A 71,320-nucleotide genomic window follows, 5' to 3' on the forward strand; every position below is an offset into this window, starting at 1 on the left:
GCTGTCTATTCGTGGCTCAGTTGGTTAAGTGACTGTTTCTCACTCCGGAGACCCAGGTTCGTAACCGGGTCCGCCATTAGTTGAAACCAGCCAATCCAATAGTTTCAGAAAAGTAGTCATTTCCTGAGATCTGTGTGTAACGTGAAGGATATCATTTCAGTGGAACATTGGAATCCGACAACAGTATTAGGATGCAACAATGTATTTTCATTTTCAGCATCGCAAGACAGACATCTCCATGGGATGACATCATTCCTATACATCCGTTCCAGAAGCTCCGTACAACTGTCCTACAAGACAGACATCTCCATGGGATGACATCATTCCTATACATCCGTTCCAGAAGCTCCGTACAACTGTCCTACAAGACAGACATCTCCATGGGATGACATCATTCCTATACATCCATTCCAGAAGCTCCGTACAACTGTCCTACAAGACAGACATCTCCATAGGACGACATCATTCCTATACATCCGTTCCAGAAGCTCCGTACAACTGTCCTACAAGACAGACTTCAACAGATGGCAATATCAGATTTCTCACAAACAAATATCACAAGGTTTATTCACGTTTCATTCACATACTCAAACAATAACAATGTGTTGTAACACATATAGAGCGTGCCCAGGGAGAAGGAGAGCAGGTCAAGATGGAATATGGGCGCCAACGCCTAAAAAACAATCATTCACAATCATTCCTATTTCTCATACTAACTTCAGTAAACCCAACATCACCACTCCCAAGGCACGCTGACCAGCACATCGTAATGCGATCCCCTGAATGACACAAACAGGAAGGCTTTTATACACAAGGCCACGCCCTTAATGAGCAATCACATACACCTGGCACAGGCAGACCAACACCGATATGTTCAAAATAGGTTGATGGTTCTCCCCCGTTACACGTGTTCAAATAGTTTTGATAAGTAGTACTTTTTATGGATGTGTATTCAAACAGTTATAGTTACCTCCAAAAGTAACTATCTATTCCAACAGAAACAGTTACTTTCCAAAAAGCATAGTTGGAACTATCGTTATCCCAGGGCAGGTTAACTGTAACTATCGTTATCCCAGGGCAGGTTAACTGTAACTATCGTTATCCCAGGGCAGGTTAACTGTAACTATCGTTATCCCAGGGCAGGTTAACTGTAACTATCGTTATCCCAGGGCAGGTTAACTGTAACTATCGTTATCCCAGGGCAGGTTAACTGTAACTATCGTTATCCCAGGGCAGGTTAACTGTAACTATCGTTATCCCAGGGCAGGTTAACTGTAACTATCGTTATCCCAGGGCAGGTTAACTGTAACTATCGTTATCCCAGGGCAGGTTAACTGTAACTATCGTTATCCCAGGGCAGGTTAACTGTAACTATCGTTATCCCAGGGCAGGTTAACTGTAACTATCATTATCCCATGGCAGGTTAACTGTAACTATCGTTATCCCAGGGCAGGTTAACTGTAACTATCATTATCCCAGGGCAGGTTAACTGTAACTATCGTTATCCCAGGGCAGGTTAACTGTAAACTATCGTTATCCCAGGGCAGGTTAACTGTAACTATCGTTGTCCCAGGGCAGGTTAACTGTAACTATCATTATCCCAGGGCAGGTTAACTGTAACTATCATTATCCCAGGGCAGGTTAACTGTAACTATCATTATCCCAGGGCAGGTTAACTGTAACTATCGTTATCCCAGGGCAGGTTAACTGTAACTATCGTTATCCCAGGGCAGGTTAACTGTAACTATCATTATCCCAGGGCAGGTTAACTGTAACTATCGTTATCCCAGGGCAGGTTAACTGTAACTATCATTATCCCAGGGCAGGTTAACTGTAACTATCGCTATCCCAGGGCAGGTTAACTGTAACTATCATTATCCCAGGGCAGGTTAACTGTAACTATCGTTATCCCAGGGCAGGTTAACTGTAACTATCATTATTCCAGGGCAGGTTAACTGTAACTATCGCTATCCCAGGGCAGGTTAACTGTAACTATCATTATCCCAGGGCAGGTTAACTGTAACTATCGCTATCCCAGGGCAGGTTAACTGTAACTATCGTTATCCCAGGGCAGGTTAACTGTAACTATCGCTATCCCAGGGCAGGTTAACTGTAACTATCATTATCCCAGGGCAGGTTAACTGTAACTATCGCTATCCCAGGGCAGGTTAACTGTAACTATCGTTATCCCAGGGCAGGTTAACTGTAACTATCGTTATCCCAGGGCAGGTTAACTGTAACTATCGTTATCCCAGGGCAGGTTAACTGTAACTATCGTTATCCCAGGGCAGGTTAACTGTAACTATCGCTATCCCAGGGCAGGTTAACTGTAACTATCGTTATCCCAGGGCAGGTTAACTGTAACTATCGTTATCCCAGGGCAGGTTAACTGTAACTATCGTTATCCCAGGGCAGGTTAACTGTAACTATCGTTATCCCAGGGCAGGTTAACTGTAACTATCGTTATCCCAGGGCAGGTTAACTGTAACTATCGTTATCCCAGGGCAGGTTAACTGTAACTATCATTATCCCAGGGCAGGTTAACTGTAACTATCGCTATCCCAGGGCAGGTTAACTGTAACTATCGTTATCCCATGGCAGGTTAACTGTAACTATCGTTATCCCAGGGCAGGTTAACTGTAACTATCATTATCCCAGGGCAGGTTAACTGTAACTATCATTATCCCAGGGCAGGTTAACTGTAACTATCGTTATCCCAGGGCAGGTTAACTGTAACTATCATTATCCCAGGGCAGGTTAACTGTAACTATCGTTATCCCAGGGCAGGTTAACTGTAACTATCGTTATCCCAGGGCAGGTTAACTGTAACTATCGCTATCCCAGGGCAGGTTAACTGTAACTATCATTATCCCATGGCAGGTTAACTGTAACTATCGTTATCCCAGGGCAGGTTAACTGTAATGTACGTTATCCCAGGGCAGGTTAACTGTAACTATCGTTATCCCAGGGCAGGTTAACTGTAATGTACGTTATCCCAGGGCAGGTTAACTGTAACTATCATTATCCCATGGCAGGTTAACTGTAACTATCGTTATCCCAGGGCAGGTTAACTGTAATGTACGTTATCCCAGGGCAGGTTAACTGTAACTATCATTATCCCAGGGCAGGTTAACTGTAACTATCGTTATCCCAGGGCAGGTTAACTGTAACTATCATTATCCCAGGGCAGGTTAACTGTAACTATCGTTATCCCAGGGCAGGTTAACTGTAATGTATGTTTTGTTATGCATCGAGCCCCAGTAAGACAAGGTGTAGCCAATGGCGTCGGCTAATTGGGATCCTGATTAAATAAAAGTCAATATGACCTTTTGTCTATATTCCCGGTTCTATGAAAAGGACAAAAACAATGTGTTCCAATAAACATGGATCTGATCTGTTATTGGTCCTTATTTATTAATTCATGCAACAGTGGATCCCCTCACTAAGGGAACATAGACATGATCCCACAACCACAAACAGACAAGAGGTTTACTAAACAGCCACCCACGGCCTTCCACTCTGTCTACCAAAACACAACCTCTCTTCTTGCGTGTTTCAAGGGTGCGCACTTCAAGAATCAATAGGTACATATGAAAATGGATGGAGAAACCGCAGTTTTCCCCTTCGTCGGCTTTTCATGACATCACTCTGTATTCAGCTTCAAAGGAGTAGGTTTTGGTTCTATTCAACCAGTGAGTGACAAATACTGCAGAGAGAAACCCATGTTCATTCATTGTCCTCATCCTTTACTGGTTGGGTTATTGTTAACATCTTTGTTTTCAGTGAGAGTTCTGTAAACTCACAAATACCTTTATTTCTTTATTTTATCATGGAGTCAAACTGAGACCAAGGTTTCTTTTACAGATGAGTCCTAAATGACAGAAATCAACATTTAAATACAAAATGCGAGCAGAAGGAAAAACATGGTCATTCAAAACAACCACATTCATCAGTAATAAGGTATTCAATCAGCTTTCTGAATTGCCCCAGAGGCAACAAAACATCACATTTAAGAACATTTTGAAGATTTTTCAGATTGCTACTCAAATATCTACATGTGGTAGGTGCTAAAGTGACCCATAGTTGAATTACTGGTTGGGTTATTTTTAACCCATGTGTTTATTGTGAGTACTTTCAACTTCCAACTACCTACATACACATGGTATTGTAGGTACTACAGCGGCAAATGGTTGGGTCACTGGTTGTGTTATTTCGAACCCATTTGTTTATTGTGAGTACCATCAACTTCCGACAGGGAAGCTTTCGTTATGGGGGCTCATGGTCAAAATGACATAGCTGTACAGGTGAAGATTGGCACAGATCCAACTCCTTCTCCCCAACCCCTCCCATCCTCGGCCCCTTCTCCACACATCTCATTCATTCCTCCTGTGCACCTCCCCTTGGCCAGGTAAACCATATAAATATTCAATCCTCAGTTAGCTACCCAGGGAGCTCTTGGTTGCCTCGAGACGTGGAGGAAGAGGGAGAGAGGCAGGTGTAGACGTGCAACAGGTGGAGTTTCTCAGGATAAGGAGGAAATAAATGATCTTCACAAAACCACTGGGATTGAGACAGCGGTGCAAGGATGGGGCTTGTAGTAAGTCTGCATTGCACTTTTCATTATCAGGATTTTAATAGACTTATTTTGTGTTCTTTCATCTTAACTAAAATATGTCATTTTACAGTTCATACTTGCAAAAAAGATTTCTCTATATTTCACGTTAATTGCTGCTTCTTAAGGGGATTTTATACATTTCCAAATGGAATTTCATTACCCAGAGCCACATTGATAGTTTACAGCTTCTCATCATTAACGTGTGTTTTGACATACAGAAGGGGAAAGATGATTATAAACTGGCGGCGACCTCCGAGGACGATGGAAAGAAGAAGAGTGAAAAGCAGGTGAAGAAAGCGAAGGAGAAGATGGATAAGGATGACCTGAAAAAGGAAGTTGACCTGGTGAGGAAAACTGATTATTTATTCATTTATTCATCTAATTTAGATGACATGGACAGTGCACATGAATCCATATGCAATTTGTTTAAAATATATACAATGACATAGCTTCAAAATGTTTGTGTTTTCTATAAGAAAAGACAAAGATGCATAGAACACTGTAACGAAAAAACGTTTTTTCCCACATGAAAAAAGACAACAGTTGACTGTAGAATACTACAGTTCTAACTATAGAATTCTACATTAAACTGTAGAATACTATACTGTACCCTCGATCATGTGTAGTACCTACTGTAGAATGCTATAGAAAATATGACAGTATTATTGTTGTTTTTTAACACTGTAGAAAATACTACAGTAATGTTCACAAAAACACAACAGTCCACAAAAACACTACACTTATTTGACTTTATTAACTACAACAGTATTTAATATGCATATACCCTGCCAATTCTATTCCCCATTGTGAGCCACTCATAAGTGAGAAATTATCCGTTCAGACCTACAAGTTATGGAAAATGCTTTCTTTCACTATTTTTTCAGTAGGTTTCCTGAAGGAAAGTGTGTCAAAGATAATGAAACCAAAAAACTATAGTAAATAATATAGTAATGCATTAATGTTATACGGTCATTTGGGCGGGGAAAGAATTGCTGTATTTAAAATGGTACTGTAATTCCATCCCACAGAATTAAGTACCGTAAAAAAAAATGTTGGAGCTCCTAAAACGTTTTGACCACTAGTGGGTGCATGGTATTGTTGTTTCTGGCTCATTACCATATTTTGAGGCTTGCCTTGTAAGAGGCTGTATTTGTTGCACCCGTTATCGAGAACGTTGTACCAATTTAACTGGTGTGTGGTAGTAGCGCCCCAACCATTTCAAATGTATAGGGAACATACTGAAGTGGCAGTAAGTCTTAAACCTTTCATGGTTGAGCATTTTGCCATGTCCTTCTGGTCTGTAGCCGCTGACCGTTTGGAAGCCTTTGTTAAGGCCTCTAGAAGTGCTAATGATATGAAACACAAAATATGAATTGATATGCTGTAATGTGTAAGCACTACCTAACAGCTAACCTGCTTGTACCAATCCCATGTCGAGTAAAACACTTTGAAATACAAACCCCTTCTCCCCTCAATTAATTTCATTCATTCCAATTACAGTCAGTAGTATTCACTGTTTTTCACACATTTCTAACTTTAACTGTATATATAACTGTAAAACAACACATTTCACTGAACCTGTCCAGTGTGACAATAACAAATAAATAAAAATTAACTGTATATTAGAGTAAATTCTATGATATTTTACTGTCATTACACAGTAATTGCTTTGATACTTTATTCATATTACAGTAGGCAATATTAAATACAGTAACTTACCACTAGCTGCCTGTAAGTTACTGTAAAATTCACAGCAACCCCTTTACAGTGTAAGCCTATTCATCTCTGTGGGCCAGAAAAGGTGCAGCACACAACCTATCAAGCCTGTATAAAGCTCTTTGGTTTATAGATTTGCATTTGGGCACTCATTTGCATTTCATTTACTTACAATCACTCTGCAGTGAGTCTTGGGGGTAGTTCTAAAACCCCAATAGCCTGTGTTTAAACTTGAGAGAAACAGTAGCCTTTCGTTGGAAACTGCTTTCTTACATGTAGCGAAATAGGAAGGATATGTGCACTGTGCAGTACTTATTCAGGGCAGAAGGTAACATTCAGTAATGGATTCAGTCACGAATCAGAGCGATTCCGTCCATCATACAGAAACAAATGACTCTTCTATGGTTTAGAGTCAAATCTATGCTGCATGACCTTGTCATACATATAATCAGTTCAAACTATTGGAGAAATGTGTTTCATCACTAAATGTTCTGTTTACTTCTACCAATGTGGAAAGATTAAAGAACATTCTCTCTCTCTCTCTCTCTCTCTCTCTCTCTGTCTCTGTCTCTCTCTCTCTCTATCTTTCTCTCTATCTCTGTCTCTGTCTCTGTCTCTCTCTCTCTCTCTCTCTCTATCTCTCTGTCTCTCTCTATCTCTCTCTGTCTGTCTCTGTCTCTCTCTATCTCTCTCTCTCTATCTCTCTGTCTCTGTCTCTCTCTCTCTCTCTCTCTGTCTCTCTCTCTGTCTCTGTCTCTCTCTCTCTCTCTCTCTCTCTCTCTCTCTCTCTCTCTGTCTCTCTCTCTCTCTCTCTCTCTGTCTCTGTCTCTGTCTCTGTCTCTGTCTCTGTCTCTGTCTCTGTCTCTCTCTCTCTCTCTCTGATTTCTGACCACAAGTTGTCTCTGGATCTTAACTCTCACAGACTTAGCCTCTGTCTCTGTATCTATCTCTGTTCATCTCTCTGTTCTCTTCTGATTTAGGATGTTCAAGTTGACCTTGGATGAGCTTAACAGGAAATATGGCACAGACTTAGCCAGGGTGAGTGAATATCTATGTGTGTTCATGTGTGTTCATGTGTGTTCATGTGTGTTCATGTTTGTTCATGTGTGTTCATGTGTGCCTCCGTTTGTAACATTGACAACCAGTTGGATCAGTAGCTCCTATGGATGAAAGCTGACTGTAATTTGCGTTGGTAGAATTTCCTCTGCCTTCTAAGTCAAGATGGCATCACTATCTAACACCGAATCGTAACATATGAAACATATCTATATCTTCCTAAAGTTTACACAGTTTGGAGTAAAACATATATTTTCAGATTGTGTGACATCACTTTGCTTACTTTGTGCCTTCTCTTTCCTCCTTTCCCTTCTCTTTCCTCCTTCCCTCCCTCCTCCTTTCCCTTCTATTTCCTCCTTCCCTCCCCCTCCTTTCCCTTCTCCTTCCTCCTTCTCTCCCTCCTCCTTTCCCTTCTCTTTCCCCCTTCCCTCCCTCCTCCTTTCCCTTCTCTTTTCTCCTTCCCTCCCTCCTCCTTTCCCTTCTCTTTCCTCCTTCCCTCCCTCCTCCTTTCCCTTCTCTTTCCTCCTTCCCTCCCTCCTCCTTTCCCTTCTATTTCCTCCTTCCCTCCCCCTCCTTTCCCTTCTCTTTCCTCCTTCCCTCCCTCCTCCTTTCCCTTCTCTTTCCTCCTTCCCTCCCTCCTCCTTTCCCTTCTCTTTCCTCCTTCCCTCCCTCCTCCTTTCCCTTCTCTTTTCTCCTTCCCTCCCTCCTCCTTTCCCTTCTCTTTCCTCCTTCCCTCCCTCCTCCTTTCCCTTCTCTTTCCTCCTTCCCTCCCTCCTCCTTTCCCTTCTCTTTCCTCCTTCCCTCCCTCCTCCTTTCCCTTCTCTTTCCCCCTTCCCCCCTCCTCCTTCCCCCCTCCCTTTACATGTTCCCTCTCTCCTTCTTCCCCCACCTAGGGTCTATCCTCGGTTCGGGCTAAGGAGATCCTTCTTCGAGATGGCCCCAACACCCTGACTCCTCCCCGCACTACCCCTGAGTGGGTGAAGTTCTGCAAGCAGCTGTTTGGCGGGTTCTGCATGCTGCTGTGGATCGGAGCTGTGCTCTGCTTCATAGCCCACATTATCCAGGTCACCTCAGAGGAAGAGCCGACCAATGCTAACGTGAGAATCATACAATCATAGAATTCAGAGATCATTTGAGATGAAGGCTCCAGGGTCTGGAAGGCTTTTCCTACTTAATGATAACGCAATATTCTCATAATCATTCTACCTCTTCTTTAACAGTTGTACCTGGGCCTTGTGCTCGCTGTTGTCGTCATTATCACCGGTTGTTTCTCCTACTACCAAGAAGCCAAGAGCTCAAAGATCATGGACTCCTTCAAAAACCTGGTCCCGCAGGTTAGACTTCTGCCTTTTCAAACTCCTCTGAGAAGAACTCTATCATATAGTTACGTGTGCGGATGTTAATCGTGTCATCTTCCTTGTAGCAAGCCCTGGTTGTCCGTGACGGTGAGAAGAAGAACATCAACACTGAAGAAGTGGTGGTTGGCGATATAGTGGAGGTGAAAGGCGGAGATAGGATACCAGCTGATTTGCGTATCGTCTCTGCCAGCGGCTGCAAGGTGGATACTTAAAAATACATTAAGTCACGTGTCAGACGCGTAAATGTAATTCATTCGTTGTTGTATTGACACAATTATCTTTGCCCACTCAGGTGGACAACTCCTCTCTCACTGGTGAATCTGAGCCCCAAACTCGTAGTCCCGATTTTAGCAATGACAACCCCCTGGAAACCAGGAACATTGCCTTCTTCTCTACCAACTGTGTTGAAGGTAACTATCTGCATTTATTGAATAGTTCAAATTTCTTGTATATATTCGTTATTTTAAGAGGGGATTCAGACCGGAGTTAAAAGCGCGTGTATTGAACTTTATTCATTTTGTATGCACTGTTTATTTGTTTCTATTCTGTTTGTATTCTGCCATTGAATTTAAGCACATGGGAAACGCCAGAAATTGAGGTGTGTCGGAGGTGTGTCTGACCTTGATTTAATACCCAAATAATTCCATCACCATTAATAAGGTCGAGCAAATATGCCGGTTATAAGTGGAAAAGCATCTACTTTATTTTTCCCCGATAGAAGTAACAGCATTCTCCATGCACTGAAATGTATAAATTGATAAGAGCTCATTGATAAGAGCTAGGTAAATGAGTAATCCCCACAGTGAAGTATGAAATATGTGCCGTTATGCAGATGTTTTTATTGTATGGCCTTATAACTTGCAGGGATTAAATTTGGAGACACACGCCAAATGGGATGACAAGGTAAAGAGTTGCGCCACATGTAACCTTTGTGCCCTTTAGGATGTTTTAAACATATTCTCCAACGTTTCTTGTTTTTTTATTAGCCACTATCGGTTGGTGACTGTACATAATAACCACGTATATTTAGTGTTCGTTCCCTTCTCTACATTCCTATCATTCCATCACACCATCACATCGTTTGATTTAGCCTACCTTTCTCTCGTTCATCAATAAACGCTGTCACGTCTTTGTGTCTGTGGCTGAGGGTCAAGTAATAGTGTATACTATTTCATGAAGGTCCAATACAAATTGTAGTAAAAATAAATCGGGGGCTTTTTGGCCTATTAAATCATTCTGGAGCTGTAACGGATACATTGATCTTGACGCACAGCGCAACACTTTGCACAGTTTCATGATCAGTGCAGGCAATTTGGGTATGTTTATTATATCATACTATTTTATACTATTCTCCATATTATATTTATAAAACTATTATAGGTTAGACTATTTTCAACATTACAATTAACTGAATGTGTCAACTTTCAAAATACCTTTATTTGTGCATAAAGGCTTTATTTTTCCATGAAGTAGGATTCATGATTATTCCCTAAACACAAATAATGTGTAAAATCAGTGTTTTAAAATTTACCCATGGGTTCGGAAACAGCCTTGAAAACACATATTTGTCTCTATCGTTCTATATTCTCAACACAATCTCTACAATCAAGTCTTGTGGCGATCAAATTCAAATATAAAGTACACAGGTATTTAAAGAGATTACTTAAGATAAATTAACAGAAAAATGAATTAAACAAAAACTCCCTGATTGAATTGGTTGGCCACCAAGTGGGTGTGTTTTCTGAGGTTTAATTACATGTATTCAGTGCTAGCAAGGAAACCTTGTTAAAAGCGCCTCCATAAAGTAAGTCTGAATACCAACTACTGAGAAGTGGGTAGGAAAGGGAGGCATAGGAAAAGTGTTCAGTTGTCTCTTTGTGATTCTAAACTAGGAATCATCAAATCATCCATTTTTGTTCTTGGGCAGATGGTCAGGGAGCCAGAACATAATTGGCTGCAAGAAGCCCAAACAGATATAATTTTTGTAATTTGTATATGATCACGTGTTTCTCTATTGTGTGTGGGAATACTTGTGAACATATTTCCCAAATTAAAATCACCTGGAGCTGATTTCCTGGGGGTTGAAATTTTAGTTTTACGTCCAACAATGAAAATGCCCCCCCCCCCCCCCCTCCCATATATATTTATTTATATATTTATTATATTATATATATTTATTACATATTTATGTATTTATATATATCTATTATAATGTTTTTTATATATTATTTTAACAATTTTGTTATATGTATATATATATATATATACACATATATATATATTAAAAATTGCTCAGAGATCATGGGAAGGCAAAATGAAACCACCCTCGTTCCAAATTCGGCGCACGGGCCGCCAGTTGGAGAACCCTGTTCTAAACCATATACTAAATTTTTGACACTTCCAGGAACGGCCAGAGGTATCGTCATCAACACTGGTGACCACACTATCATGGGTCGTATCGCCGCGTTGGCCATGAGTCTGGAAAGTGGGCAGACGCCTCTCGGAATTGAAATTGATCACTTCATTGAAATCATCACCGGTGTGTCCGTCTTCTTCGGTGTGACTTTCTTAATCCTCTCCGTCATTCTGGGCTATGGATGGCTGCCATCCATCATCTTCCTCATTGGAATCATCGTCGCTAATGTGCCAGAGGGTCTCCTGGCTACTGTAACTGTGAGTGCTGATGAAAAATCATGTTTAACAAAAACTTAATGAAGAAAATGTATACAACATTTGACAAAATATGTTTTGTCTAATTTTCTATTATTTAACCCTCTGCTATGGATTTCCATCTTAGGTGTGTCTAACTCTGACTGCCAAGCGTATGGCCAAGAAGAACTGCCTGGTGAAGAATCTGGAAGCTGTGGAGACCTTGGGGTCCACCTCCACCATCTGTTCCGACAAGACTGGCACCCTGACCCAGAACAGAATGACCGTGGCTCACATGTGGTTCGACAACCAGATCCATGACGCTGACACCACAGAGAACCAGAGTGGTACCTCTTTCGACAAAAGCTCTGCCACCTGGGCTGCCCTGGCTAGAGTGGCTGGCCTGTGCAACCGAGCCGTCTTCCTGGCAGAACAGAACAACGTACCTATCCTCAAGAGAGATGTGAGCGGTGATGCCTCAGAGACTGCCCTGCTGAAGTGTATCGAGCTGTGCTGTGGGTCTGTCAAAGACATGAGAGAAAAGTACAGCAAAGTCGTTGAGATCCCCTTCAACTCCACCAACAAATACCAGGTAACCACGTGGTCGATCAAATCTAATCAAGCTTTATTTACACAGAAAATTACAGACATGGAATGCAACACAATGTGCTTCACATGGGAAAAAAACTATGGAAGTAAAAACTGAAATATTTACTACATATTTTACTACTGAGATCTAAAATATGGTGTGATGGACTTAAAATCATGGATGGCTTTTCTCAATCAGCTTGTTACTGCTACTGGGTATCTACATCCAGTCAGCTTGTAACTACTACTGGGTATCTACATCCAGTCAGCTTGTTACTGCTACTGGGTATCTACATCCAGTCAGCTTGTTACTGTTATGTACTTGAGTGAAGATCTACGGTTTTCCAGAAAACAGAGTTCTTTAATGAAAAACAGGAATGGCATAAATCCTCTTACGTAGTCAATGGAACAAAAAGAACGTTAGAATAATGCAGGATGCACCTGCCAGGCAGACTCCGACAGGATAGGACAAGTGGAAGCAAACGGGACGACAGCTTGCTTCTGGCATCAAAAACACAAACAAGAATCAGACACTGAAAGTAGCAGGAACAGAGAGAGAAATAGAGACCTAATCAGAGGGGGAAGAGAGAACAGGTGGGAAGGAGTGAATGAGCTAGTTAGGGGAGATGTAGAACAGCTGAAGAATGAGAGACAGAGAAGGTAACCTAAAAAGACCAGCAGAGAGAGACAGAGTGAAGAGAAAGGACAGGAACAGACATAACAAGACATGACAGTACCCCCCCAGTCACCAGCGCTCCTGGCGTCGAGGAGGAAACCTGCAACGGAGGAAATCATCGATAGCGAATCAGCAGTCAGGGCTTGTACCCCTCCCAATCCACTAGGTACTGATGACCACGGCCCCGAGGGCGCATGTCCAAAATCTTACGAACCCTGTAGATCCAAGTCACGGGCTTAACACAGGAGACATAACGAAGATGCTACTGCGACAGGATTAATGACCTGAGAAATACGGAACGGACCAATGAACCGCGGGGCCAACTTGCGAGAACTGTCTTAAGGGGAAGGTTCTGAGTGGAGGTATCTGACCGCAACAATATCTAGGACTCTTGGTCCTACGCTTGTTAGCGGCCCTCACAGTCTGCGCCCTGTTACGGCAAAGTGCCGACCTGACCCCCTTCCAGGTGCGTCGCAACGCTGGACAAAAGCCTGAGCGGAGGGACGCAGGACTCTAGCTGAGATGAGAACAGCGGAGGCTGGTACCCGAGGCTACTCTGAAAAGGGGATAGACCGGTAGCATCCAGTCAGCTTGTTTCTGACCTACGCAGGGTTATCTACACCCAGTCTGATTGGCTTGTTACCGCTACTGGGGATGAAAGCCGGACGAGAGACTGACGGAAGCCCCAATCAAACGGCAAAACTCCCTCCAAAATTGAGACGTGAACTGCGGGCCTCTGTCGGAAACGACGTCAGACGGAAGGCCATGAAGAAAACATTTGTAATGATCTGAGCCGTCTCCTTAGCTGAGGAATGAAATCTAGAGAATCTATCGACAACCGTAAGAATAACTGTCTTCTGATGAAGGCAGTCCGGTGATAAAATCTAAAGCGATGTGAGACCACGGTCGAGAGGGAATGGGAAGCGGTGAGACGGCCGGCAGGAGGAGAGTTCAGATTTAGTCTGCGCGCATCCAAGACAAATCAGCTTGTGGGCCACCAGAAACGCTGGCGAATGCTACGGGGTGGCCGGCTAACTTGGCAGAGTGGGCCCACTAGTAGGAACGGGAACCAGAAGGTAGGACAAGCTTGTGAGCGAGTGCTTGCTTTACCTGCCTCTCAATTCCCCAGACAGTCAACCCGACAACACGCCCCTCAGGGAGAATCCCCTCGGGGTCGGTGGAGACTACAACCAGAAGAACTTGATAAAGCATCAGGCTTGGTGTTTTTGAGCCCGGACGATAAGAAATAACAAACTATCGAAAAACAGAGCCCAACGAGCCTGACGTGCATTAAGTCGTTTGGCTGAACGGATGTACTCAAGGTTCCTATGGTCAGTCCAAAGTCAAAAGCTCCAACCACTGTCGCCATTCGCCTAGGGCTGCTATTACCAACATCATAGTTACGTTCTGACGGCGATAAGCGATGAGAGAAAAACGCGCAAGGATGGACCTTGCCTAGCGCTGAGAAAGAATGGCTCCAGTCAGCTTCAACCTCAACAACAAACTGACTAGAGATGTCAGGTGTAACAAGAATAGGTGCGGATGTAAAACGATTCTTAAGAAGATCAAAAGCTCCCTGGGCGGAAACGGACCACTGCACGTCTTAACAGAAGTAAGGGCTGTGAGGGGACTGCCACCTGACCGAAATTACGGATGAAACTAGAAATTAGCGAAGCCCAGAAAGCGCTGCAGCTCACGCGTGACTTAGGAACGGGCCAATCAATGACAGCCTGGACCTTAGCGGGATCCATCTTAATGCCCTCAGCGGAAATAACGGAACCAGGGACAGAGGCGGCATGAAAAGTGCACTTCTCAGCCTTCACATAAAGACAGTTCTCCATCCAGGCGCTCAGCTCGCACGTGCTGAACATGAATCGAGAGAGACGGTGAAAAAATCAGGATATCGTCCATGTAAACGAAAACAAAAATGTTCAGCATGTCTCTCAGGACGTCGTTAACTAGTGCCTGAAAGACAGCTGGAGCGTTATCGAGGCCGAAAGGAAGAACCCGGTATTCAAAGTGCCCTAACGGAGTGTTAAACGCCGTCTTCCACTCGTCCCCCTCCCTGATGCGCACGAGATGGTAGGCGTTACGAAGGTCCAATTTGGTGAAAAACCTGGCTCCCTGCAGGATCTCGAAGGCTGAAGACATAAGAGGAAGTGGATAACGATTCTTAACTGTTATGTCATTCAGCCCTCGATAATCCACGCATGGGCGCAGGGACCCGTCCTTCTTCTGAACAAAAAAAACCCCGCTCCGGCGGGAGAGGAGGAGGAGACTATGGTACCGGCGTCGAGCGAAACCGACAAATAATCCTCGAGAGCCTTACGTCAGCCGACAGAGAGTATAATCTACCCGGGGGAGTAGTTCCCGGAAGGAGATCAATACTACAGTCATACATCCGGTGTGGAGGGAGAGAAGTGGCCTTGAACGACTGAACACCGTGCGCAGATCGTGATACTCCTCCGGCACCCCTGTCAAATCGCCAGGCTCCTCCTGTGAAGAAGAGACAGAGGAAACAGGAGGGATAGCAGACATTAAACAGGTCACATGACAAGAAACATTCCAGGATAGGATAGTATTACTAGACCAATTAATAGAAGGGTTATGGCGCACTAGCCAGGGATGACCCAAAACAACAGGTGTAAAAGGTAACGAAAAATTAGAAAAGAAATGGTTTCGCTATGATTACCAGAGACAGTGAGGGTTAAAGGCAGCGTCTCACGCTGAATCTTGGGGAGAGAACTACCATCTAAAGCGAACAAGTGGGCTCCCCTAACTGTCTGAGAGGAATGTCATGTTCCCGAGCCCAGGTCTCGTCCATAAAACAGCCCTCCGCCCCAGAGTCTATCAAGGCACTGCAGGAAGCAGATGAACCGGGCCAGGAAGATCGGAAATCCAGTGCGTGATCCAGAAGGAGAGGCCTTGTTGCGCTCACCAGTAGCCCTCCTCTTACTGATGAGCTCTGGCTTTTACTGGACATGAGGTGACAAAATGACCAGCGGAGCCGCAGTAGAGACAGAGGCGATTGGTGATTCTCCGTTCCTTCTCCTTGGCCGAGATGCGGATACCCCCAGCTGCATAGGCTCAGCATCCGAGCCGGCGGAGGAGGGTGGCAGTGATGCGGCAGGTGGCAGTGATGTGGAGAGGGGAACGGAGAACGCGAGCTAGCTCGGCGACGAAGATCAATCCGTCCAGTCAGCTTGTAAGGAGTCCAGACTGGAAGGAACCTCCCGGGAGAGGATCTCATCCTTAACCTCGACGAGGAGACCCTCCAGAAAATCGAGCAAAGCCGGCTCGTTCCAGTCACTAGAGGCAGCGAGAGTGCAAAACTCAATAGAATAATCCATTATGGATCGATTCCCCTGACATAGGGAAGACAGGGCCCTGGAAGCCTCTCCCCAAAAACAGAACGGTCAAAAACCCGTATCATCTCCTCCTTAAAGTCCTGATACTGGTTAATACACTCAGCCCTCGCCTCCCAGATTGCCGTGCCCCACTCACGCACCCGTCCGGTAAGGAGAGAAATGACGTAGGCGATGCGGGCTGCGCTCCTGGAGTAAGTGTTGGGCTGGAGAGAGAACACCACATCACACTGAGTGAGGAATGAGCGGCACTCAGTGGGCTCCCCAGTAACACGGCGGGTTGTTGATCCTGGGCTCCGGAGACTCGGAAACCCTGGAAGTGGGCAGTGGATCGAGGTGGAGTTGGTGAACCTGTCTTGTGAGGTTGCCAGGGTCTCAACGGCATGTCGAGCAGCAGACAATTCCTCCTCGTGTCTGCCTAGCATCGCTCCCTGGATCTACGGCGGATGAAAAGGGTCAGCCGCTGGGTCCATTCTTGGTCTGATTCTTCTGTTATGTACTTGAGTGAAGACCCAAAAGCGGTTTTAACAGAAAACAGAGTTCTTTAATGAAAAACAGGAATGGCATAAATCCTCTTCCAACGTAGTCAATGGAACAAAAGGAACTAGAATAATGCAGGATGCACCTGCCAGGCAGACTCCGACAGGATAGGACAAGGTGGAAGCCGGGTCAGCTTGCTTTGCATCAAAAACACAAACAAGAATCAGACACTGAAAGTAGCAGGAACAGAGAGAGAAATAGAGACCTAATCAGAGGGGGAAGAGAGAACAGGTGGGAAGGAGTGAATGAGCTAGTTAGGGGAGATGTAGAACAGCTGAAGAATGAGAGACAGAGAAGGTAACCTAAAAAGACCAGCAGAGAGAGACAGAGTGAAGAGAAAGGACAGGAACAGACATAACAAGACATGACAGTTACTGCTACTGGGTATCTACATCCAGTCAGCTTGTAACTGCTACTGGGTATCTACATCCAGTCAGCTTGTTACTGCTACTGGGTATCTACATCCAGTCAGCTTGTTACTGCTACTGGGTATCTACATCCAGTCAGCTTGTTACTGCTACTGGGTATCTACATCCAGTCAGCTTGTTACTGCTAGTCAGCTTGTTACTGCTACTGGGTATCTACATCAGTCAGCTTGTAACTGCTACTGGGTATCTACATCCAGTCAGCTTGTTACTGCTACTGGGTATCTGCATCCAGCTTCAGCTTGTTACTGGGTATCTACATCCAGGGTAACAGTGCTACTGGGTATCTACATCCAGTCAGCTTGTAACTGCTACTGGGTATCTACATCCAGTCAGCTTGTTACTGCTACTGGGTATCTACATCCAGTCAGCTTGTTACTGCTACTGGGTAACTGCTACTGGGTATCTACATCCAGTCAGCTTGTAACTTCTACTGGGTATCTACATCCAGTCAGCTTGTAACTGCTACTGGGTATCTACATCCAGTCTTGTAAGCTTGTAATCCAGTCAGCTTGTAACTGCTACTGGGTATCTATATCCAGTCAGCTTGTGTGCTACTGCTTGTTACTGGGTATCTACATCCAGTCAGCTTGTACTGCTACTGGGTATCTACACTCAGCTTGTAACTACTGCTACTGGGTATCTATACAGTCAGCTTGGCTACTGGGTATCTACATCCAGTCAGCTTGTAACTGCTACTGGGTATCTACATCCAGTCAGCTTGTAACAGCTACTCCAGGGTATCTACATCCAGTCAGCTTGTTACTGCTACTGGGTATCTACATCCAGTCAGCTTGTTACTGTCATCTATATCCAGTCAGCTTGTTACTGCTACTGGGTATCTATATCCAGTCAGCTTGTTACTGCTACTGGGTATCTACATCCAGTCAGCTTGTTACTGCTACAGTGGGTATCTATATCCAGTCAGCTTGTCTAAATCCAGTCAGCTTGTTACTGCTACTGGATATCTACAACCAGTCAGCTTGTTACTAATACTGGGTATCTACATCCAGTCAGCTTGTAACTGCTACTGGGTATCTACATCCAGTCAGCTTGTAACTGCTACTGGGTATCTACATCCAGTCAGCTTGTAACTGCTACTGGGTATCTACATCCAGTCAGCTTGTAACTGCTACTGGGTATCTACATCCAGTCAGCTTGTAACTGCTACTGGGTATCTATATCCAGTCAGCTTGTTACTGCTACTGGGTATCTACATCCAGTCAGCTTGTTACTGCTACTGGGTATCTACATCCAGTCAGCTTGTTACTGCTACTGTGTATCTACATCCAGTCAGCTTGTAACTGCTACTGGGTATCTATATCCAGTCAGCTTGTAACTGCTACTGGGTATCTATATCCAGTCAGCTTGTTACTGCTACTGGGTATCTACATCCAGTCAGCTTGTAACTACTACTGGGTATCTACATCCAGTCAGCTTGTAACTACTACTGGGTATCTACATCCAGTCAGCTTGTTACTGCTACTGGGTATCTACATCCAGTCAGCTTGTAACTACTACTGGGTATCTACATCCAGTCCGCTTGTAGCTACTACTGGGTATCTACATCCAGTCAGCTTGTAACTGCTACTGGGTATCTATATCCAGTCAGCTTGTTACTGCTACTGGGTAACTGCTACTGGGTATCTATATCCAGTCAGCTTGTAAATGCTACTGGGTAACTGCTACTGGGTATCTATATCCAGTCAGCTTGTAAATGCTACTGGGTATCTACATCCAGTCAGCTTGTAACTGCTACTGGGTATCTACATCCAGTCAGCTTGTAACTACTACTGGGTATCTGCATCCAATAAGTAGCCGTAACTTTACTTTACCAGGCTCACTAGTTCCCTTCTGAGTTATTTAAAATAAAGTCAACCCTCTTCATGGTGTCATCTTATCTTCCACTAGCTCTCCATTCATGAGGACAGCACGGCCGGCGAGTCCAATCATCTGCTGGTGATGAAGGGAGCCCCTGAGAGGATCCTGGACAGCTGCTCCACCATCTTGCTCCAAGGCAAAGAACATCCTCTGGATGACGAGTTAAAGGAATCATTTCAGAAAGCCTACGAAGCGCTAGGAGGACTGGGAGAGAGAGTGCTGGGTAAGAGGGCACACCAATATGGAAAAATATTCATTCAAAGGTTTGGGAGCTAATGTACAGTCTTGAACATGCAGAATTTGTTCTAGGTTGTTTCTGCCTCTGCGTCCTTTCCAGGTTTCTGCCATTTCCAGCTCCCTGATGACCAGTTTCCAGAAGGCTTTGACTTTGACTGTGAAGATGTGAACTTTCCCACTGAGAATCTGTGCTTCGTTGGCCTCATGTCCATGATTGACCCTCCCCGTGCTGCTGTGCCTGACGCTGTGAGCAAGTGCAGGTGTGCTGGAATCAAGGTATGGCAATATCATAGTAAACTCAAGACTCTTCGGCCATCACACATAGCAGCCACTGTGAACAGGCCACTCAACTTCCCGTCCTACCCTTAGGTTATCATGGTCACTGGGGATCATCCCATCACTGCGAAGGCCATTGCCAAGGGTGTGGGCATCATCTCTGAGGGCAACGAGACTGTTGAGGAAATTGCTGCTCGTCTGAAAATCCCAGTTTCTGAGGTCAACCCAAGGTATGTTGCAGTTTGTTCGGGAATATTTCAGTGTATGTCATCACACTGTCTACACTTAAAGAGGAGTGACAGAAACCTATATTTAGCCATTTTGTGAAAAATACAAGCCAGTTATATTTAGCTTATATTTTAGCTTTCTGTCTTTGTGCCATGCAGAGATGCCAAGGCCTGTGTTGTCCACGGTGGAGAGCTGAAGGACATGACCCCCGAAGAGTTGGATGACATCCTGAAGCATCACACTGAGATTGTGTTTGCCAGAACTTCTCCTCAGCAGAAACTGATTATTGTGGAGGGTTGCCAGCGTCAGGTACAATTGAGTTAATGAATCCATGCTTATGAGTCAGCCAGGATCATTGCATCTTTCGTTGCTAAGATCTTTAAAACCTCTACAGGATTGGTGGGTTCCCCATGGGACGGTTGAGCTAACATAGGCTAATGCGATTAGCATGAGGTTGTAAGTAACAAGAACATATCCCAGAACATAGACATATCTGATATTGGCAGAAAGCTTACATTTGTGTTACTCTAGCTGTACTGTCCAATTTACAGTAGCTATTACAATGAAATAATACCATGCTATTGTTTGAGGATAGCGCACAGTTATGAACTTGAAAGTTATTATTAAACCATTATTAGGCACATTTGGGCAGTCTTACACAACATTTTAAACAAAAATACAATGGTTAATTTGATCAGTCTAAAACTTTGCACATACAATGCTGCCATCTAGTGGCCAAAATCTAAATTGCGACTGGGCTAGAATAATACATTGTGGCCTTTCTCTTTCAAAGATGATGGTACAGAACAAATACAAAAAATGCATGTTTTTTTCTTTGCATTATCTTACCAGATCTAATGTGTTATATTCTCCTGCATTCATTTCACAGTTCCACAAACTTCAAAGTGTTTCCTTTCAAATTGTATCAAGAATATGCATATCCTTGCTTCCGGTCCTGAGCTACAGGCAGTTAGATTTGGGTATGTCATTTTAGGCAAAAATTGAAAAAAGGGTCCGGTCCTACTAAACACCTCTCTTACTTATCCACAGGGGGCCATTGTGGCTGTGACAGGCGATGGTGTGAACGATTCCCCTGCTCTGAGGAAGGCTGACATCGGTGTTGCTATGGGTATCGCTGGATCGGACGTCTCCAAGCAGGCTGCAGACATGATCCTCCTGGATGACAACTTTGCCTCCATCGTGACTGGTGTTGAAGAGGGTATGAGGAGCTCTGCCGATGATTATCAATCTGCTGTGTCTTTCCATCCTTCTGGCATCACCCTGACTATCCCGTCCATCCTCCATTTCCCCCCAGGCCGTCTGATCTTTGACAACTTGAAGAAGTCCATCACCTACACCCTGTCCAGTAAAATTCCAGAGATGACCCCTTCCTCTTCTTGCTCCTCGCCAACATTCCACTGGCCCTAGGGACCGTCACCATCCTCTGCATCGACCTGGGAACTGACATGGTGGGTCTTTCAGATGTGGATATTCCTCCTTAGTGAACAATCTGATCATGTGTTCTGGTGCATCACCACGAACAATGTCCGTGGTCATTTCAGAGGTTGTTCAGAAGATATTCTCAGAAACATCGAAGTGACCAACGATATGTTTCTAATTCGGGTGATCTTTTCCCATTGTTACCTTCAAGATCCCCGCTATCTCCCTGGCCTATGAACAAGCTGAGAACGACATCATGAAGAGACAGCCACGGAACCCCAAAACAGACCGACTGGTGAACGAGAGACTCATTAGTGTGGCCTATGGTCAATTTGGTAAGGCTTCTGTTTAGGCCTTTATGAGTTGTATGTTGACCAGTCTGTTTCATAGCACATTTACAATCTGATCAATGTGTCTTCACTGACAAAATACTTGGTCAAACTTTATTAGGATAGTCCATCTGTATCATCAACAAAACATCATACTATCAGTTGATTAGCAACTGCTTGCCATGGTTAGGGTAAGGTAAAGTTATGGTTGGGACTAGGGTTAGTAGATAGTTAGTTGAAATGTTACTGATGTTAGTCTGTAGATAGTCCATCTGTGGATGCTCTACAGACTTTCCAAATAAAGTGTTACCAAATGCTGTCCTCCTGTTTCCTCTTCACAGGAGTGATGCTGGCCACAGCCGGCTTCTTCACATACTTTGTAATCATGGCTGAGAACGGGTTCTATCCCATGGACTTGCTAGGAATCCGTTTGGACTGGGAAAACCAGTATATCAACGACTTGGAGGACAGCTACGGCCAGCAGTGGGTGAGTACTGCTACTGAGTACTGCTAACATACTAACGGATTCATAGAAATAGAATGAATAGAAAGGGCATCTCCATTCAAGTCAATGATGGCATAATGGATGGGCTGGCATCAGTTTACCAGTCAAATTGCCAGGTTTATAGCTCCTAGCCTGTTCCATTCATTACATTTATATGAAGGGATTAGCATTAGCCTTGTTTTGAGTACCTTCTTGTGTGATGAGTTCTCCAGTTGAACTTTTTCAGTCTCTCCAATTTTTTTTATTTTGTTCATTCCAGTAAGTTTATTCCATCAGGAAATTCAAGAAAACTAACTAAATAAATTAATAAATGTGATATAGTATTAAAAAAAGGAAGTCATGGCTGGGATTATGGATCAGGGTTGTTGCACAGCTTGCATTTCAGATAGTCAGTGGACAAACAGTCACTGCCAGAGAGACAGGTCTGTAGCCTTGGCCCTGCACCACACAACCCCCAACGTCCTCTCCGTGCTTTGGGCTTCGTAGACAGCTTGCTACTACTCCTCCATTTGTGCACTTGTGGATTCCACTGCTGTCACTTACTCACATTCTCACCAAACATTTAGTAACATTGTAGTAAACAAATTCCCCCTTCTACCCTCTGTTTCCCCATCTACCCACATCTCTTCCCCTCTCTCTTCCCCTCTCTCTCCCCCTCTTGCCCCCCCCCCCTCTCGCGCTCTCTCTCTCTCCCCCTCTTGCTCCCCCCCCTCTTGCGCTCTCTCCCCCTCTTGCGCTCTCTCTCTCCCCCCCTCTTGCGCTCTCTCTCCCCCCCCTCTCTCTCTCCCCCCCTCTCTCTCTCCCCCTCTCTCTCTCTCTCCCCCTCTCCCCCCCTCTCTCTCTCTCCCCTCTCTCTCTCTCCCCCTCTCTCTCTCCCCCTCTCTCTCTCTCCCCTTATCCTTCAGACATATGAGAGCAGAAAGATAATTGAGTTCTCCTGCCACACAGCGTACTTCGCTGCTGTTGTGATTGCACAGTGGGCCGTTTTGATCGTCTGTAAGACCAGGAAGAACTCCTTCTTTCAGCAGGGACTAATGAAGTAAGTACACACATCCATCTCCGTGGTCTGGGTCCTAAGACACACACACACACGTTCATACAGCCCTGCGACTCACTTCAAAAATCAATATCCACCCTGTTGGTTTTAAATCCATCAAAATTGATTTGTTTTTCCTCTCACCTCAGGAACCGTGTTCTCATCTTCGGACTTTGTTCAGAATCCGCCCTGGCTCTCTTCCTGTCCTACTGCCCTGGGATGGACGTTGCCATCAGAATGTACCCACTCAAGTGAGCAATAGACCCTTCAGATTATGTTATGCTCTTCTGTATACCAACTTGGAACAAAGGTCACCCTCTGTTTTAAAAGATGAGGTGGAAAATGGGTGGATATTATAAAGGACAGAAACTACTGCGGTCTCACAGGATCAATACGCAGCTCCAGTGTAATGGAGTTTACTACCCAACCAAGGGAGAATACGCAGCTCTAGTGTAATGGAGTTTACTACCCAACCAAGGGAGAATACGCAACTCCCAGATTTACGCTCAATTTATTTTATTTTTATTTTCCTTCCTCTTTCCACTTGTCTTTCATTCACTTTTACCTCAAATCTTTTTCTTTTCTATTTCCTTGTCTTTTTCCTCAGGCCTTTCTGGTGGGTGTGTGCCTTTCCCTACACCCTGCTCATCTTCATCTATGATGAGGTTAGAAAATACATCATGCGACGGAACCCAGGAGGTAAGTGCTCAGGGTCTATAGACGACAACAAGTTTCTAAGTTAACGCTGACAATTGGCCGTCACTGTCAATTATTGGTCAAGAACATGACAATGACATGTATGATTGGGAGTGCGGTATTTTATCATTTGTCTCGTGGAGATTTGCAGTGTGGCAAGATGAAATCAAACTAATTTGTTTCTTCTCTGGGGAATTGTCTCTTCTTCCAGGTTGGGTGTACCAAGAGACATACTATTGAGACAAAGAGGCCGTCCCAGGATCACTCAATGTCACTCTGCTGCAGTATTGCCTTGTAATGCAATCGTTCATTTTTACAATGATATTAAACCCATTTGCCTTTGATAGACAATTCTCAGACCTTTCTTGATAGTCTGCTCCTGTAGCTCCTTAAGAGTCTTCGGTTGCACTTTACTATTGATCTTTATGGAGTCAGATTGCGTTGTCTTATTACGGGGCATCAAACACGAAAGAGGAGCATCGCACATCCAACACCAGATCACCCTAAAAAACGTTGGGTCCTGTAGCTTTATCCAACACGGATCGATCTGAAATGAGCAGCAAAGACAACAGGTCACAGTGTCAACAGTAGCCTATCCCTGGGAAATGCGTTTAGATCTACCTTTACTTGTAAATGAAGTCCATATGTCTGTTAGTCCCGGTTAGAGGACGGAAATGACCGGTAGTTTCAATTTTTTTATGTCACATGCACAAGTACATTAAAATGCCTTTCCTTCAAGCTCTAACCCCAGCAATGCAGTAATCAATAACAATGTAACACTAAAAATAACAAGGTAGAACAAAAACACACAAGATATAAAAAGAAGAAAGAAGAAAGAACACAATGTAAGTAAGCGTACTATATACAGGGTCAGTTCCAGTACCATATGTGTAGGGATACTGGTTCAATAGAGACAGATACACAGTTCACACATTTATTACTACACTCAAGACACACACACACACACACACATCAGCCAGGAAGTGGACTAGTGAAATTCTAAGTGATAGTGGTTTCTATAACAGAGAGAAAAATACACAAAATCTAATTTTATTTGTCACACGCTTTGTAAACAACAAGGATTATCCGTAACCATGGTGGCACCCACATGAATGTAGAAGTGTTTAGAAACATGTTTTATTCTTATTTGCAATAAAAGTGACTCCAAAATGACACAATACATTATTTACCATTCATTTCTATTGGGCACAAAATAATCTATAACACAACCTAAACGAACTGCATATGCATCCAACAAGTTTGTAGAGTCACAAGCTTGATGTTGTCATTGCATGCAAGAATATGGGACCAAATACTATAAAGTAGTCAAAAATACTTTGGACTACTTTATTGGGTAGAATCTTTAGGGGTGTCAATCATTTTGACCCTTACCTTTTTGAGAAAAATAAACATTACTTGTTAAACAAAATATATTTCTCAGCAATTGTATTAGTATGAAATAATATAATTGTGCTATTTTTTGGAGGATACAATATAGCTCAGTATTTTAATTATTTATTTTACACTGTCGTTATTGCTAATCTTTATCAAGGGTGTCAATAATTTTAGTCCCCCAATGCAGCACCAGACAGAAGAGATGGTAGACCTGTCGACTATTTTGAAGGTTTGCGCAGGAAATAAGGCTCTAACAGTTCAAGTTGACAAGACTGGCAGTGATGTCACTCAAGTACAGTGCCTTGCGAAAGTATTCGGCCCCCTTGAACTTTGCGACCTTTTGCCACATTTCAGGTTTCAAACATAAAGATATAAAACTGTATTTTTTTGTGAAGAATCAACAACAAGTGATACACAATAATGAAGTGGAACGACATTTATTGGATATTTCAAAAAAATTTAACAAATCAAAAACTGAAAAATTGGGCATGCAAAATTATTCAGCCCCTTTACTTTCAGTGCAGCAAACTCTCTCCAGAAGTTCAGTGAGGATCTCTGAATGATCCAATGTTTACCTAAATGACTAATGATGATAAATACAATCCACCTGTGTGTAATCAAGTCTCCGTATAAATTACAGCTGTAATCGCAGCAAAAGGTGGCGCTACAAAGTATTAACTTAAGGGGGCTGAATAATTTTGCACGCCCAATTTTTCAGTTTTTGATTTGTTAAAAAAAGTTTGAAATATCCAATAAATGTCGTTCCACTTCATGATTGTGTCCCACTTGTTGTTGATTCTTCACAAAAAAATACAGTTTTATATCTTTATGTTTGAAGCCTGAAATGTGGCAAAAGGTCGCAAAGTTCAAGGGGGCCGAATACTTTCGCAAGGCACTGTAAGCTTTGGAACGCGTACATTATTTTTCCAAGAGATAAACATTACACTGCACATTTCTCATCACAACTGAAAACATATTAAAAGTTATATTTACCAGTATTAATAAAAGAGCCTACCTTTAACTTTAATACTGTGGACACAGACCACACAATCAGCATTGTCCCAGTGTGGTCTGTTTGTAGGACCAGATGTATTAGTCTCTTTAAATGCCTGTTTTGTGTTTTTGTGAGTCCAAAATTGTGCCCTATCACCTATATAGTGCACTACTTTTGACCAGAGCCCTATGGGTCCTGGTCAGTGAAATAGCACCCTATCCCCTACTTTTGACCAGACAAGTAGAAAAAGTAGTACCAGCATAACTACACCAGGGAAGATAATATACCCGCCACAGTACTGAATCAAATAAATGACAGAAATCGGACACAAAATAACATGGTTGACTGCTTTAATTTGGATTTAAAAACCACAAACAAATCCTAGCCCTGTATCTAGTTTAGACCAAAACTATTTCTTCAGTCACCCCATTTACTTCTAAAATAAAACTATTGTATCCATCCCTTGTATGTTATACTTCCAATGGGAACAGTGCACAGCTATGATTTTGATTTCACAATGCAACCATGCTGTATGTTCTCATTCAAATCTTTGTTCATAAAGATATGTTATTTTATCCACTTAGTTCATACAAAAACAATCTCCATTCACAAGCAATATTGACCTTATTCACTCAGCAGACATTGTTCATTGACCGAGGTATTTTTTTGTGTTATGTTACATTTTATAGGGTATTCATATTCCATTACATGTTGTATAGGCCTACATTTGATGTGGGACACTCAGAAGAACATGGATCGAGCATTGTCATGTGCTCAGATTTGAAAAGACAAGCGTTGTTTAGCTACCACACTAGCCATCTATGGTAGAACATTCATCTGAAAACAAGGTCTAGAGAAACTTCAATTCACTTTGTAAATGACTATACATTATTATAAAAACTTTAGACAATACCATGGGGATAACACAGCTTATCTATCCTACATCATGTCTAACTTCACATCAACAGTATTGATATAAAGGAATAACAAACTATATACTATTTATGCAATAACATGGGTCAAATGAACAACCAACACCCCTGGAGCACACTCCTCCCCACACCGACCCACTCCTCCCCACACCCACACACTCCTCCCCACACCCACACACTCCTCCCCACACCCACACACTCCTCCCCACATCCACACACTCCTCCCCACACCCACACACTCCTCCCCACACCCACACACTCCTCCCCACACCCACCCATATACACACACACACTCCTCCCCGCCCACATCATATATCATTCTCCATGTGAATCCTCTGGTGCCTCTTAAGGTTGCACTTCTGTGTGAAGCGTTTGCCGCAGTCCGAGCAGCTGTAGGGTCTCTCCCCAGTGTGAACGCGCCGGTGGGCCTTCAGGTTGCTTAACTTAGTGAAGCTCCGGCCACACAGGGCGCAGATGAACGGCCTCTCCCCCGTGTGGGTCTGCTGGTGGGCCTTAAGGCTACTGGGATGGGGGAAGACCTTACCACACACTGGGCAGCGGAGGGCCAGCCTCCCAGGGTGGTGATGCTGGTGGTTCCCTTGTTGGGTTGGTGTTTGGGAGGAGGTGAGCCCTCCCTGGGCGGTCCCCCTGCTGTACATTGGGTAGCCGCCCCGCTTGGCAGCATCCCTGTATACTCTCATGCGTGGCAGGGTTTGAGCGCTGGGCTTATATTTGGAAGGAATCCTGTAGTTTAAAGAGCTGAAGACATGACAGCCCGATGAAGAGGAGGAGACAGAGGCCCCCGCTGTGCTGGGATTGGTTGGGGGAGCGAAATCTCTAGCTAGCTGCTTCGCCTCTGCCGATTCAGAGGACGACAGAGGCTCTCTTACCAGTCGTAGGTTCGACTGAGCTTGTCTGTGAACGTCAGTATCCGTGTCTAATATTCTATGGCCTATCCACACCGGTGAGGCTCTACTCCTCGTTCTGTCACCGTCATTGCTGGGTCCTCTGCTCTGGTTCTGAGATGGCCCTGCTAGTCTGGGTGTCTGGGTGACCTGTTGGACCTCTGGATCCGCAGAGGGAAACACAATAGAGTCCCCTGTACTCTGAACGAGTGTGTCTGAGTCCCACTGCTCCTCTGTGTAGGTGTGAGCTGCAGACGGCTGTATGGCCACCTTGATTCTCCACGGCTCCATGTCCTCCTCCCCTTCCTCCTCCTTAACACTGCCTACCAGCGAAGGACTGGGAGCTGGAGGAGTGGGAGGAGTTGGTTTAGCTGCAACCTGTGATGACTCCACTGTTTCCTGTCCACAGCTTCTCCACCTGACCTCTGGCTCCTCCTCCAGCTTCAGGTCACACCCGCTCAGCAGAAGCACACCTGGGGAGACAGGTGCAAAACGTTTTGCTACGGTGTGCAACTCATGAAAGTACTACTAATGAGACAACAACATAACATAACATACACCCTCTGAACTCAAAGTATGTCTCGAAAAGTATAGGCTAATTGGTTATATTGTGGTTGTGGGAACCAACCTTAGGCTGGGAAAGAACAGTGGTAGATGAGCATAGCTATTTATAAACAGTCATAGGGAGAAGCAACCCATTTTGGAAACAGTTGCAATACCTACACATTCACCATTTACCCCTTGGTTATACCTAAAAGTATTTTGTGACTCAAAGGAAGCCCCCACTTACTGTCCTGTATTCCTGGAGGTCTGTCGTCTGTTTCCTCGTTGTAGACATCTGTCCTGCCACAGTCTCCACACCTGGCCCTCTGACTGACATCCTTCAGCTGACTCTCTGCTCGCTGCAGCAAGATCCGCAGAGACTCCACTTCCTGGTGGCTCCGTGTCACTTCCTGTTGACCACGTCTTACCTCCTCCAGGAAGCCGTCCTCCACCAGTCTGGTGATCTCATACATGGCTGACTTTAGGACCGTTTCCATGACTCCCGAGAGCTGGGTCTGGAAGGTGAGGACGAGGTTCTCAGACATACTGCTTGTGTGTGTCCTTATCACAGATCAATTCACAGTGGGATCTGCACCAAACATCTGTGCTTGTGGGAGCAAGTCGTGACTGTGTGTGTGTGTGTCCTTTTCACAGATCAATTCACAGTGGGATCTGCACCAAACATCTGTGCTTGTGGGAGCAAGTCGGGACTGTGTGTGTGTGTGTCCTTTTCACAGATCAATTCACAGTGGGATCTGCACCAAACATCTGTGCTTGTGGGAGCAAGTCGGGACTGTGTGTGTGTGTGATCCTAAAGTGAATCTCTCCAGAACGCCCTATTATTCAGAATAAGTGGGTAGAAATATGCCATGTCCATCACTGACACATCGCGTATCTGTTTCTCTGACCAATAAGAATGACAGCTCCTCCAGCTCGCTAACAACCAAGTGGCGAAGACCGTCCAGCGCAGAAGAGTGCAACATAGGTTCAATAAAACGGTCACATCGCAAAATTCGACTAGGTAACAAACAAGGTATCAGACAAAAATGGGGTCGTATCAGGCTTGCTAAAAAAAATAGCTAGCTAACATGATACTGGTACAAGCCTTGTTACAAGTCAATAATGGACTATTTTGCAACATACAGAACTATTGGTTAAAAAACGTTATTACCAAAGGCTGACAGCAATTCATGAACATGGGGTAGTTGTCTCCAGATTTTTGTTTAAATTGAAGAAAACGAAAAAAACATGCTAATCGAGGATGGATTCCGGAAATTCGATTGTTTTCAATCGCACGTCACCCTTCTGCTGTACGGTGGCCCTGCGTGATCAACGTCCGCATGGTAAGGGAACGTTTTATGAAACGCGTTAATAGAACAAGTGAAACCTTTTTGCGACAAATTATACATATTTGTGGGGTAGAGAATTACTTCGATAATTACTCCACTTCGTCTATCTATGATGAAAATATAGTTGTACGCTATACAAATAGTTAAAAACATATTTACCAATGGAATTAAAGGGATTGCAAAAATCGCTGAAGTTGGAGACTTTTATCTCCCTCACCAACTTCAAACATCTGCTATCAGAGAAGCTAACCGATCGCTGCAGCTGTACATAGTCTATAGGTAAATAGCCCACCCAATTTTACCTACCTCATCCCCATACTGTTTATATTTATTTACTTTTCTGCTCTTTTGCACACCAATATCTCTACCTGTACATGACCATCTGATCAAATCAAATCAAATTCAATTTTATTTGTCACATACACATGGTTAGCAGATGTTAATGCGAGTGTAGCGAAATGCTTGTGCTTCCAGTTCCGACAATGCAGTAATAACCAACAAGTAATCTAACTAACAATTCCAAAACTAATTCTTATACACAGTGTAAGGGGATAAAGAATATGTACATAAAGATATGAATGAGTGATGGTGCAGAGCAGCATAGGCAAGATACAGTAGATGGTATCGAGTACAGTATATACATATGAGATGAGTATGTAAACAAAGTGGCATAGTTAAAGTGGCTAGTGATACATGTATTACATAAGGATGCAGTAGATGATAGAGTACAGTATATACGTATACATATGAGATGAATAATGTAGGGTATGTAAACATTATATTAGGTAGCATTGTTTAAAGTGGCTAGTGATATATTTTACATCCTTCCCATCAATTTCCATTATTGAAGTGGCTGGAGTTGAGTCAGTGTGTTGGCAGCAGCCACTCAATGTTAGTGGTTGCTGTTTAACAGTCTGATGGCCTTGAGATAGAAGCTGTTTTTCAGTCTCTCGGTCCCAGCTTTGATGCACCTGTACTGACCTCGCCTTCTGGATGATAGCGGGGTGAACAGGCACTGGCTCGGGTGGGTGTTGTCCTTGATGATCTTTATGGCCTTCCTGTAACATCGGGTGGTGTAGGTGTCCTGGAGGGCAGGTAGTTTGCCCCCGGTGATACGTTGTGCAGACCTCACTACCCTCTGGAGAGCCTTACGGTTGTGGGCGGAGCAGTTGCCGTACCAGGCGGTGATACAGCCCGACAGGATGCTCTCGATTGTGCATCTGTAGAAGTTTGTGAGTGCTTTTGGTGACAAGCCGAATTTCTTCAGCCTCCTGAGGTTGAAGAGGCGCTGCTGCGCCTTCTTCACGATGCTGTCTGTGTGAGTGGACCAATTCAGTTTGTCTGTGATGTGTATGCCGAGGAACTTAAAACTTACTACCCTCTCCACTACTGTTCCATCTATGTGGATAGGGGGTGTTCCCTCTGCTGTTTCCTGAAGTCCACAATCATCTCCTTGGTTTTGTTGACGTTGAGTGTGAGGTTATTGTCCTGACACCACACTCCGAGGGCCCTCACCTCCTCCATGTAGGCCGTCTCGTCGTTGTTGGTAATCAAGCCTACCACTGTTGTGTCGTCCGCAAACTTGATGATTGAGTTGGAGGCGTGCGTTGTCGCGCAGTCGTGGGTCATTTATCACTCCAGTGTTAATCTGCAAAATTGTAATTATTCGCCTACCTCCTCATGCCTTTTGCACACAATATATATAGACTCTCTTTTTTTCTACGGTGTTATTGACTTGTTAATTGTTTACTCCATGTGTAACTCTGTGTTGTTGTCTGTTCACACTGCTATGCTTTATCTTGGCCAGGTCGCAATTGCAAATGATAACTTGTTCTCAACTAGCCTACCTGGTTAAATAAAGGTGACATAAAAAAATATATCCGGTACTTTGTACACTTTAGCAAGAAGTTCTGAAAGTAGCCCTCACGAGCCAAAAGTGGATCTGATAATTGCGTACTACATCACATATGTGCAGATGTGTCACCATGTCATTGATCTCTCGCTTTGCTGTGTGTGCATCTTGCTAGCTGTCACTCGAATGGCAAGGGGACTGAAGCTCATTGGCTAAACTCGAATTGCTATATGGCTTATGCATGTGTTGAGAATGTTAGGGGAAATGGCCCAGCACAGCTTCCAGAAAAACAGTCACTTTCAAACTAGGTATTTCGTTGCTAATTGAGGTTAGACAGTAATTCCGATCATAGATTTTGCATGTAATGAACTAGATTGACACATCCAGCCCAAAGCGGGAGGCTTAAAAAATACTCAGTAGTCGTCAAAGGTCAGAAGCACTGTCTTTAAGGAATGATATATTCACAGACTACATGGGGAGCAAAATATTTATTGTACATAAAAGACAATTACGGCAATTCAGGTTCAATTCATTCAGTTAACAGAGTATTATGTAGAGGAAGAAAATGCATGGTTACAGTATGGGTAGTGACTGTGGTAGAAAGCAAGCTTGATGAACAGAAGATATGAGTCACATGCTGCATTCATGACATGTCGGAACTAACAAACTCAAAAATGTACAACTTGGAAATCGTTGTAGAAAGATGATACTTTCCAAGTGGGAAACTTGGGTATCAAAATCAACCAATTGGAAGCTCTATGCAAATAACTTAATTTTAACTCCGAGGTTCCCAGTTTCCGACTTGCAGTGATGGAAAAAGTACTCAAAAGTCATACGAGGTAAAGTAAAGATACCTTCATATAAAATGACTCAAGTAAAACTGAAAGTCACCCAGTAAAATACTATTTGAGTAAAAGTCTAAGAGTATTTGGTTTTAAATATACTTAAGTATTAAAAGTAAATGGAATTGCTCAAATGTAATTAAGTATCAAAAGTGAAAGTATGAATAATTTAAAATTCCTTATATTTTGCAAACCAGACAGCACAATTAATTTTTATTTTTAATGGATAGCCAGGGGCACACTACAACACTCTGCCATGAATTTACAAACAAAGCATTTGTGTTTAGTGAGTCCGTCAGATCAGAGGCAGTAGGGATGACCAAGGATGTTCTCCTGAATTGGACCATTTTCCTGTCAAAATGTAACAAGTACTTTTGGGTGTCAAGGAAAATGTAGAGTAAAAAGTACATTATTTTCTTTAAGAATGTAGTGAAGTAAAAGGAGAAGTTGTAAAAAACATAAATAGTAATGTACAGATACACCAAAAAACTACTTAAGTAGTACTTTAAAGTATTTTTCCTTAAGTACTTTACACCACTGCAGACTTCATGAAAGCAGTATTATTCTAATGTTTGGTAGGTTGGCATGGTCATTATGACAGACAATTCACAGACAATGTATCATTTAAGGCATACACTCTTATTCAACACATGGTTAGATTTCCAACAGCTCATATTTTCAATGTTCTTATTAATAAACAATTGATAAAAAACTTTTTTTTTCTCAATGTCAAATAAAATAATAACGAACCAACTAAGTTGAATGCACTAAAAGTAAGTCGCTTTGGATAAAAGCATATGCTAAAGAACAAAAAAAGTAACTTTTTTTTTTTTATTCAGTTCAGGAGATCCGGCCTGTGTTTGCGCTGGTGCAACTTCAGATGGTCCAGTCGTTTGAAGCGGAGTCCACACACAGCGCAGCAGTACGGTCTCTCCCCGGTGTGGATGCGTAGGTGCACTTTCAAAATGTCTGCGCGTGTGAAGCTCTTGTCACACATAGTGCAGCGGTGGGGTTTCTCCTGTGTGTGAATGCGCTGATGCAGCTTGAGGTTCCAGAGCCGACTGAACTTGTTCCCACAGATGGAGCAGCAGTAGGGCTTGTCTGTGGTCTGGCTGCACTTGTGCCTCTTCAGGTCGGAGAAGGAGGTGAAGCCCTTGCCGCAGTGGCTGCAGAGGTGGAGTCCCTCTGCCTGGTGGACCCTCTGGTGGACCTTGAGGTTGCAGGCCTGGGTGAAGGTCTTACCGCACTGGGTGCAGGAGTACGGAGGCCCAGACCCTGACTCTCTACCAGTTTTGTGTGTCTGCTTGTGGGCCTTGAGGGAACCAAAGTCTGGGAAGGTCATGGTACATTGATTGCAGGCATGACGCCTCCCCCCTACTCCTGTTACCTGCTCTTGTGAACGATCTCTGAGGTTTAAAGAGTGTCCAAAGTCGTCAGCAGCATCATACAGGCTCTCTGTGTTGTTGTTGTGGGCTGAGCTTCCAGAGTGGATGGAGGATAGCCCCCTGTGGCCGGCTCTGTTACCCGACTCTGGGACACCATGTTCTGGGTACAAGACACTGGAGTCCTGCAGGTACCCCTCCTCATTTATCAATAGGCAGTTCCGGCCTCCCACCTCCGGGTGGGGGGATGGCGTTGGCGAACCCACCTGCTCCCTTCGGCTCTGATGGGAGCGAGGCATGTGGGAGCGATGGTGATGGTCTCCCCCCTCAGACCCCCCCAGGTTCACCTGGTAGTGACCCACAGCTCCGTAGCTCAGCGCCCCCAGACGAGACGGAGAACCAGGAAGCCTATCCAGCCCTTCCATGTCTAGAAGATGGTCGCTCCCACCATCACCGCTGTAACCAGACTTCTCAAAGGCGCCCCCAAGGTCCTCCATGCTGTAACGAGGGCGGTAGAGAGGGTCGGTGGGGTCCTCTGGCTCTCCCTCGGGGCCCGGTGGTTCAGGCCCCTGGTCTAGACCAGACCCCCAGTCATCCTGGCACTGCTGTAGATCCTGCTGAATAAAACTCTTACTGGGCCCCGAGACGTCTGAACCATCGGCCCCTGAAAACACAGGGGACATGAGGCATTAGAAGCATTAATATTTAAGACATTAGAATTACTGGAAACGGTAGTAGAGTAACTGTAATGTTAAATGTCTACTTACAGTTGTTTCAAGTTGACTTTACAGGTATAACAATGAATTCATTTGAAATGACACAGCATACTATCAAAGTTACTCTTGTTATCATTCTCATCGTCATAAAGGTTGGCTATTGTCTGTTATGTTTGTTGTAAACTCCTCAACTCACCATCCAGGCAGAACTCCCATCTCTCCTGTAGCTCAGTGTTGTGGAGAGCCTCCTCTTTCAGCAGACTGTCCAGCTTCTGACCTCCGACCTCTCTGGACTGGAAGAGCAAATTATTCTGACTAAATGATGGATAAACTGACAGTGATTGAATAGAGCTGACATGATGGTTCTATATTCAGAACTCTCCTCTGGGACCCCCAGACATCTCACAACTTTGCCGTAGCCCTGAACTAGCATATCTGATTCAAGTAGTGAAGGGCTTGATGATTCATTGACAAGTTGAATCAGGTGTTTTAGTTCTGTAACAGTTCAAATATGAGGAGAGGTTTGAAAAAGGCTGCCCAATTCTTCCTCACAATTCTAATATGTTCTTACAAATATATTTCTAACTGAGCATTTTGTAACACCGCACCCTCCACTCTTCCAAGGTGTTTAGTTCCCTAGATACAAGAGGTTCTCCTAGAGCTGGTGGCCTCCATGTGTTTAGTCCCCTAGATACAAGAGGTTCTCCTAGAGCTGGTGGCCTCCATGTGTTTAGTCAGTCCCCTACCTGCCTCAGAGATTCTCCTAGGGCTGGTGGCCTCCATGTGTTTAGTCAGTCCCCTACCTACCTCAGAGATTCTCCTAGGGCTGGTGGCCTCAGCCTCCATGTGTTTAGTCCCCTAGATACAAGAGGTTCTCCTAGGGCTGGTGGCCTCCATGTGTTTAGTCAGTCCCCTACCTACCTCAGAGATTCTCCTAGGGCTGGTGGCCTCAGCCTCCATGTGTTTAGTCAGTCCCCTACCTGCCTCAGAGATTCTCCTAGAGCTGGTGGCCTCATGTGTTTAGTCAGTCCCCTACCTACCTCAGAGATTCTCCTAGGGCTGGTGGCCTCAGCCTCCATGTGTTTAGTCTGTCCCCTACCTACCTCAGAGATTCCCCTAGGGCTGGTGGCCTCAGCCTCCATGTGTTTAGTCAGTCCCCTACCTACCTCAGAGGTTCTCCTAGGGCTGGTGGCCTCAGCCTCCATGTGTTTAGTCAGTCCCCTACCTACCTCAGAGATTCTCCTAGGGCTGGTGGCCTCAGCCTCCATGTGTTTAGTCAGTCCCCTACCTACCTCAGAGATTCTCCTAGGGCTGGTGGCCTCAGCCTCCATGTGTTTAGTCAGTCCCCTACCTACCTCAGAGATTCCCCTAGGGCTGGTGGCCTCAGTCTCCATGTGTTTAGTCAGTCCCCTACCTACCTCAGAGATTCTCCTAGGGCTGGTGGCCTCAGCCTCCATGTGTTTAGTCAGTCCCCTACCTACCTCAGAGATTCTCCTAGGGCTGGTGGCCTCAGCCTCCATGTGTTTAGTCTGCCCCTACCTACCTCAGAGATTCCCCTAGGGCTGGTGGCCTCAGCCTCCATGTGTTTAGTCAGTCCCCTACCTACCTCAGAGGTTCTCCTAGGGCTGGTGGCCTCAGCCTCCATGTGTTTAGTCAGTCCCCTACCTACCTCAGAGATTCTCCTAGGGCTGGTGGCCTCAGCCTCCATGTGTTTAGTCAGTCCCCTACCTACCTCAGAGATTCTCCTAGGGCTGGTGGCCTCAGCCTCCATGTGTTTAGTCAGTCCCCTACCTACCTCAGAGATTCCCCTAGGGCTGGTGGCCTCAGTCTCCATGTGTTTAGTCAGTCCCCTACCTACCTCAGAGATTCTCCTAGGGCTGGTGGCCTCAGCCTCCATGTGTTTAGTCAGTCCCCTACCTACCTCAGAGATTCTCCTAGGGCTGGTGGCCTCAGCCTCCATGTGTTTAGTCTGTCCCCTACCTACCTCAGAGATTCTCCTAGGGCTGGTGGCCTCAGCCTCCATCCATGTGTTTAGTCTGTCCCCTACCTACCTCAGAGATTCTCCTAGGGCTGGTGGCCTCTGCCTCCTCCAGATCATTGAAGGTTGTTTCCCTGGCCACGCCCCCACAGCTGCTCCACTCCTCCCCTGGTACCTTCTCCTGCTTCAGGCCACGCCCCCTCTCCACACCTGGCCACAGGTAAGCAAAGAGAACATTTCATTTGGAGTAAAAGGTAAGTAACATTGTGGATAATAGAGTCTCCTCACATCAGACGAAGGAAAGGAAACATCTTATTAAGATGCCACCACCACCCATGACTGACTCCTTTCTTAAACCAATACTGTCTGATCAGTGATCACCAAAGTATAAAAGGTACACATTACAGCAGCCCATCTTCAGAGTGATTCCTCCATATGGCCATTTCCATGTAAAAGTACCCATGAGCACCAACATGTAAAGTTCATAGGAGCATATCCAGTGAAAGTTAAAAGTCTCCATTTGGGGGAAATGAAAGCCGAGATACTTCTCAACCATTTTCCATTAAAAAAATGAGGCCTGAGTAAAGGCTTTGATTTCGAGTCAAAAAGACAGAAAGGGGTCTTAAAAAACATCTAGCAGGAAAAAGTCTTAAGGTATCAGAAATACATTTTTGTAAAGTCGCTCTGGATAAGAGCGTCTGCTAAATGACTTAAATGTAAATGTAATACATCAGAACACAATAATGTTGAAATAAAGACCCCTGTCAAGGAATAAACACATATTTAGTTTTGGAGAAATGATTTGCCTTCTGTAAGTTTAAGAGACTTTACCTTGTAATTCCTTAACCAAAAACCCACATATGTTTAATATATTTTCTAATTTCTCTCCCTTCATGAGGGAGGATAATGAAAGGTCACAGAAGTGATAAGTAATGGTAGACCTACCAATTAGTTTGGATTTTTACTGATATACATTTGTTTCTGAATTATTAAGTGATTAAAACTTGTTATTCTGTTACCAAATCAGTATCAGAATTACTGATACTCCAATTGAATTGGCTACATTGGGAAATCATTGTCTGTCCTCCCTTCTACTGACATACTGTTATGTTCAGCTCATAGTGTCTCCTGTTACTGTCCTCTCTTCTACTGACATACTGTTATGTTCAGCTCATAGTGTCTCCTGTTACTGTCCTTCCTTCTACTGGCATACTGTTATGTTCAGCTCATAGGATCTCCTGTTACTGTCCTTCCTTCTACTGGCAAACTGTTATGTTCAGCTCATAGGATCTCCTGCTACTGTCCTCTCTTCTACTGGCATACTGTTATGTTCAGCTCATAGTGTCTCCTGCTACTGTCCTCTCTTCTACTGACATACTGTTATGTTCAGCTCATAGTGTCTCCTGCTACTGTCCTCCCTTCTACTGGCATACTGTTATGTTCAGCTCATAGTGTCTCCTGTTACTGTCCTCCCTTCTACTGGCATACTGTTATGTTCAGCTCATAGGATCTCCTGCTACTGTCCTCCCTTCTACTGGCATACTGTTATGTTCAGCTCATAGGATCTCCTGCTACTGTCCTCCCTTCTACTGGCATACTGTTATGTTCAGCTCATAGGATCTCCTGCTACTGTCCTCCCTTCTACTGGCATACTGTTATGTTCAGCTCATAGGATCTCCTGCTACTGCGTGTAAATCAGCTAGAAAGATGTGTCGGCATCGAGTAATTGTCTCTGGCCCCCTCCCAGTTAGGGGGAGTGATGAGCTCTACAGCAGAGTCTCACAACTCAATCGCTGGTTGAAAACTGTTTTCTGCCCCTCCGAAAAGTTAGAATTTGTAGATAATTGGCCCTCTTTTTGGGACTCACCCACAAACAGGACCAAGCCTGACCTGCTGAGGAGTGACGGACTCCATCCTAGCTGGAGGGGTGCTCTCATCTTATCTACCAACATAGACAGGGCTCTAACTCCTCTAGCTCCACAATGAAATAGGGTGCAGGCCAGGCAGCAGGCTGTTAGCCAGCCTGCCAGCATAGTGGAGTCTGCCACTAGCATAGTCAGTGTAGTCAGCTCAGCTATCACCATTGAGACCGTGTCTGTGCCTCGACCTAGGTTGCGCAAAACTAAACATGGCGGTGTTCGCCTTAGCAATCTCACTAGGATAAAGACCACCTCCATTCCTGTCATTATTGAAAGAGATCATGATACCTCACATCTCAAAATAGGGCTACTTAATGTTAGATCCCTTACTTCAAAGGCAATTATAGTCAATGAACTAATCACTGATCATAATCTTGATGTGATTGGCCTGACTGAAACATGGCTTAAGCCTGATGAATTTACTGTGTTAAATGAGGCCTCACCTCCTGGCTACACTAGTGACCATATCCCCGTGCATCCCGCAAAGGCGGAGGTGTTGCTAACATTTACGATAGCAAATTTCAATTTACAAAAAAAAAATGACGTTTTCGTCTTTTGAGCTTCTAGTCATGAAATCTATGCAGCCTACTCAATCACTTTTTATAGCTACTGTTTACAGGCCTCCTGGGTCATATACAGCGTTCCTCACTGAGTTCCCTGAATTCCTATCGGACCTTGTAGTCATAGCAGATAATATTCTAATCTTTGGTGACTTTAATATTCACATGGAAAAGTCCACAGACCCACTCCAAAAGGCTTTCGGAGCCATCATCGACTCAGTGGGTTTTGTCCAACATGTCTCTGGACCCACTCACTGTCACAGTCATACGCTGGACCTAGTTTTGTCCCATGGAATAAATGTTGTGGATCTTAATGTTTTTCCTCATAATCCAGGACTATCGGACCACCATTTTATTACGTTTGCAATTGCAACAAATAATCTGCTCAGACCCCAACCAAGGAACATCAAAAGTCGTGCTATAAATTCACAGACAACACAAAGATTCCTTGATGTCCTTCCAGATTCCCTCTGTCTACCCAATGACACCAGAGGACAAAAATCAGTTAACCACCTAACTGAGGAACTCAATTTAACCTTGCGCAATACCCTAGATGCAGTTGCACCCCTAAAAACTAAAAACATTTCTCATAAGAAACTAGCTCCCTGGTACACAGAAAATACCCGAGCTCTGAAGCAAGCTTCCAGAAAATTGGAACGGAAATGGCGCCACACCAAACTGGAAGTCTTCCGTCTAGCTTGGAAAGACAGTACCGTGCAGTACCGAAGAGCCCTTACTGCTGCTCGATCATCCTATTTTTCTAACTTAATTGAGGACAATAAGAACAATCCAAAATTCCTTTTTGATACGGTCGCAAAGCTAACTAAAAAGCAGCATTCCCCAAGAGAGGATGACTTTCACTTTAGCAGTGATAAATTCATGAACTTCTTTGAGGAAAAAATTATGATTATTAGAAAGCAAATTACAGACTCCTCCTTAAATCTGCGTATTCCTTCAAAGCTCAGTTGTCCTGAGTCTGCACAACTCTGCGTGGACCTAGGATCAAGAGAGACGCTCAAGTGTTTTAGTACTATATCTCTTGACACAATGATGAAAATAATCATGGCCTCTAAACCTTCAAGCTGCTTACTGGACCCTATTCCAACTAAACTACTGAAAGAGCTGCTTCCTGTGCTTGGCCCTCCTATGTTGAACATAATAAACGGCTCTCTATCCACCGGATGTGTACCAAACTCACTAAAAGTGGCAGTAATAAAGCCTCTCTTGAAAAAGCCAAACCTTGACCCAGAAAATATAAAAAACTATCGGCCTATATCGAATCTTCCATTCCTCTCAAAAATCTTAGAAAAGGCTGTTGCTCAGCAACTCACTGCCTTCCTGAAGACAAACAATGTATATGAAATGCTTCAGTCTGGTTTTAGACCCCATCATAGCACTGAGACGGCACTTGTGAAGGTGGTAAATGACATTTTAATGGCATCGGACCGAGGCTCTGCATCTGTCCTCGTGCTCCTAGACCTTAGTGCTGCTTTTGATACCATCGATCACCACATTCTTTTGGAGAGATTGGAAACCCAAATTGGTCTACACGGTCAAGTTCTGGCCTGGTTTAGATCTTATCTGTCGGAAAGATATCAGTTTGTCTCTGTGGATGGTTTGTCCTCTGACAAATCAACTGTAAATTTCGGTGTTCCTCAAGGTTCCGTTTTAGGACCGCTGTTGTTTTCACTATATATTTTACCTCTTGGGGATGTTATTCGAAAACATAATGTTAACTTTCACTGCTATGCGGATGATACACAGCTGTACATTTCAATGAAACATGGTGAAGCCCCAAAATTGCCCTCGCTAGAAGCATGTGTTTCAGACATAAGGAAGTGGATGGCAGCAAACTTTCTACTTTTAAACTCGGATAAAACAGAGATGCTTGTTCTAGGTCCCAAGAAACAAAGAGATCTTCTGTTGAATCTGACAATTAATCTTAATGGTTGTACAGTCATCTCAAATAAAACTGTGAAGGACCTCGGCGTTACTCTGGACCCTGATCTCTCTTTTGAAGAACATATCAAGACCATTTCAAGGACAGCTTTTTTCCATCTACGTAACATTGCAAAAATCAGAAACTTTCTGTCCAAAAATGATGCAGAAAAATTAATCCATGCTTTTGTCACTTCTAGGTTAGACTACTGCAATGCTCTACTTTCCGGCTACCCGGATAAAGCACTAAATAAACTTCAGTTAGTGCTAAATACGGCTGCTAGAATCCTGACTAGAACCAAAAATTTGATCATATTACTCCAGTGCTAGCCTCCCTACACTGGCTTCCTGTCAAAGCAAGGGCTGATTTCAAGGTTTTACTGCTAACCTACAAAGCATTGCATGGGCTTGCTCCTACCTATCTCTCTGATTTGGTCCTGCCGTACATACCTACACGTACGCTACGGTCACAAGACGCAGGCCTCCTAATTGTCCCTAGAATTTCTAAGCAAACAGCTGGAGGCAGGGCTTTCTCCTATAGAGCTCCATTTTATGGAACGGTCTGCCTACCCATGTCAGAGACGCAAACTCGGTCTCAACCTTTAAGTCTTTACTGAAGACTCATCTCTTCAGTGGGTCATATGATTGAGTGTAGTCTGGCCCAGGAGTGGGAAGGTGAACGGAAAGGCTCTGGAGCAACGAACCACCCTTGCTGTCTCTGCCTGGCCGGTTCCCCTCTTTCCACTGGGATTCTCTGCCTCTAACCCTATTACAGGGGCTGAGTCACTGGCTTGCTGGGGCTCTCTCATGCCGTCCCTGAGGGGGTGCGTCACCTGAGTGGGTTGATTCACTGATGTGGTCATCCTGTCTGGGTTGGCGCCCCTTGGGTTGTGCCGTGGCGGAGATCTTTGCGGGCTATACTCAGCTTTGTCTCAGGATGGTAAGTTGGTGGTTGAAGATATCCCTCCAGTGGTGTGGGGGCTGTGCTTTGGCATAGTGGGTGGGGTTATATCCTTCCTGTTTGGCCCTGTCCGGGGGTGTCCTCGGGTGGGGCCACAGTGTCTCCTGACCCCTCCTGTCTCAGCCTTCAGTATTTATGCTGCAGTAGTTTATGTGTCGGGGGCTGGGGTCAGTTTGTTATATCTGGAGTACTTCTCCTGTCCAATTCGGTGTCCTGTGTGAATCTAAGTGTGCGTTCTCTAATTCTCTCCTTCTCTCTCTCGGAGGACCTGAGCCCTAGGACCATGCCCCAGGACTACCTGACATGATGACTCCTTGCTGTCCCCAGTCCACCTGGCCGTGCTGCTGCTCCAGTTTCAACTGAACCGCGGCCCTAGGACCATGCCCCAGGACTACTTGACATGATGACTCCTTGCTGTCCCCAGTCCACCTGGCCGTGCTGCTGCTCCAGTTTCAACTGTTCTGCCTTATTATTATTCGACCATGCTGGTCATTTATGAACATTTGAACATCTTGGCCATGTTCTGTTATAATCTCTACCCGGCACAGCCAGAAGAGGACTGGCCACCCCACATAGCCTGGTTCCTCTCTAGGTTTCTTCCTAGGTTTTGGCTTTTCTAGGGAGTTTTTCCTAGCCACCGTGCTTCTACACCTGCATTGCTTGCTGTTTGGGGTTTTAGGCTGGGTTTCTGTACAGCACTTTGAGATATCAGCTGATGTACGAAGGGCTATATAAATAAATTTGATTTGATTTGATTTGATTTACTGTCCTCTCTTCTACTGGCATACTGTTATGTTCAGCTCATAGTGTCTCCTGCTACTGTCCTCCCTTCTACTGACATACTGTTATGTTCAGCTCATAGTGTCTCCTGCTACTGTCCTCTCTTCTACTGGCATACTGTTATGTTCAGCTCATAGTGTCTCCTGCTACTGTCCTCCCTTCCACTGACATACTGTTATGTTCAGCTCATAGTGTCTCCTGCTACTGTCCTCCCTTCTACTGGCATACTGTTATGTTCAGCTCATAGTGTCTCCTGCTACTGTCCTATCTTCTACTGGCATACTGTTATGTTCAGCTCATAGTGTCTCCTGCTACTGTCCTCCCTTCTACTGGCATGCTGTTATGTTCAGCTCATAGGATCTCCTGCTACTGTCCTCTCTTCTACTGGCATACTGTTATGTTCAGCTCATAGGATCTCCTGCTACTGTCCTCCCTTCTACTGGCATACTGTTATGTTCAGCTCATAGGATCTCCTGCTACTGTCCTCTCTTCTACTGGCATACTGTTATGTTCAGCTCATAGGATCTCCTGCTACTGTCCTTCCTTCTACTGGCATACTGTTATGTTCAGCTCATAGGATCTCCTGCTACTGTCCTCCCTCTACTGGCATACTGTTATGTTCAGCTCATAGGATCTCCTGCTACTGTCCTCTCTTCTACTGGCATACTGTTATGTTCAGCTCATAGTGTCTCCTGTTACTGTCCTCTCTTCTACTGGCATACTGTTATGTTCAGCTCATAGTGTCTCCTGCTACTGTCCTTCCTTCTACTGGCATACTGTTATGTTCAGCTCATAGTGTCTCCTGCTACTGTCCTCCCTTCTACTGGCATACTGTTATGTTCAGCTCATAGTGTCTCCTGCTACTGTCCTTCCTTCTACTGGCATACTGTTATGTTCAGCTCGTAGTGTCTCCTGTTACTGTCCTCCCTTCTACTGGCATACTGTTATGTTCAGCTCATAGTGTCTCCTGCTACTGTCCTCCCTTCTACTGGCATACTGTTATGTTCAGCTCATAGTGTCTCCTGCTACTGTCCTCCCTTCTACTGGCATACTGTTATGTTCAGCTCATAACGGTTTTCTTTCTGTCATCTGGTGGTCAAAGCAAGTGTGTAAACAGTCTGGACAACCTCTCCCTCTCAGTCGCTGCCTCTTCTCTCTCCAGTTTCTGTTACCTCTCCCGGCTCTTACTGACACCTACCCATGAGCCCCCTCTCTTTCCATTTACTGTAACCAACATCCTCACCCTCTGAACACCGACCGACACAGCACGTCCCTGGACATTGAAAAGCAGTTGAAATATGGTCAGTCCGCCCTGGCCTTGATTTTAACGTCCACAGGGGTCGTTTTGGGGGCTGGTCCAGCCATGATTTCAACATCTACAGCCTTGATTTGGCCCAAACATAGACATCCATGATTGGTGGCTATGATTCTAATGACCAAATCTACAACCAATCATAGACGTTTGTTTCACAAGTTTGGACAGTACAGTAAAGAGCATAGTTCAGTACAGTACATTTCACTACAGTAGAGCAGACTAGAGTAGTATAATGTACTATACTGTACAATAAAAAAAGGAACAATAGCTAGCTAACGACCTCCTTTTCCACATGAAAAAGACGGAGAGTGACTTGCTAGCTACGTTAACTAGCTAGCTGGGATTTTCTACAGGGAATCTGCCTCCTGAATAAAGCTTCTCCCACGTGGGTGTGACACCTGCTCCAGTTGCCTGCTGCACTGCTGCTTGGATTCCACCTGGCCATCTGTACACTGTCTGCCCTGCCCTGTCTCTCCCCGTCTGGTATAGGTACCCCCGCCATACTCCCCCCTCTCTCCAGAGCTTTCACTCGCCTCCAGCGCACATGCACTGTTGAGGTGAGTGACTCTGAATTTACAATAGCTAGCCCCAAGTTGTTATATTTATCACCAGTGCTTTGTGCTCTTTGCCTCATGACTCCTGCGTGCTTTGTCGACTATGAACTTGCTTGTTTACCCAACCGTGGGACAGTCTTTTTGTTCCCACACTCGGGACTCTGACTCTCTATTGGTTACACGGACTCTTGGCCTCCCATCCTATTCTAACTTACTGTACTAAATTTACTGTACTATTCTAACCACCTCTCACCAGCTTTGTATTCATGTTAGCTGAAGAAATTGCTGTACAATATGATCTTGTTGCCATCTAATGCAAATTCAAATGTTATGAAATCAACACTGAAGAGCTCTCCCTGTCCTCTGCCGTGCCCTGATTGTGTTACTGCTGATTATATCTGGAAATGTGCATGTACAGTATACCCGCACCCATCTACTGCTGCTAGCCCCAATTCTGATATCTGCTTCATTGATTTCTGCTCTTGTAAAAGCCTGGGTTTTCTGCACGTTAACACCAGAAGCTTATTACCTAAAATTGATCAATTGAAAGTGTGGGTTCACAGCTCCAATCTAGATGTGTTGGTCATTACTGAGACGTGGTTAAGAAAGAATGTTTTGAACACTGATGTTAACCTTTCTGGTAATAACCTTTTTCAGCAAGACAGATCTTCCAAAGGTGGTGGAGTGGCAATCTTTACCAAGGAACACCTTCAGTGCTCGGTTGTCTCCACCAAGTCTGTCCCCAAACAATTTGATTTGCTGGTTTTACGCATTAAAAACTTTCAAATAACACTTTGTTGACTGTTGCTCGGTGTTATCGTCCACCACCAGCACCGACCTGTACTCGAAATGCCCTAAGCTCTCTCCTTGTCCCTTACATTAAGTCTGTATTTGTCCTGCTAGGTGACCTAAACTAGGACATGCTTAAACCACCTGACCAAGTCCTAAAGCAATGGGACTCCCTAAATATTTCTCAGATTATTACCAATCCCACAAGGTATGACTCGAAACATCCAGAAATGCTACTCTCCTTGATGTTTTCCTTACAAATAATCCTGATAGGTGTCCGTCTGTTTTTTTTCTGTAATGACCTTAGTGATCACTGTTTTACAGCCTGTGTTTGTAATGGCTGCTCGGTGAAACGACCTGTCCTGACTTGTCATAGACGCTTGCTAAAAAACTTGAATGAGCAAGCCTTCCTTCTTGATCTGGCCTCTGTAATTTGGTGTAGAATCAGCTTGATCCCCTCTGTTGAAGACGCTTGGACCTTCTTTTTTAATCTTTTCCAGTTCTACTGTTAATACATGCCCATAAAGAATATGAGAATTAAAAACAGGTTCAGTCCCTGGTCCGACTGTGATCTGGCAGAGTTATTCCACCTCAAGAATTCCATTTGGCAAATCGCTGAGCACACACATACTCAGCACACACATACTCAGCACACACATACTCAGCACACACATACTCAGGCTGACTGGCTCTCGTTCAGGCAAGTGAGAAATACGTGCACTCGGGCTATCAGGAAGGCCAAAGTGAGTTACTTTAAGGAGTAGTTAACTCTCTGTGGGTCTAACCCCAATCAATTCTGGCAAATTAAAGACCTGGAGAATAAACCCTCCTCCTCACAGCTGCCCATGTCCCTTAATGTTGATGATGTGGTTGTTACTGACAAGAAGCACATGGCTGAGCTCTTTAATCCCCACTTCATTAAGTCAGGATTCCTATTTGACTCTGCCATTCCTTCTTGCCTGTCCAAGATTTCCTCATCTCCCACCCCTTCTAATGTGCCTGTCCCTGATGCTCCTCCCTCTTTTTCCCCTGCCCCGCTACAAAGTTTCTCCCTGCAGGCTGACCGGGGTGCTAAAGGAGCTCCTTAAACTTGACCCCAGAGAAACATCTGGTTCAGATTGTTTAGACCTTTTCTTCTTTAAGGTAGATGCCCCTATCATCGCCAAGAACATCTCTGACCTTTTTAACCTCTCTCTCTTCTCTGGAGAGGTTCCCATTGCTTGGAAGGCAGCCATGGTGCCTACTTTATTTCAAGGGGGAGATCTAGCTGATCCTAACTGTTATAGGCCAATTTCTATTTTGCCATGTTTATCAAAAGTGTTGGGGAAAAACTTGTCAATAATCAACTGACTGGCTTTCTTGATGTCTATAGTATTCTATATGCTCAGATTATGGATGTGTCACTGCAACCTTAAAGGTTGAAAATTATGTCACCAGTGCCCTTGATTCTAAGCAATGTTATGCTGCTATTTTTATTGACTTGGCCAAAGCTTTTAATACAGTAGACCATTCCATTCCTTTGGGCTGGCTATGGAGTATTGGGGTCTCGGAGGGGTCTTTGTCCTGGTGCACTAAATACCTCTCTCAAAAAGTGCAGTGTATAAAGTCAGAACATCTGCGATCTCAGCCACTGCCTGTCATCAAGGGAGTACACCAAGGCTCAATCCTAGGTCCCACACTCTTCTCAATTTACATCAACAACATAGCTCAAGCAGTAGAAAGCTCTCTCATCCATTTATATGCAGATGATAGTCTTTTACTCAGTCGGCCCCTCCCTGGATTGTGTGTTAAATGCTCTACAACAAAGCTTTCTTAGTGTCCAACAAGCTTTCTCCACCCTTAACCTTGTTCTGAACACTTCCAAAACAAAGGTCATGTGGTTTGGCAAGAAGAATGCCCCTCTTCCCACAGGTGTTACTACGACCTCTGAGGGTTTAGAGCTTGAGGTAGTCACCTCATACAAGTACTTGGGAGTATGGCTAGACAGTACACTGTCCTTCTCTCAGCACATATCAAACCTGCACGCAAAGGTTAAATCTAGACTTGGATTCCTCTATCATAACCGCTCCTCTTTCATCACAGCTGCCAAACTTTTTATTTATTTTATTTGTGATTTAAAATCTATTTTTCAAGAGCGTCCTGGCCAAGATAGGCAGCACAAAGTCATTACAAAAATTACAGACAGCCAACATGAAAAACTACAAGTAATCTAGTAAAAACCATTGAATTCACAAGAGTATAACAAAATCAAAAACAGCTAATTAAAAACATTGACAGGTCAGGGAATCAGCCTCAAAATCCTTCATCGGTGATTTAAAAACACAAATCGGGACAAGTTCTTCCAGTTTGAAAGTATTTTGTAAGGCGTTCCAAGACGATTGCTCAGAATACATAAAAGCCCTTTTACCAAATTCAGTTCGGACATTTGGAACAGTTAGCAGGATAAAGTCCAGCGAACGAAGAGAGTACCCACCACATTGCTGAACAATAAAAATTGCCAAATAAAAAAGGTAGTAAACCCAAAATGGCTTTGTAAATAAAAGTATACCAGTGACTGAGCCTACGAGTGACTAGAGAAGGCCAGCCAACCCTGGTATACAAAGTGCAGTGGTGTGTAAGGGTTTTGCAGTGTAAAAGAACCCTGATTCAGATAACCACCATACCCATGGTAGATTACGGAGACGTAATTTATGGATCGGCAGGTAATGGTTCTCTCGAGTGGCTAGATGTTCTTTACAATTCGGCCATCAGATTTGCCACCAATACTCCTTACAGGACACATCACTGCCCTCTATACTCCTCTGTAAACTGGTCATCTCTGTATACCCGTCGCAAGACCCACTGGTTGATGCTTATTTATAAAACCCTTAGGCCTCACTCCCCCCTGTCTGAGATACCTACTGCAGCCCTCATCCTCCACATACACCTGTTCTGCCAGTCACATTCTGTTAAATGTCCCCAAAGCACACACATCCCTGGGTCGCTGCTCTTTTCAGTTCACTGCAGCTAGCAACTGAAACGAGCTGCAACAAACACTCGAACTGGACCGTTTTATCTCAATATCTTCATTCAAAGACTATCATGGACACTCCTACTGACAGTTGTGGCTGCTTCACGTGATGTATTATTTTCTCTACCTTCTTGCCCTTTGTGCTGTTGTCTGTGCCATGTTTTGTGCTGCTACCATGTTGTGTTGCGACCATGCTGTGTTTTCATGTGTTGCTGCCATGCTATGTTGTTGTCTTTGGTCTCTTGTCGAGACGTGTGTTTTGTCCTATATATATATTTTTTTTATCCCAGCCACTGTCCCCACAGAAGACCTTTTGCCTTCTGGTAGGCCATCATGGTAAATACGATTTTTTTTTCTTAACTGACTTGCCTAGTTAAATAAAAAATATGATACTTTACTGTACTGAACTCTCTCTCTGTACTGTACTCTACTGTGGTGTAATGATGTCAAAACCTGTGAAACATAGACGTCTATGATTGGTTCAGATTTGGGCCATTCCGGACCAATCAAATTTGGTTTTGTTTGGGGACGGAGCACATTAGAATAATACACTACCGTTCAAAAGTTAGTTAGTCACTTAGAAAAGTCCTTGTTTTTTAAATAAAATAATTTTTGGTCCATTAAAATAACATCAAATTAATCAGAAATACAGTATGATCATTGGTAATGTAAATGACTACTGTAGCTGGAAGCGGCAGATTTTTTATGGAATACATAGGCGTACAGAGGCCAATTATCAGCAACCATCACTCCTGTGTTCCAATGGCACGTTGTGTTACCTATTCCAAGAGGCTAATTGATCATTAGAAAACCCTTTTGCAATTATGTTAGCAGAGCTGAAAACTGTTGTTCTAATTAAAGAAGCAATAAAACTGGCCTTCTTTGTACTAGTTGAGTAGCTAACACAACGTGCCATTGGAACACAGGAGTGATGGTTACTGATAATGGGCCTCTGTACACCTATGTAGATATTCCATAAAAAATCTGCCGTTTCCAGCTACAATAGTCATTTACAACATTAACGATGTCTACACTGTATTTTTGATCAACTTGATGTTATTTTAATGGACTAAAACTTGCTTTTCTTTCAAAAACAAGGACATTTCTTAGTGACCCCAAACTTTTGAACGGTAGTGTACATGCAATGGATGATATTGCATATTTCTATCTTTGTGTACCTATTCAGGATACATCACCATGAAGAGAATGACAATCATATCCATAATTATGCATTTCTGTGTAGTACACATCAGCGACCGATGATGTATTTCCATTACCGTAAATCTGTTATCGGGTGTAAATCCATTTAACTTACTGTAGTTCAATAACCAATATATTACTGTTACAGTGCCTTCAGAAAGAAGTGGTGTTGCCTACATTTAAAATGGACTAAATATAGATTTTTTTTGTTAATAACCCATCATGTCAAAATGAAATTGTTTTTCTAAATGTTTACAAATGTATACAAAATGAAAAGCTGAAATGTCTTGAGTCAATAAGTATTCAAGCCCTTTGTTATGGCAAGGAGGCTAAATAAGTCCTGGAGTAAACATGTGCTTCACAAGTCACATAATAAGTTGCATGGACTCGCTCCGTGTGCAATAACAGCCTTAACAATATGTTTTAATGACTACTTCCTCTCTGTACTCAACACTTAAAATAATCTGTAAGGTCCCTCAGTTGAGCAGTGAATTTCAAAACACAGATTCAACCACAAAGACCAGGGAGGTTTTCCAATACCTCACAAAGAAAATCACCTATTGATAGATGGGGAAAATAAACAAAGCAGACATTGAATATCCCTTTCAGCATGGTGAAGTAATTCATTAAACTTTGGATGGTGTAACAATACACCTGTAGTGGAATTGGACTGACTCTTTCTGCTTACAGTCTCTCACACTTATCATACATGTTTTACCTGCTGCATAGACAGACAGGGTATTTGAGGTTTGCTCTTATAAGAATATTTTGAAGATAAATACACAACGCAGGGGATGAGAGGACGAGAGGACTAGACTTAACTGTCAATGGGGAATTGTCAACGGAAATAGTTGCTTGTCAGTTCAACAGCTGTTTAGAATGTGTTGAATGTCAGACCTGAACTCAAAGCTACGTGTGCCATGTCTGTACATTGAGTCTGGAGCAGGATACTTGTTATTTGGCCATTGGCCCAGTTGTACTGCAAGGACTTCTGATTGGTCAACCCCAGGCTAGGGTGGGGGGTTATAAGTGGCATCATGTTTCTTTGTTCTGTGGAGAAAAGCTAAGGACAGGGGAGACTGAACATCTATCACCCAGCATAACATCTATGATTTGTCCTTCTCAAATAAATCTATTTTTCTCCCCCAGATTTGCTTTGGAGTTAGTGTTATTGAAGAATAACATCAACTGCTAACTCTCACAAGGTCAGCTCAGCGGGAGTGGAATCATTGGCTGTATACCCAGACTGTGGTTGCCAGGTGTTTTCTTCCTAAGCAGGCGGTCTCTGGGAGAAAACACTTTACTGAGAAACAATGTATTTGGCTATCTTTGTGTAACAAGAAGTGATAGTATAAACATGCTGAGGGGGAAATACCTCATCAGAAAGTGCTGTTTGTCTGTAATCTCTCCGCTGGCCTGAATAAACAAATGTATTTAAGCTTGACATTAGTGTCCTTTGTGGTAATTTCCACAACACACCCAAAGATACAGGCGTCCTTCCTAACTGAGTTGCCTGAGAGGAAGGAAACCACTCGGGGAATTCACCATGAGGCCGATAGTGAATGTAAAACAGTTACAGAGTTTAATGGCTGTGATAGGAGAAAACTGAGGATGGACCAAGAACATTGGAGTTACTCCACAATACGAACCTCATTGACAAGAGTGAAAAGGAAGCAAGCCTGTACAGAATAAAAATATTCCACAACATGCATCCTGTTTGCAACAAGGCACTAAAGTAACACTTGAAAAGATTTGGCAAAGCAATTCACTTTTTGTCCTGAATATAAAGTGCTATGTTTTGGGCAAATCCAATACAACACATTACTGAGTACCACTCTCCATATTTTCAAGGGTAGTGGCATCATGCTATGGCTATACTTGTAATTTTTCAGGACTGGGGAGTTTTTCAGGATAAAAACTAAACGGAGCGAAGAACATGCATAATCCTTGAGGAAAACGTGGTTCAGTCTGCTTTCCACCAGACACTGAAAGCTGAATTCTCTTTTTATCAGGACAATAACCTAATAACCTGTATTTGCAACCATTTTTTTAAAACACGTTTTCACTTTGTCATGGTGGAGTATTGTGTGTAGATGGGTGAGAAAAATATGAACTTAATCCATTAATTCAGGATGTAACACAGCAAAATGTGGAAAACTTATCAAGGGGTATGAATATTTTCTGAAAGCACTGTATACTGTCTTCAGATTTCTCTCTCTCGTCACCTGTCTGTGAGGTTCCAGAGCTTCTCTCCTCGGCTTCCTCGTCAGCTCTCCCACAGTCCGCACACTTCCCCGTACGGCCGACCTCTCTGTCCCCATCCCTACGTCTGTTCTCCGACAACTGTAGCCGCTTCTTCAGTGACTCGACCTGCTCTCGGCTGCGGGACACCTCCTTGAGGAAGCTATCCTCCACCAGCCTGGTGATCTCGTACATAGCAGCCTTGAATACCGTCTCCATGACTCCGGAGAGCTGAGACTGGAAGGTTACGATGGCTTCAGACATCATAGCAAACTGTCTATGTGTAGCTAGCTACAGTTAAAAGTTGGTAACGTTTAGCTACTTTTGTTCAGGTGAGTCAGTGTTACGATCCAGTCGAGCAAAAGGCTAGGAAGCTAGCTAGCTACCGTTAGCAGGCTAACTACTGTTGAGAGTTGTCTCTCTCCATGGCGGTCCTAATAACATTTTTTATCATTTCGAGATTTAAGTTGTAGCATTTACTGTATATGAAGCTATTCGAATAAATATAAATACCAGAGATATATAGAGAATACAAGGTTATGGTAGTTAGCTAACTAGCTACAGAGTCAACACAAAAAGCATCCACAAAACAACAGGACTTCCGGAAACAGTCCTACGAATCGGGTAGTGGGACAATCTACATTGGAACGCTCCTTACTGGAGAGAGTAGACGACATTTATTTGAAGAAAAACTTTGTTTGTTCTTACGTTTACTGTAAATAATGTTCAAAATATAATATTGCTATTATTATAAAATCTGGATACTGATTAGTAGGCTATTTATCCTGGAAATTATTTACAGGAAATCTACACGGAAGCGATTCATCCCGCCCACCAGACCGTATATTATCTGGAAAAAACGATCAACCCCCATGCTCAGCAAGTGATTTCAACCTTTTGGTAATAACGATTTGAATCAATAATACATTATGGTGCAAAATACCCCTTTATTGACTAGCAACACGGCTGGTAGTAGCATGTTAGCTAGCTAGCTATTTTTCTTTAGCAAGCTGGATACGACCCCAGACAACTGTTACATTGTGAACCTTGCAATTTGATCGTCTTATTGAACCTTTGTTGCACTCTTTTACGCTGGACTGTCTTCGCCACTTGGTTGCTAGCTAGCTGGAGGAGCTGTCACTCTTGTTGGACAGAGACACAGATTCGCGATGTGTCAGTGATAGACATGGCATATTTCTACCCACTTATTCGGAATAACATGGCTTTCTGAAGAGATTCACTTTAGGATCACACACACAGTCCCGACTTTCTCCCACAAGCACAGATGTTTGGTGCAGATCCCACTGTGAATTGATCTGTGAAAAAGACACACACGCAAGCATTATGTCGGAGAACCTCGTCCTCACCTTCCAGACCCAGCTCTCGGGAGTCATGGAGACGGTCCTAAAGTCAGCCATATATGAGATCACCAGGCTGGTGGAGGACGGCTTCCTGGAGGAGGTGTCCCGAAGCCGTGAGCAGGTCGAGTCGCTGAAGAAGAGGCTACAGTGGTCGGAGAACAGAGGAAGGGAGAGGGACAGAGAGGGAGGCCAGAGGGGGAAGTGTGCAGACTGTGGGAGAACTGATGAGGAAGGTGGAAGCTCTGGAAACTCACAGACAGGTGAGGAGAGCCACATCTAAAGACAACATGGAGGAATCACTCTAAAGTGTGACTGATGTAATCTGTACTTTTCATACTTTGGTGATCAGGCAGTATTGGTTGAAGAAAGGAGTTAGTGGTATCTCAATAAGAGGCCTCCTTTCCTTCATCTGCACTAATGCAAAAAAGACTCCACAGCATCCACAATGTTGCTCTTGCCTTTCCTTTTACGTAAATAAAACGTTCTCTTTGTTTACCTGTGGCAAGGTGCGGAGAGGGGGTGTGGCCTGAAGCAGGAGAAGTTACCAGGGGAGGAGTGGAGCAGCTGTGGGGGCGTGGCCGGGGAAACAGCCTTCCATAATCTGGAGGCTGAGGCCGCCAGCCTTAGGAGAACCTCTGAGGTATCTAGGTGACTAAACACCTGTGAAGGGTGGAGGGTGCAGTGTTACAGGACATTCAGGTAGAAATATATTTCAGAAAACAAATTAGAACAGATAGTCTGTCAGGAATAATTGGGCAACCTTTGTCAAACCTCCTCATATTTGAACTGTTCCAAAACTAGCTCACTTGATTCAACTTGTCAACGAATCATCAAGCCTTTCACTACTCTAATCAGGTATGCTAGTTCAGGGCTATGACAAAGTTGTGAGATGTCTGGGGGTCCCTAAGGGGAGAGTTCTGAATAAAGAACCATCATGTCAGCTCTATTCAGTCACTGTCAGTTTATCAATCATTTAGTTAGAATCGACTCATTCATTTGCTCTTCCAGTCCACAGAGGTCACAGGTCAGAAGCTGGACAGCCTGCTGAAAGAGGAGCCTCTCCACAACACTGAGCTACAGGAGAGATGGGGTGTCTGCCTGGACGGTGAGTTGTTTACAACAAACATAACATAGGCAAACATAACATTGCCTGCCTTTAGGTTTAAGAGAATGATAAGAAGAGTAACTGATAATATGCTGTGTCATTCCAAATGTATTCATTATTACACATGTAAACTAAACTTGAAGCTGTAAGTACACATTTAACATTAGTTACTCTACTACTGTTTCTACTAGTTCTAATGTCTTAAATATGAATGCTTCTAATGCCTCATGTCCCCTGTGTTTTCAGGGGCCGATGGTTCAGACGTCTCGGGGCCCAGTAAGAGTTTCAGTGAGCAGGATCTACAGCAGTGCCAGGCTGACTGGGGATCCGGTCTAGAGCAGAGGCCTGAACCACCTGGCCCAGAGGGAAACCCAGGGGACCCCAGCCAACCTCTCTTCCAACCCCGTTACAGCATGGAGGATCTGGGGGGTGGCTTTGAGAAATCTGGTTACGGCGGTGCTGGTGGTGGAGGAGGCCATCGTCTAGACGTGGAAGGGCTGGATAGGCTTCCTGGTTCTCCGTCTCATCTGGGTGCGCTGAGCTACGGAGCTGTGGGTCACTACCAGGTGGACCTGGGGGGGACTGAGGGGGGAGACCATCACCATCGCTCCCACATGACTGGCCCCCATCGGAGCCGGAGGGAGCAGGTGGCGTCGCCAACGCCACCCCCCCACCCAGAGGTGGGTGTCCGGAACTGCCTGTTGATCAACGAGGAGGGTTACCTGCAGGACTCCAGCGTCTTGTACCCTGAACACGGTGTCCCAGAGTCAGGTTGCAGAGCCGGCCACAGGGTGCCCACCTCCATCCACTCTGGAGGCTCAGCCCACAACAACAACACAGAGAGCCTGTATGATGCTGCTGACGACTTTGGACACTCTTTAAACCTCAGAGATCGTTCACAAGAGCAGGTAAAAGTAGGAGTAATGGGAGGAGGGGGGAAGCGTCATGCCTGCAATCAATGCATCATGACATTCTCAGACTCTGGCTCCCTTGAGGCCCACAAGCAGACACACAAAACAGGTAGAGTCTCAGGGTCAGGATCTGGGCCTCCGTACTCCTGCACCCAGTGTGGTAAGACCTTCACCCAGGCCTGCAACCTCAAGGTCCACCAGAGGGTCCACCAGGCAGAGGGACTCCACCTCTGCAGCCACTGCTCCAAGGGCTTCACCTCCTTCTCCGACCTGAAGAGGCACAAGTGCAGCCAGACCACAGACAAGCCCTACTGCTGCTCCATCTGTGGGAACAAGTTCAGTCGGCTCTGGAACCTCAAGCTGCACCGGCGCGTTCACACGCAGGAGAAACCCCACCGCTGCACTATGTGTGACAAGAGCTTTGCTCGGGCAGACAATTTGAAGGTGCACCAGCGCACCCACACCGGGGAGAGACCGTACTGCTGCGCTGTGTGTGGACTCAGCTTCAAACAACTAAACCATCTGAAGTGGCACCAGCGCAAACACAGGCTGGATCTCCTGGCCTGAGCAGTGGTCTAGAAAACAATCTTTTTGAGAAATTGTTTATAAATAAGGACATTAAAAATATGAACTGTTGGAAATCTAACCATGTGTTGAATATGAATTAATGTCTTACGTTATGGACTGTCTATAAATTGTCTGATATAATGATCATGCGTAACCTATGAAACATTTGAATGATGGGACATTCATATGCTCGTGGGAAGTTGTACGTCTGACATGATTGTGTTCAAGAGCATTTTAAGTCAGACCAATTCTTTAACCAATAAGATTTTTGCTAGCTTGTTTGCTAGCTAATGTTGCTCATAATAAAGTTATCTAGTTTGCTTAACATTGACAGTACGGGAAAACTAGCTACATTATCCAAATTGATAAGTTTGTAATTGTCAAAATTGGATTTGTTGTCAAGTTTTGGTTGAAAAGATATAAGTGGTTTCCCACTTGTAATTACGACTTAGAGGGTTGTTCAAGTGAAACTTCCCAGTCCAGCCCAGATTTTTACATACAAATAAAACAAAATAAAACACATTTTAAAGCAACTAGTTTCATCCCGCAGAACATAAAAACCAAGGCGTGAGACATGAACACAGTACACCTATATTTAAACTTGTTTTTAGGCTTCTAACTTTCCAAAAAAGAAGAAAAAAATTAGGACAAATAACCAGAATATGTTTCAAAAAGAATTATTCAAGTCTCAATTCAAATTCCCTGTGCTCAAGAATGCCAAGGTAACCTGTCTAAATGACTATTATCCTGTAGTACTCACATCTGTAGCCTAAAATGCTTTGAAAGCCTGGTCATGGCTCACATCAACGCCATCATCCCAGACGACCTGTACCCACTCCAATTTGCATACAGATTCACAGATGACAAAATCTCTAGTGCTCTCCACTGCATTTTCCACTTGGACAAAAGGAACAGCAACAGTACATGAGAATGCTTTTCATTGGCTAAAGCTCAGCATTCAACGCCATAGTTCCCTCCAAGCTCATTACTAAGCTAAGGACCCTGGGACTGAACCATGGACTGAAGACCTCCCTCTGCAACTAGATCCTGGACTTCGTGACGTGAAGCCCCCAGGTAGTGAGGGTAGGCAATAACACACCCGCCACACTAACCATCAACAGGGAGGCCCCTCAGGGATGCGTGCTTAGTCCCCTCCTATACTCTCTGTTCACCCACGATACCTGGCCACGCACAACTCCAACATCATCATTTAGTTTGCCGACAACACGATGTTGGTAGGCCTGATCACCGATGACGACAAGACAGCCTTTAGGGAGAAGATCAGAGACCTGGCAGTTTGGTGCCAGGACAACAACCAAGACAAAAGATTACCGGAAATCGAGAGCCTAGCACGCACCCATTCACATTGATGGGGCTGTAGTGGGTCGAGAGCTGCAAGTTCCTCAGTGTCCACATCACCAAATTATTTTGGTGGCAGGTAGCCTTGTGGTTAGAGCATTGGGCCAGTAATCGAAAGGTTGCTGGATCGAATCCCTGGGCTGACAAAGTACAAATCTGTAGTTCTCCCCCTGAACATGGCAGTTAACCAACTGTTCCCCGGTAGGCTGTCATTGTAAATAAGAATATGTGATTAACTGAATTGCCTAGTTAAATAAAGGTAAATAAAAAAAATATCCAAACACGCCAACACAGTTGTGAATTACTTTTATTATTATGTTTTACTTTTCTATTATTTCTGTATTTTTTTTCTCTCTGCATTGTTAGGAAGGGCCCGTAAGTAAGCATTTCACTGTTTGTCCACACCTGTTGTTTACGAAGCATGTGACAAATAAAATTTGATTATGAATTGAAAATTGTTCTTGTCTTTTCTTTTGTGCACTTTGCTACGTCATTCTCATAATCATAATCATAATTATACTTTCAGGGTTATCTTTGGTCTCTTTGTTGCTCTCTAATTATTTTTCTACTAGCCTGATCTGTGAGTTTTGGTGGGCGACTCTCTCTTGGCAGGTTTGTTGTGGAGCCATATTCTTTCAATTTTTTAACAATGGATTTAATGGTGCTCCGTGGGTTTTTCAAAGTTTTGGATATTTTTTTATAACCCAACCCTGATCTGTACTTCTCCACAACTTTGTCCCTAACCTTTTTTTGAGAGCTCTTTGGTCTTCATGGTGCCACTTGCTTGATGGTTCACCTTGATTAACGGTGTTGCAGACTCTGGGACCATTCAGAACAGGTGTATATATACTGAGATCATGTGACACTTAGATTGCACGCAGGTGGACTTTAACTAATTATGTGACTTCTGAAGGTAATTGGTTGCACCAGATCTTATTTAGGAGCGTCATAGCATCGGGGGTGAATACATATGCACGCACCACTTTTCCGTTCTATTTCTTGTCCATTTTTTTTAACAAATCATTTTTTTCATTTCACTTCACCAGTTTGGTCTATTTTGTGTATGTCCATTACATGAAATCCCAATAAAAATACATTTAAAATGACAGGTTGTAATGCAAAGCATAGGAAAATTGCCAAGGGGCATGAATACTTTTCAAGACACTGTGTAGGAGCAATAAGGGTTAAGTGTCTTGCTCAAGGTCACATCGACAGACTTTTCACCTAGCTCCGGGATTCAAACCAGCAACCTTTCGGTTACTGGGTCAACACACTTAACTGCTATGCTACCTACCTATAGGCTACCTGACGCTTTGATGCTTGTAATCAATCAATACATAAAAACTATCATGACTCAAGACGAAACCCAGATGCAGACACAGGAGGCAGATGGTTGGAGTCTTCCAATGTTTATTAATCCAGGAGTAGGCAAGAGAATGGTCGTGGACAGGCAAAAGGTCAAAACCAGATCAGAGTCCAGGAGGTACAGGGTGGCAGACAGGCTCGTGGTCAAGGCAGGCAGACTGGTCAGGCAGGTGGGTACAGAGTCCAGGAGGTACAGGGTGGCAGACAGGCTCGTGGTCAAGGAAGGCAGAACGGTCAGGCAGGTGGGTACAGAGTCCAACAACATGCAAGGGTCAAAACCGGGAGGACTAGAAAAAGGAGAAATAGTAGCAAAAATCAGGAGAACGGGAAAAATGCTGGATGACTTGGAAAAACATACAAGACGAACAATCACAGACAGGAAACACAGGGATAAATACAGTGGGGAAAATACGCCAAAAGCGGTAGACGGTGGCCCCGCTGGTTACCGTGGATGCAGTTTCAGGCCTTGAAATTGGGGAAGTCCTTGCTGCAGGCAGAGCAGGAGAGAGGAGAGGCTCTCTAAAGCGACAGTGCTGCTCAGGACACGACCGCCGTCTGCGCACTGGTTCTTAGCGAGATGTTTCTGCTGAAACTGGGGAGACTTGGAGCAGGAACGGCAACCACATCAGTTGTGATTGGCGGTACTATCATGCCTGCTGGAATGTCAGCGTGCACTGGGAGGACATGAAGCCGGAGCGAGGGCTGGCGGTGATAATGAAGGGGGTAGGTCGAGGGCTGGAGGGAGACCATTTAAAATGCAAAGCCGCCACGGCCACCGAACGAGGTCTCAAATCAAAGCAAATAATATTTGTCACATACACGTGGTTAGCAGATGTTAATGTGAGTGTTTTGCGAAATGCTTGTGCTTCTAGTTCCGACCATGCAGTAATATCTAACAAGTAATCTAACCTAACAATTTCACAACTACCTTATACACACAAGTGTAAAGGAATTAATAAGAATATGTACATAAAAATATATGAATGAGTGATGGCCGAACGGCATAGGCAAGATGCAGATGGTATAGAGTACAGTATATACATATGAGATGAGTAATGTAGGGTATGTAAACATTATATAAAGTGGCATTGTTTAAAGTGGCCAGTGATACATTTATTACATACATTTTTCATTATTAAAGTAGCTAGAGTTGAGTCAGTATGTTGGCAGCAGCCACTCAATGTTAGTGGTGGTTGTTAAACAGTCTGATGGCCTTGAGATAGAAGCTGTTTTTCAGTCTCTCGGTCCCAGCTTTGATGCAACTGTACTGACCTCGCTTTCTGGATGATAGCGGGGTGAACAGGCAGTGGCTCATGTGGTTGTTGTCCTTGATGATCTTTATGGCCTTCCTGTGACATCGGTTGGTGTAGGTGTCCTGGAGGACAGGTAGTTTGCCCCCGGTGATGCGTTGTGCAGACCTCACTACCCTCTGGATAGCCTTACAGTTGTGGGCCGTACCAGGCGGTGATGCAGCCCGACAGGATGCTCTCGATTGTGCATCTGTAAAAGTTTGTGAGTGTTTTTGGTGACAAGTCAGATTTCTTCAGCCTCCTGAGATTGAAGAGGCGCTGCTGCGGCTTCTTCACAATGCTGTCTGTGTGGGTGGATCATTTCAGTTTGTCTGTGATGTGTATGCCGAGGAACTTAAAAAACTTTCCACCTTCTCCACTACTGTCCCGTCGATGTGGATAGGGGGGTACTCCCTCTGCTGTTTCCTGTCCCGTCGATGTGGATAGGGGGATGCTCCCTCTGCTGTTTCCTGAAGTCCACGATCATCTCCTTTGTTTTGTTGACATTGAGTGTGAGGTTATTTTCCTGACACCACACTCCGAGGGCCCTCACCTCCTCCCTGTAGGCCGTCTCGTCGTTGTTGGTAATCAAGCCTACCACTGTAGTGTCGTCTGCAAACTACAATCATGGGTGAACAGGGAGTACAGGAGAGGGCTGAGAACGCACCCTTGTGGGGCCCCAGTGTTGAGGATCAGCGGGGTGTGGATGTTGTTACCTTCCCTCACCACCTGGGGGCGGCCTGTCGGGAATTCCGGGACCCAGTTGCACAGGGCGGGGTCGAGACCCAGGGTACTATGGTGTTAAATGCCGAGCTGTAGTCGATGAACATTATTCTTACATAGGTATTCCTCTTGTCCAGATGGGTTCGGGCAGTGTGCAGTGTGATTGCGTTGTCTGTGGACCTATTGGGGCGGTAAATAAATAGGAGTAGGTCTAGGGTGTCTGGTAGGGTGGAGCTGATATGGTCCTTGACTAGTCTCCAAGCACTTCATGACGACGGATGTGAGTGCTACAGGGCGATGGTCTCCCTGGACAAGGGGTGGTGGAAGTGACCTTGAACAGGTGAGGCTGTGGGTGAGGAGGGGTCGCAGGAGAAGGGCTCATGTTTACCCCCATAGCCTGGCGAGGGCTGGTGCGGCATCGGCAGGAGTGGCATGGGCTGCGTCTTGAAGTAGAAGCAACGTGAAGGCGGGGCTGTACGACCAGGGGCGCAGTGGGGTGGAAGGCAGAAATGGTGCAAGCACTGCAAGAAAGTCCCTGGAGTGACACAGTGCCTGCTGTGATTGGTAGAGATTTCACAGTGCAGCTCACATCCCTTGACCCCACCCCTAAAGCACCAGTTAGATGTCAATGTCATCACTCAGGCAGAATCTGCAGCATGGCACAGAGAAAATATGGATATTCAGAACTTCTTCTGAAAGAGGGGCAAAAAAAGGGAGCAGGTTGAGGCATTAGTGATTGAGGTGGAGAGGGAAGAACAGCCAGGAAGTCAAAGAGCCGCAGCAGTTACGCCTCATTCACAACGGAGTGAAAACACAACGCCCCCTTGTGGTTCAAGGTTCCGTTGCGAAACGTCAGTCAAACAACAGGATGTTACGAAAACAGAGAAGATGAAAATACGTGGTTTTCGGTGATGGCTTTATGAGCCAGCTAGCAACCTGTTAACAATTACCCATTTGAGTGAGTACTATTTTAATAGTAATGTTAAATAATACACATTGGGGCCTCCCGAGTGGCACATTGGTCTACGGCGTCTCTACAGACCCGGGTTCGATCACAGGCTGTGTCACAGCCGGGCCGTGACCGGGAGACCCATGAGGCGCACAATTGGCCCAGCATCGTCCGGGTAGGTGGAGAGTTTGGCCTGCTGGGATTACCTTGTCCCATCGCGCTATACTGACTCCTTGTGGCAGGCCGGGCGCCTGCAAGCTGACTTCGGTTATCAGCTGGACTGTGTTTCCTCCGACACATTGGTGCGTCTGGCTTCCGGGTTAAGCGAGAAGTGTATCAAGAAGCAGTGCGGCTTAGCAGGGTTGCGATTCGGAGGAGGGATGGCTAACTACCTTCACCTATCCCGAGTCAGTAGGGGAGTTGCAGCGATGAACCAAGACTGTAACTACCAATTGGATAACACGAAATTGAAGAGAAAAGGGGGTTAAAGTACAACAACAAAAAATACACATTGGCTGTTAAGCCAATTAGAATAGTAATGTTAAATAATACACATTGGCTGGTAAGACAATTATATTAAATGACTGTTGCCTCCTGTTCAATTGTATTGTGATGGTAATAACGTTTTTTTAAGTGGAGGTTGCGAGCTGCAATAGTTTCTTCAACCTAGCCTAGCTTTCAGCTAGCTAGCGAGCTGCCTTACTTGTAGTAATGTTGGAGAAACATGTTGGGGGAAAAGTAAGTAATCAAAGCATGTTTTATTATCACCTGAAACAATTCTTATTTATTTATCCTGTTCGAATGAAAATGTGATATTTTGCAGTGTATCAAAATAATTTCAATCTCTGACGAGAAACAAGCTCTCCTCCAATCACATTTTCGATCAAGCATAAATTGGCTTTTACAATGTGGAGGGCTCCATATAGCTCTGCATTGACATGATTGGTTGACTGTAGGTGGGGGGAGTGAGGTCCTGTTTGAACACAAACTCACTTCCTTGACAACTTCCTTCACAGCAGCTTTGCTTTGCCAAGTGCAAGAAGTACGTGTGCCTTGACTTCTACAGAGGTCATATCGCAGTAAATGTACAGCTACTGCAGACGTCTGATTAACCATGCAAAGCCTTTAAGGAACTTGATTTGGCCTCCACAGATCTCCAGATCATATTTTGAGATCAAGCATATATCTGATTTTAGGGTTGGCTAATGCTAATAAGCTAAGTTATTTAACAATATATTAAGTGGATGGGCAAGCTAAGGATGTTGATATTAGGAAAAGTGTTTATTTCCAGCAATTGTATTTGATGTGTTTATTTCCAGCTAGTGTATTTGATGGGTTTCGTTTCTGTTAACTCGCTTGGCTGGCTAGTTCAGTAGCTACTGGCTGGCTAACTAGCTGAGACCGAGAAGAGAGAAAGATTTTCTGACTGAAACACATCTGACAGTGACACAGTGGCCCCCTGTGGACAGAAGCTGAACTTTACTGAAACATAATTCACCCTGTTCAAAATTAGCAATGTTGAGGTGGTAGAACTGACTAAATTAAATTAATCGTCGTCTTATTACCTTTTCCATTCTACAAGCAAACATGTTTGGCTCATGTCTGTTATTTCCATACATTCCATATGTAACTATTTGTAAAAAAAATATATATACATATATATTTCATTAAGCTTTCATTTCTATTACTCTTTTTATTCAATTAGCTACATACTTGTTCTATTGTTGTTGCATTGTTGAGAGGTTAACCTGCAAGTAAGCATTTCATTGCACGGAGTATTCCATGTATATGAGATGTATATGACAAATTAACTAACTTTAACTTGCTATGCGAATGACACTCTACTACTTTTTTCAGAGGAAGGCCGTAAAAATTGTCAAAGACCCCAGCCACCCCAGTCATAGGCTGTTCTCTCTACTACCGCATGGCAAGCGGTACCGGAGGGCCAAGTCTAGGTCAAAAAGGCTTCTCAAAAGTTTTTACTCCCAAGCCATAAGACTCCAAATGGCTACCCGGACTATTTGCAGTGTGCCCCCCCAACCCCTCTTTTACGCTGCTGCTACTCTCTGTTTATCATATATGTATAGTCACTTTAACTATACATGGCCCAACCAACCAGTGCCCCCGCACATTAGCTAACCGGGCTATCTGCATTGTGTCCCACCACCCACCACCCCCTCTTTTATGCTACTGCTACTCCCTGTTCATCATATATGCATAGTCACTTTAACCATATCTACATGTACATACTACCTCAATCAGCCTGACTAACCAGTGCCTGTATATAGCTTCGCTACTGTTATAGCCTCGCTACTGTTATAGCCTCGCTACTGTATTTAGCCTCTACAGTTATTTTTCACTGTCTTTTTACTGTTGTTTTTATTTCGTTACTTACTTATTGTTCCCCTAATATATTTTTTTGCACTGTTGGTTAGAGCCTGTAAGTAAGCATTTCACTGTAAGGTTTTATTCAGTTTTATTCAGTGCACGTGACAAAAAAAATGTTGATTTGATTTGAGAATACTAAGCGACAGTAACATAGAATACTAAGAGACAGTAACATAGAATACTAAGAGACAGTAACATAGAATACTAAGAGACAGCAACATAGAATACTAAGAGACAGCAACATAGAATACTAAGAGACAGTAACATAGAATACTAAGAGACAGTAACATAGAATACTAAGAGACAGCAACATAGAATACAACATAGAATACTAAGAGACAGTAACATAGAATACTAAGAGACAGCAACATAGAATACTAAGCGACAGCAACATAGAATACTAAGAGACAGTAACATAGAATACTAAGAGACAGTAACATAGAATACTAAGAGACAGCAACATAGAATACTAAGAGACAGCAACATAGAATACTAAGAGACAGTAACATAGAATACTAAGAGACAGTAACATAGAATACTAAGAGACAGTAACATAGAATACTAAGAGACAGGAACATAGAATACTAAGAGACAGGAACATAGAATACTAAGAGACAGCAACATAGAATACTAAGCGACAGCAACATAGAATACTAAGCGACAGCAACATAGAATACTAAGAGATAGCAACATAGAATACTAAGAGACAGCAACAGAAGAGGGCAGACAAGAGATACCAACAGATGACACAGAGAAAGTGATGATACTGTGGGATTCTTTAATCAGTTTGGCTTATTGCACATGTCAGAGTCTATGGTCTATGGTTGAAGTTGTTGAGTGGTTTTTGGCAATACACTAGATATACAGTACCGGTCAAAAGTTTGAACACACCTACTCATTCAGGGGTTTTTCTTTGTTTTTACTATTTTCTGATGACTGTGGAGGCCAGGTCTTCTGATGCAGCACTCCATCACTCACCATCTTGGACAAATAGCTCTTACACAGCCTGGAGGTGTGTTGGGTCACTGTCCTGTTGAAAAACAAATGATAGTCGCACTAAGTGCAAACCAGATGGGATGGCATATCGCTGCAGAATGTGGTGGTAGCCATGCTTGTTAAGTGTGCCTTGAATTCTAAATAAATAATTGACAGTGTCACCAGCAAAGCACCCCCACACCTCCTCCTCAATGTGTCACGGTGGGAATCACACATGCAGAGATTATCTGTTCACCTACTCTGTGTCTCACAATGACAGATGGCGGTTGGAACCAAAACATCTCACATTTGGACTCATCAGACCAAAGGACAGATTCCCACCCGTCTAATGTCCATTGCTCGTGTTTCTTGGCCCAAGCAAGTCTCTTCTTATTGGTGTCCTTTACTAGTGGTTTCTTTGCAGCAACTCGACCATGAAGGCCTGATTCACACGGTCTCCTCTGAACAGTTGATGTTGAGATGTGTCTGTTACTTGAACTCTGTGAAGCATTTATTTGGGCTGCAATATCTGAGGCTGGTAACTCTAATGAACTTGTCCTCTGCAGCAGAGGTAAGTCTGGGTCTTCCTTTCCTGTGGCGGTCCTCATGACAGCCAGTTTCATTATAGCGCTTGATGGTTTTGCGAATGCACTGGAAGAAACTTTCAAAGTTCTTGACATTTCCCAGATTGACTGACCTTCATGTCTTAAAGTATTGCTGGACTGTCGTTTCTCTTTGCTTACTTGAGCTGTTCTTGACATAATATGGAGTTGGTCTTTTACCAAATAGGACTATCGTCTGTATACCCCACCTACTTTGTCACTACACAACGGATTGTCTCAAACACATTAAGGAACGGAATTCCACATATGAACTTTTAAGAAGGCACACCTGTTAATTAAAATGCATTCCAGATGACTACCTCATGTAGTTGGTTGTGAGAATGCCAACAGTGTGCAAAGCTGTCATCAAGGCAAAGGGTGGCTACATTGAATAATCTCAAATATAAAATACATTTAGATTTTTTTTAAACACTTTTTGGGTTACTAAATTATTCCACGTGTGTTATTTCATAGTTATGATGTCTTCACTATCATTCTACAATGTAGGAAATAGTAAAAATAAAGAAAAAAAACACTTTAATGAGTAGGTGTGTCTAAACTTTTGACTGGTACTGTATGTGTTCCAAAGGAGAATGTTCCAGAGTAGAGAGACCCGCAGTAGTAATTGTACTTGAATACTTGCAATGTCTGCTTTGCAGGTGGGAAGATGCAAGTTAGTTACCTGAAAAATATTTAATCTCTCAATGTCCATCTTAAAGTGCACCAAATTCATGCATTTAGCTGTTGATATTACTTTTTTTGTTGGCAGTGGTTCTCTTCAACCCACACTTTCATATGAATCTACAATATATTAATATTTCCCCCGAGCAATTACAGGGTTGATCAGAATTGGCCTATGTTGGTGATATGACTTTGTCTTTGATGGACTCGGCGCACAGTGCTTTGTGTGACGCATTGAGTGATGGCTGAGGTAAATTGCTTTGTACATTTCCTGTCAATTGACACAATAAAGAAAGGTCGTCTTTTTTAACTCGAATAAGGTAACGTTCCAACGTAGAATGTCCCACTACCCGACCCGTTGGTTTGTTTCCGGAAGTACATTTTTTGGGGGTGGATGCTTATTGTTTTGACTGGCTAGCAAAGTAAGTGCCGAGCCAACTACCATAGCCTTGCTTTCTCTCAATACCTCTGGTATTTGTATTTATTCGAATAGCCTCATATACTGTAAATACATATACAGATATACAGATAGATATCTTATATCTCGAAATTATATATATTTTTAAATGCATTAGGTAGAGACCACAACATCCAACAGTAACGTTTGCTAGCATGCTAACACAGACAAAAGTGGTTTAGTTACCTGTATCTTTGCAGCTAATTTTAGCGATTTTTCCTTTTGATATACGGAATGGTAACACTGACCAACCTGAACAAAAGTAGCTAAAAGTTACTATCTCTTAACTTTAGCTAGCTGCTCATAGACAGTTTGCCATGATGTCCGCAGCCATCATAACCTTCCAGTCTCAGCTCTCCGGGGTCATGGAGACGGTCCTTAAGTCTGCCATGTACGAGATCACCAGGCTGGTGGAGGATAGTTTCCTGGAGGAGGTGTCCCGGAACCGGGAGCAGGTCGAGTCACTAAAGAAGCGGCTGCAGTGGTCGGAGAACAGAGAGGGAGACCAGAGGGGGAAGTGTGGGGAGTGTGGGAGAGCTGGCAAGGAAGGTCATGAGATAAGCTTAGGAACTTCACAGACAGGTGAGAAGAGAGACATCTAACGACACAGTACCAGTCAAAAGTTTGGACACACCTACCCATTCTAGGGTTTTTCTTTATTTTTTATTATTTTCTACATTGTAGAATAATAGTGACATCAAAACTATGAAATAACACATGGAATCATGTAGTAACCAAAAAAGTGTTAAACAAATCAAAACTTATTGTACATTTTAGATTCTTCAAACGAGCCGCTTTTAATTAACAGCTTTGCCTTCGCTTGGCATTCTCTCAACCAGCTTCACCAGGAATGCTTTTCCAACATTCTTGAAGGAGTTTCCACAAATGCTGAGCACTTGTCGGCTGCTTTTCGTTCACTCCGTGGTTCAACTCATCCCAAACCATCTCTATTGGGTTGAGGTCAGGTGTTTGTGGAGGCCAGGTCATTTGATGCAGCACTCCATTACTCTCCTTCTTGGTCAAATAACTCTTACACAGCCTGGAGGTATGTTAGGTCATTGTCCTGTTGAAAAACAAATGATAGTCCCACTAAGCGCAAACCAGATGGGATGGCATATCGCTGCAGAATGCTGTGGTAGCCATGCTGGTTAAGTGTGCCTTGAATTCTAAATAAAAAACATGCGGTGTCACCAGCAAAGCACCGTTACACCTCCTCCATGCTTCCCAATCGGAACCACAAATGCGGAGATCATCCGTTCACCTACTCTGCGTCTCACGAAAACACAGTAGTTGTAACCAAAAGTCTCAAATTTGGACTCATAAGACCAAAGGAAAGATTTCCACCAGTCTAATGTCCATTGCTCATGTGTCTTGGCTCAAGCAAGTCTCTTCTTATTGGTGTCCTTTAGAAGTGGTTTCTTTGCAGTAATTTGACCATGAAGACCTGATTCACACAGTCTCCTCTAAACTGTTGATTTTGAGATGTGTCTGTTACATGAACTCTGTGAAGCATTTATTTGGGCTGCAATTTCTGAGGCTGTTAACTCTAATGAACGTCTCCCATGAAGTAGAGGCAACTCTGCGACTGCACTTGAAGAAACATGACAAGTCCTTGACATTTCCTGGATTGACTGACCTTCATGTCTTAAAGTAATAATTGACTGTCATTTCTCTTTGCTTATGTGAGCTGTTCTTGCCATAATATGGACTTGGTCTTTCACCAAATAGGGCTGTCTTTTGAATACCTCCCCTACCTTTTCACAACTGATTGGCTCAAATGCATTAAGAAGAAAATAAATTCCACAAATGAACTTTTAATAAGGTACACCTGTTAATTGAAAACCGACCTCAAATTGAATGAGTATGTTTGTCCAAACTTTTGACTGGTTATATTATATATGGAGGAATCACTGAAGTGGGGCTGCTGTAATGTGTACCTTTTATACTTTGGTGATCACTGATCAGACAGTATTGGTTTAAGAAAGGAGTCAGTCATGGGTGGTGGTGGCATCTTAATAAGATGTTTCCTTTCCTTCATCTGATGTGAGGAGACTCTATTATCCACAATGTTACTTACCTTTTACTCCAAATGAAATGTTCTCTTTGTTTACCTGTGGCCAGGTGTGGAGAGGGGGCGTGGCCTGAAGCAGGAGAAGGTATCAGGGGAGGAGTGGAGCAGCTGTGGGGGTGTGGCCAGGGAAACAACCTTCAATGATCTGGAGGAGGCTGAGGCCACCAGCCCTAGGAGAATCTCTGAGGTAGGTAGGGGACTGACTAAACACATGGAGACTGAGGCCACCAGCCCTAGGAGAACCTCTTGTATCTAGGGGACTAAACACCTGTGACGGGTGGAGGGTGCAGTGTTACAGAAAGTTCCGTTAGAAATGTTATTTTAAAGGATATATTAGAACAAATAGTCTGTGATGAAGAATTTGGCAGCCTTTTTAAAACCTCTCTTCATATTTGAACTGTTCCAGTTCTGGGCTGCAGCAAAGTTGGGAGATGTCTGGGGGTCCCAGAGGAGAATTCTGAGTAGAGAACCATCATGTCAGCTCTATTCAATCACTGTCAGTTTATCCATCATTTAGTCATAATCAACTCATTCCTTTCCTCTTCCAGTCCAGAGAGGTCGGAGGTCAGAAGCTGGACAGTCTGCTGAAAGAGGAGGCTCTCCACAACACTGAGCTACAGGAGAGATGGGAGTTCTGCCTGGATGGTGAGTCAGGAGTTTACAACAAACATAACAGACAATAGCCAACCTGTATGATAATAAGAGTAACTTATAATATGCTGTGTCATTTCAAATGTATTCATTATTACACATGTCAACATGAAACTGTAAGTACACATTTAACATTACAGTTACTCTACTACTGTTTCTACTATTGCCAATGCCTTAAATCACGTGTCAAACTCTTTCCAGAGTGTCTGTGGGTTTCGCTCCTTCCTTGCACTTGATTGATGAATTAAGGCCACTAATTATTTAGGAACTCCCCTCACCTGGTTGTCTAGGTCTTAATGGAAAGGGAAATTCAAAAACCAGCAGACACTAGGCCCTCTATGGAATGAGTTTAACACCCCTGTCTTAAATGTTTCTACTAGTTCTAATGTTTTAAATATGAATGCTTCTAATGCCTCATGTCCCCTGTGTTTTCAGGGGCCGATGGTTCAGACGTCTCGGGGCCCAGTAAGAGTTTTATTCAGCAGGATCTACAGCAGTGCAGTCTAGACCAGAGGCCTGAACCACCAGGCCCCGAGGGAGACTCGGGGGACCCCACCAACCCTCTCTACCGCCCCCACTACAGCATGGAGGAACTAGGGGGTGACTTTGATAAGTCTGGTTACTGCAGTGGCGGTAGTGGCGACCATCTTCTAGACATGGAAGGGCTGGATAGGCTTCCTGGTTCTCCGTCTCGTCTGGGGGCGCTGAGCTACGGAGCTGTGGGTCACTACCAAGTGAACCTGGGGGGTTTAAGGGGGGCGAGCATCACGATCGCTCCCACATGCCTGGCCCCCATCGGATCCGGAGGGAGCAGGTGGAGTCGCCAACGCCATCTCCCCACCCAGAGGCGGGAGACCTGAACTGCCTGTTGATCAATGAGGAGGGGTACCTGCAGGACTCCAGTGTCTTGTACCCTGAACACGGTGTCCCAGAGTTGGGTAACAGAGCCGGCCACAGGGGGCTAACCTCCATCCACTCTGGAAGCTCAGCCCACAACAACAACACAGAGAGCCTGTATGATGCCGCTGACGATTTTGGACTCTCTTTAAACCTCAGAGATCGTTCACAAGAGCAGGTAACAGGAGTAGGGGTGAGGCGTCATGCCTGCAATCAATGTACCATGAGCTTCCCAGACGCTGGTTCCCTCAAGGCCCACAAGCAGACACACAAAACGGGGAGAGGGATGAGTTCAGGGTCTGGGCCTCCGTACTCCTGCACCCAGTGCGGTAAGACCTTCACCCAGGCCTGCAACCTCAAGGTCCACCAGAGGGTCCACCAGGCAGAGGGACTCCACCTCTGCAGCCACTGCTCCAAGGGCTTCACCTCCTTCTCCGACCTGAAGAGGCACAAGTGCAGCCAGACCACAGACAAGCCCTACTGCTGCTCCATCTGTGGGAACAAGTTCAGTCGGCTCTGGAACCTCAAGCTGCATCAGCGCATTCACACGCAGGAGAAACCCCACCGCTGCACTATGTGTGACAAGAGCTTCACACGGGTGGACATTTTGAAGGTACACCAGCGCACACACACTGGGGAGAGACCGTACTGCTGTGCTGTGTGTGGACTCTGCTTCAAACGACTAGCCCATCTAAAGTTACACCAGCACAAACACAGGCCGGATTTCCTGGCCTGAGCGGTGGCCTAGAACAGTGATTTCAACACTGTGAGGCATGGGTTCCTCCAATTTCTTTTAAATATATATATATATATATATATATATATATACTTACAGTCCATTCAAAAGTTTGGACACACCTACTCATTCAAGGATTCTTCTATATTTTTTAAATTTTCTACATTGTAGAACAATAGTGAAGACATCAAAACTTTGAAATAACACATGGAATCATGTTGTAACCAAAAAAGTGTTAAACAAATCAAAATATAATGATTTATTTTTTCAATATACATTTTTCAAGTTTCTTCAAGTGCAGTGGCAAAACCATCCATCGCTATGATGAAACTGAATCTCATGAGGTCCGCCACAGAAAAGGAAGACCCAGAGTTACCTGGTCAATGACATTCGATGGATTGGACATTAGACCGGTGGAAATTTGTCCTTTAGTCTGATGAGTCCAAATTTGAGGTTTTTGGT

The 71,320-nt window shown here is 44.1% G+C and overlaps 5 protein-coding genes and 1 pseudogene across 7 annotated transcripts in view; 4 read left to right on the top strand and 2 right to left on the bottom strand.

Moving 5' to 3' along the window:
- The first annotated feature begins 4,431 nt into the window (after positions 1 to 4,431).
- LOC135536932 (sodium/potassium-transporting ATPase subunit alpha-1-like) lies at positions 4,432 to 23,960 on the top strand (annotated as a pseudogene).
- A 2,378-nt stretch (positions 23,961 to 26,338) lies between these two features.
- On the bottom strand, positions 26,339 to 29,682 carry si:ch73-109d9.3 (zinc finger and SCAN domain-containing protein 2). Its single transcript, XM_064963153.1, has 2 exons — positions 28,633 to 29,682; positions 26,339 to 28,315 (listed from the first exon to the last, which is right to left on the bottom strand). The coding sequence occupies exons 1-2, from the start codon at positions 28,928 to 28,930 to the stop codon at positions 27,246 to 27,248; spliced, it is 1,368 nt and encodes a 455-aa protein (XP_064819225.1). The 5' UTR covers positions 28,931 to 29,682; the 3' UTR covers positions 26,339 to 27,245.
- A 2,377-nt stretch (positions 29,683 to 32,059) lies between these two features.
- Positions 32,060 to 52,038, bottom strand: LOC135536930 (zinc finger protein 8-like). Its single transcript, XM_064963152.1, has 4 exons — positions 51,756 to 52,038; positions 36,578 to 36,714; positions 34,723 to 34,819; positions 32,060 to 34,474 (listed from the first exon to the last, which is right to left on the bottom strand). The coding sequence occupies exons 1-4, from the start codon at positions 52,036 to 52,038 to the stop codon at positions 33,264 to 33,266; spliced, it is 1,728 nt and encodes a 575-aa protein (XP_064819224.1). The 3' UTR covers positions 32,060 to 33,263.
- A 430-nt stretch (positions 52,039 to 52,468) lies between these two features.
- On the top strand, positions 52,469 to 57,523 carry LOC135536929 (oocyte zinc finger protein XlCOF8.4-like). The gene is made up of 4 exons (XM_064963151.1): positions 52,469 to 53,392; positions 53,639 to 53,772; positions 54,141 to 54,237; positions 54,484 to 57,523. Exons 1-4 carry the CDS (start codon positions 53,116 to 53,118, stop codon positions 55,713 to 55,715), a joined length of 1,740 nt encoding a protein of 579 aa, XP_064819223.1. The 5' UTR covers positions 52,469 to 53,115; the 3' UTR covers positions 55,716 to 57,523.
- Positions 57,524 to 66,402: 8,879 nt separating this feature from the next.
- The window catches only part of LOC135536923 (uncharacterized), an 8,597-nt gene continuing 3,679 nt past the window's right edge, over positions 66,403 to 71,320 (top strand). The window contains exons 1-5 of one of the 3 annotated variants that reach the window (XM_064963143.1): positions 66,403 to 66,468; positions 66,797 to 67,085; positions 68,625 to 68,761; positions 69,123 to 69,219; positions 69,661 to 71,320. The exon at positions 69,661 to 71,320 is cut by the window's right edge and continues 3,679 nt beyond it. In XM_064963143.1, coding sequence (XP_064819215.1) covers positions 66,821 to 67,085; positions 68,625 to 68,761; positions 69,123 to 69,219; positions 69,661 to 70,085 — 924 coding nt within the window. In that variant the 5' untranslated portion in view covers positions 66,403 to 66,468; positions 66,797 to 66,820 and the 3' untranslated portion in view covers positions 70,086 to 71,320. The other 2 variants (XM_064963144.1, XM_064963142.1) reach the window with 2 other exon arrangements.
- Positions 70,346 to 70,858, top strand: LOC135536926 (zinc finger protein 239-like). Its single transcript, XM_064963147.1, has one exon. The coding sequence runs from the start codon at positions 70,346 to 70,348 to the stop codon at positions 70,856 to 70,858; it is 513 nt and encodes a 170-aa protein (XP_064819219.1).

This window comes from Oncorhynchus masou, unplaced genomic scaffold (assembly GCF_036934945.1).
Source record: "Oncorhynchus masou masou isolate Uvic2021 unplaced genomic scaffold, UVic_Omas_1.1 unplaced_scaffold_685, whole genome shotgun sequence".
NCBI lineage: Eukaryota > Metazoa > Chordata > Actinopteri > Salmoniformes > Salmonidae > Oncorhynchus > Oncorhynchus masou.

Excerpts from the sequence above, each read along its gene's own strand:
- LOC135536930 (XM_064963152.1), bottom strand. The coding sequence starts at position 52,038 with ATGATGTCTGAAGCCATCGTAACCTTCCAGTCTCAGCTCTCCGGAGTC. Across the intron at positions 36,715-51,755 it reads CTCTGGAACCTCACAGACAG|GTGTGGAGAGGGGGCGTGGC; the intron begins GTGACGAGAGAG and ends ACCTGTGGCCAG. Across the intron at positions 34,820-36,577 it reads GCCCTAGGAGAATCTCTGAG|TCCAGAGAGGTCGGAGGTCA; the intron begins GTAGGTAGGGGA and ends TTGCTCTTCCAG.
- si:ch73-109d9.3 (XM_064963153.1), bottom strand. The coding sequence starts at position 28,930 with ATGTCTGAGAACCTCGTCCTCACCTTCCAGACCCAGCTCTCGGGAGTC. Across the intron at positions 28,316-28,632 it reads ACCTCCAGGAATACAGGACA|GTGTGCTTCTGCTGAGCGGG; the intron begins GTAAGTGGGGGC and ends CTGTCTCCCCAG.
- LOC135536929 (XM_064963151.1), top strand. The coding sequence starts at position 53,116 with ATGTCGGAGAACCTCGTCCTCACCTTCCAGACCCAGCTCTCGGGAGTC. Across the intron at positions 53,393-53,638 it reads CTCTGGAAACTCACAGACAG|GTGCGGAGAGGGGGTGTGGC; the intron begins GTGAGGAGAGCC and ends ACCTGTGGCAAG. Across the intron at positions 53,773-54,140 it reads GCCTTAGGAGAACCTCTGAG|TCCACAGAGGTCACAGGTCA; the intron begins GTATCTAGGTGA and ends TTGCTCTTCCAG.
- LOC135536926 (XM_064963147.1), top strand. The coding sequence starts at position 70,346 with ATGAGCTTCCCAGACGCTGGTTCCCTCAAGGCCCACAAGCAGACACAC.